Source organism: Nilaparvata lugens, chromosome 5 (assembly GCF_014356525.2).
Source record: "Nilaparvata lugens isolate BPH chromosome 5, ASM1435652v1, whole genome shotgun sequence".
Lineage (NCBI taxonomy): Eukaryota > Metazoa > Arthropoda > Insecta > Hemiptera > Delphacidae > Nilaparvata > Nilaparvata lugens.
In genome coordinates this window covers 76,046,922-76,109,888 of record NC_052508.1, presented here as the reverse complement: position 1 = coordinate 76,109,888, position 62,967 = coordinate 76,046,922, and the positions used below count along the sequence as shown (strand labels likewise).

At 33.1% G+C, this 62,967-nt stretch overlaps 1 protein-coding gene across 1 annotated transcript; it reads left to right on the top strand.

Moving 5' to 3' along the window:
- The first annotated feature begins 13,319 nt into the window (after nt 1-13,319).
- Nucleotides 13,320-62,681, top strand: LOC111059336 (protein croquemort). The gene is made up of 9 exons (XM_039429303.1): nt 13,320-13,630; nt 28,825-28,956; nt 32,237-32,391; nt 36,126-36,267; nt 42,898-43,110; nt 48,390-48,604; nt 52,854-53,219; nt 57,001-57,234; nt 61,766-62,681. Exons 2-9 carry the CDS (start codon nt 28,831-28,833, stop codon nt 61,878-61,880), a joined length of 1,566 nt encoding a protein of 521 aa, XP_039285237.1. The 5' UTR covers nt 13,320-13,630; nt 28,825-28,830; the 3' UTR covers nt 61,881-62,681.
- The last annotated feature ends 286 nt before the right edge of the window (nt 62,682-62,967 follow it).

Here is a 62,967-nt window from a genome sequence, read left to right as displayed (position 1 = left end):
AAATAATAAGTAGGCGTCAGTGGCCTCAGTGAGTTGAATGTCAAGATAGACATTAATAAAATAATAAGTAGGCGTCAGTGGCCTCAGTGAATTGAATGTCAAGATAGACATTAATAAAACAATAATGATGCATACGTAAATGAAAATTGAAAAGAATGATTTACATAACCTGAATAAAATTTTGAAGAGGAGATGTGGCCAGGCAGACAGGCAACGACTCCGCAATACCAACAGGAACAGGACATCAGCAAGCGATGAAGTGATCTGGCCATGCGATGACAAGCATGGAAACGTCCACTACAGCAGGCGAATCCCCCAATGGAAAAGTAGGCTGGAGCGAGTAGAATTCCAAACGAATAATCCGATCTTCAAATTGTGGAATTTTTGGATTGATTTCCAAACAGTAGAGATGATGCACTTGAAAGTTTGAGGTTCACGAGGTGAAGCCAATTGTAGAAAAATGGCAACTGAAGCTTACACGAGGTTGTAATTTTTGACAAAGTTTATCCAATTTTAACAGAGTAACTGAGTGAAGAACTCGATGAATAATTGAATCACACTGAAGAATAGAACAAACGAATTAATTTGAAGAATAATTCACACCTTAAAAACGTTTTGTAAGTCCGATGAATTCAGATGAAAGGTTTAGACCGAGCGCAGGAAGCACACTCGACTATCCACCATTGAAAAAGACACGGAGAAGCTGCAAGCTACAATGAAAAAGGCAAGCTGCCGGATGTGTTAGAAACGTAGGCAAAGCGCTCGCAACCGAATGGTGAAAAAGTAACAAATATCTAAAAGGTAAGATGCCTAAAGACAAGATTAAATTCTAAAAAATCGAATAGCACAAATATTAAAATTGTAACGGCAAACAATCCGACGAAAAAATACGAATAAAAGTATAGAAAACCAGCTGACTAGGGCAGTGGCAAAGAACCGCGACTGTGACGTCACTGGTCAGCGCAGACACACAAAAGACACAGCGCGCAGAGACAGACAGACATGATGACGACATGATGTCTACGTAGTAGCGGAACGAATAACAAGTGGAACCGTTCCAATAAATGCTTTGTCAGATTTTACATAAACTGGGCCCCTTGTGTCATACGGGGGTATGGCACAATAAGAAAAAGTAAGAAATATGTAAAATCTGGCAAGGCAATTGGAAATTGAAAACTGGGCCCCATGTGAGAACCAGGGGAAAAGAACAATGAAACCTGAAAATACAACATGAACCATAAGAGCAAGGGGATTAACTAGAATCCTCATCAATGGGAAGAGGTGCTAAACTCGAAATAGCCCTCTTAAAGGTGCCGGAGGGAGTGAGAACAGTGACAACTCGAACCTTGTCGTCCTTACCGGGATGAACTTCAGTAATGCGCGCCAGCTTCCAAGTGGACTGCGCGGAACCAGGATCCTTCAAGATGACAACCGTACAGACCTTCAAATTTTCATAATTGCTTAACCATTTGCCTTTTTTCTGAAGAGTGGTTAAATATTCACGAGATTTGGGGCCGCCTACACGAATGGAAATAGGACCGGCGTAATCCAAACCACAATTATGAAAGGGAAAGTTAGCCTGAACGCGGGCCGCTGGTAAACTACCCATGATTTGCTCAGAGCGAAGAGCCGAAAAGCGAAAACACATTATGCAATGCCGCAATACACTTTTGATGGTGCGATGGGTGGAGGGAAACCAAAATCGTTGTCTTACACTGGCCATGGTGGCCTGCACCCCAGCATGACTTAGACGACAATGGTGAGCAACAATCAATGCACGAGTGAATTTATGATTGCTAGGCAACAATATTTGATGTTTGTAATCAAAGGAAGCATTTGCATTTTGCAAACGTCCACCAACTCTGAGCAGAGAATCTGAATGAACAAATGGTGACAAGGCTTTAATAGAACTATTAGGCAATAGCTCCTGATTTTGACGCAATGCTTTAAGTTCGGCAGAGAAATCTTCTTCTTGAATAGATTTGAAGATACAATTTTCAGCTTCTGAAATTTCAGAGATAGTTAATTGACCAAAACGCGGAGTGACTGGATTTTGTTTTTTACAATTATGAATGAACCGTAGAACATATGCTGTTGTACGAACGATTTTGTGATAGGTGGAGCAACTATTGATTATACCTGAAATAACATCATTACGAGAAGAAGTGGTAGCTAATACCTGAACTGATTGAGAACTGTTTTCCTGAACTGATTTCTGAACTGATTTCTCTAACTGATGAGAGACATCATTTGAAGTTAGAAAATTCGATGTGACCCTACGGGGAGCGGCCACAGGTGAAGCGGGGAGGCACGAACGAGGTGCTGCAATAGGACGAATAGCTTTACAAGGACCAAATATGACCCAACCTAGACTGGTTTTCTGAAGAATGGGAGCATTTGAGCTAGATACAATTACCAGGATGAAGTATCGATGCGAATATGCCAGCACCAAGTAACAAATCTACAGGTTTAGATTGATCAAACAACGGATCCGCTAATTTGAGTTCAAGGGAATTGAAATTTGGAAAGATCGATGTCACATAGGAACATTAGCAGATAGCTATCAACTACAATACAATTTTCTTCAACCGACCACGAACGATCAGATGAAGACAAGCAAACTGAATGAGAAATAGATGATTTGGTCTTATTTTCACCTACACTATGAATCAAAGTGTCAGAATACAAGGTAAGAAGTGACAATTTTTCAGCCAACCTAGTTGACATCAAATTACAATCAGAGCAAGAGTCTAAAAGCGCGGTTGCTTTAATAAATTCCCCACTAGAAGTTTGAACCAAAACCTCGGCAGTAGGTAACAAAGCGACAGTTGATTGCTGTTGCAAACACAGTGACAAAGTAGAGCTCATCGTGACATGAGAGTTCTTCTGAGGCTGTTCTGCATGAGAAACAGCTTGCTTAGTTGTTTCCGCATTCTGAACCATGACGGAATTCAAAACAGCATTCTACCCTTGGAGGGAGCAAAAGATTGAGAATGAATAAGATTTGAAGTTACCTATCCTTGAAGTAGGCTGGTGTCCCGTGATTGAGGATACGACCTATGAAGAACAGTGTGGTGACTCTTGCCACAAAGTGTACACGATTTGTCCGAACAAAACATGATTGGGTGCGAAAGGCTTGAGGCAATTATAACATAACCTTTTGTCACGGACAGCATTCCAACGATCAGTAACCTGTAACTTCAATAATTCATTACAACGATTTGGAAAATGACCAACAGAATTACAAAAACTACAAGGTGACATAGAAGAGGTAGTAACCTGCATCCTAGCTTGAACATTTGATTGACTTTGATTGAACTTTGGCTTGCTATGAGCACCAACCGAGTTGGATGTACTTTGCTGTACATTTCCTTGATGATGGTTAGCTGAGCTTGAAGCAACAGCTTCCATGATTTTGCATTGAGATTCCAAAAAATTCCAAAATTTATCAATGGTGGGAATGTCGTTGTATACCAACACTCTTTTCCCATTCTCGAACAGTAGCAGTATCCAACTGCAACAACATTTGTGCATATACAACAAGTCCTTGATTTGGACTCCAAGTTGAAGCGCTTCGAGCGCGGTAATGTGGGACTTGCAAAAGTCAATGAATGCCCGCGGACAGTTACGCTTTATGGTAGGCGGAGATTCAATTGCCGTGACGTGCCTGGCAGCAATTAATCTTGTTGTCATACCTCTCCTTAAGAGGTTCCATGCAAGCTGAAAACCATTTTCGTCAGCTTCAATGTGTTCCACTCTAGCAAGAGCTTCACCACTGAGTGATTGACGAAGATAGAAAAATTTCAATGAATCATTAATGTTATCTTGATTACCAATAATATTAGTAAAAGCACTTGAGAATGCTTGCCATTTTGAAAGCTCCCCATTGAAGCGTGGAAGCGGTATCTGAGGCAACTGAAAATTTGCCAAAGGTGCGTTTTGAGATTTTGGCCGCTGGGAAGCACCAGCAGTGGCCTCATTGTTGCGTTGTCTGCTTTCAAAGGCAGTTAATGCAGCGTTTGCCTCAGAGGTAATGGAGATAAACTTATTGAGTATCTCAAAATGAGTTGAAGTGTCCTGTGCTTGCAACTCTGAATTCGATAATTGTTGATGTATCTTATCATACTTAATTCTAAGTGAACCTAGTTCGTTTTTTACAGTCAATAGTTGATAATAAGTGGCTTCAGTGTCCACAACATAATCGTTATAGCTGGTTATGAACAATCTATTTCCTGGTGTAAATTGTCTCTTGTATTGAAAAGAGCAGAAGGCTCAGGAAGTGAATCTTCCTCATGATCAGACATGCTTAAAAATTAACAGAAAAACCTGAGTGAATGACACGATAGTGCACTGTAGCAATGCGATTGCTGCGCCAATAAGCAACCTGGGCGCTGGTCCAGTACGCAGAGAGGCACGCCTGTGCGTTTGAGGCAAGTTGTATCAAGCTTGCTGTGCGGCGAGTCAAGTAGCGAGCTCGCAAGGCGGTGTGTAGTTTGCCGTGTGTTGTTTTCTCAATGCGCAATAGCCGTCTGTGACCAGTTCAGTGCGGTTCAGTCTCTCAGGGTACAAGATAGTTGATAGCTGGTGCATACACGTCGCAGCGTGCTTTGAGTTGCAGCCAGTACTGAAAATTTGAAACAAGTGTGTGAATGCTTAATATTAAACAATATAAACATACAAAAGTACAATGAAATAAATATACTCTAGAGTGGGACCTAATCATTGGCGTCAAGCTAGACTATTAGGCACACGGTCACTGAAACCCCAAGGTTCAATGGACCAAGAAATGGGTAATAAAAATTAACAATTATCCTAGGTAACACTGGGTCAAAAATGAACGGGCTGGAGGACCAATTTTTATGACAGAATCCAAGGGCAGGGCAGTGGCAAAGAACCGCGACTGTGACGTCACTGGTCAGCGCAGACGCACAAAAGACACACAGCGCAGAGACAGACAGACATGATGACGACATGATGTCTACGTAGTAGCGGAACGAATAACAAGTGGAACCGTTCCAATAAATGCTTTGTCAGATTTTACACCATAACTGAGTAAACCATCGTACACGAAACCATGGTCGTGTACCGAATAAAACTGTGTAGAATTTGACAACATAATTATGTGTGTTTTTACTCAATTCTCATATCTGTCAAATATCTTCATAAAGATAAGATAAGATTGCTTGCTATTATTTTGCGTTGACTATTGAGTTCTGACCAACCCAAAGTTCATTACATAGACCTACCTGTTATGATTTTTTAATGGTGGAATTAGAAGTATATAGTGAGGTCCACGTTATAATGATAGTGTTTGATTAGCAATGGTATTGCTATCCTTGTCTATCATCCAACAAAGCGGATAACGCTATCTCTTTCTCGCCTTGCTCTTGCCAGATCGTCTTTTAACAATGTAGAATTGATAATTAATTAACAAAATATTTCATCTCAATTATGAAATTATTGAAAAATATAATTTCTTGTTTAATAAAATTATTTTAAACGAGAATGAACCATAGCATTACAAAACCTGTATCAGATACCGTCTATAGAAGGCAATGACAAGACAGAAGTTCGGCAACGTTTTTCTCCTATCTTTCTCCACTGCCATTATAACGTGAACCTCACTATAGTAATAATAATGATTTCAAACACGTTTGATCTTATATAAGAAAGTTATTTGTCAGACGAAAAATGTTTCAACAAAAATTTGCTCTCCAATTGTTCTTTAAATGTTTACTACAGTTGAATATTTTTGTGTTGCATATACAAAATTTGTAAATTATAAATTTGTTTGTAAATTTGTGATTTATATATTTTTAAACACTTCATGTGTTTTGTGTTCTTGTACCTGATGACTAATGCTAGACGTTTTCTATTTTTTAAAAACAATAATGTAAAGAGAAATTTGAAAGTAATAGTATCGAATAATGCAACTTTTTCTAGGGGTTTTTCGCCTTTGCTTGGGCAACAATTTCCCTGAGTTGAAATGGACTTGTCATGGTGTTATTCTACCTGCTATAATTCTTTATTGATTGATTCATACAACAAGTACATCATCAAAAATGATAAGAAGAGAAAAAAAGGTAACCTTGTGCTATTCCTCTCCCATATTTAGATAAGGTTACACATAGTCCGAAATGGGTTGTCATCTTAACCGACAACTGAATCGAATTTATGGCCAGGAATGAGTCTGTGGGGAGGAATTTCAAGTCGAGCGCGGAAGGTGATCAAACATTAGAAAAGAAGCTTTCAACTGCGAAGGCCCGCTGCTTTCTAGACCAGAGCATGATGGCTAATTTAATTGAGGGAGGATAAACTTTAGAGCTTTCCCCTCCAGATGCACCCCCTCCTGCCCCTCTACACGACCAATTCAACCTACGGGATTTTTTCAAATAAGTAAGTTTCTCTGGCGCACTTTGTAGTTGTTCACTTCACAATATTTTCAGTCCTTAATTATTATCACAAAGTAGATTTTTAAATGTAGATGCTTCAAAACCAAACATAGAAGAAATATTTCCACATTATTATCACTTAAATAGGAAATATTCACATATTAGAGGAATAATTTTAAAAGACCAAAAAAAACTTAATTCCAAAAAACATGTAGCCTACTTCTTGTGGAAAAATAGTTCTTACTTCCCCAACCTTCGATTTTGTTTTCATTTCAAAATTTACTTAGAATGTACTAATTAAATTTCACATATCCTATCATAAAACTTCATCTTCTAGGCTTGCAATGCTTAAATGTGAACTAAAGATGATATCCTACAAATTTTGAATACTTGTGATAATGATCTATCTTTAACGAGGACCACTACCGTAACTAATGAATATCGCGAACAAAGAGAATAATTACATTAAAAATAATTTTGCGTGTCATTCTGCCTCCTCCATTCATCCCACTTCCAGAATTTTATACTATTTCTCATAGTGGAAGTTTAGGCGAGTTAAGAAAATTGCATGATGAAGCCGGTCTTATGTAACTAATGCAAAAAATGTTCTAGCTTATACCATAGAAGGTCTAATTCGAGTAATTATCATTCTCCTTGTTGATTTTCAGATTGATTAGAACCGATTATCGGATGAAAAATCTACTCATGAAGTGTTCTGATAATATGAATGATGAATGGAATTCCATTATTAATTTGCATTAATCAAACTACTGCCGATGACTCAGCCACGATTTGTTTTTTAAATGATCTTCCATCTTTACGATTCAAGTCTTAATCATACAAATTGATAGCATAAAAATTCATGGTATTAGATGGAAATGCCTTATATGGAGCCTGATAATTGGAAATCTGAGATCAAACTTCGCATAGATGGGGCGGAGCTCCTAAAATTTATACAGATATTAGATTAGATTAGATTTCTTTATTCATGTGTTACAATAATTACCGGTACTGGCTTATACACTAATTTACATTAAATGACGGTAATGCTGATTATTCAACGAATTTTACAAAGTATAAGAATTAATCAATGAGAATAAAGATTAAATGCAATTAGAATAACGATAATATAAAGTTGTAATGTAACTTCATAAATCGGCGGTGTTTCAACAAATAATTGTCGATTCTCTAAGATGGAGATAAAATAATATCCTTCCTATCAACACACGACCGGGGATATATATGGGACTTGTGGCAGTTGAGTACTTGAAAATCAACGAAAAAAGTTTAATTAAACCAGAAATATTATTGATTTTTATATATCTCTTCAGGCTAACAGTTGTATGATAAACTGAATATTTTCAATACTGTACCTAAACAAAAATATATTACAGATTACAGTATTCTGCTTACGTTGGTATATTATTGACATGGTCAATCGCTTCATCAGTCGCTAATGAAAGGATATCGTGGAGTAGAAAATATTTTTTTTTATAGTATTAATAAAAAATATATTTTAAAATAATGCAGTAAATTTCTTTTCAAAAACTACACAGTGTATTATGTATTCTGAGAAAGCTTGCATTTTCTCAAACACAATCCATTAAATTTATTCATTCTTCATCCATTTTATTTATTTTATTTCTTGGAAATAAGATGTCTTTATAAACGTATTATTTATTTTATTTATTCTTTATACATTTTCATATTTCATCATTCCCATTCATTGACCTCCTATAAAATGGGTATACGAATTTGTTAAATCACTAATTTTTAAATTATGGAATAAATATGGAATTGAATAAGTTGATGTGTTATTTACACATTAGTTAGTTTTTCTCATATTCTTATAGTACAGGGAGCCTATATTTCAAATTTGATTAACGTGTATAATAATATTGAAATAATACTTTATTGATTCATACAATAAGTACATCAAAAATGATAGGGAGAGAAAAAATAAGGTAACCTTGTGCTATTCCTCTCCCAGATTTAGATAAGGTTACACACAGTCCGAAATAGGTTGAGTCTTGTAGTTGTTCACTTCACAAGATGTTCAGTACTTATTTATTTTCACAAATTAGATTTTTAAATTTCATACTACATCATTATGTTTATTTATTAAGAGTACCATTTTTAATACACAATATTAATTTTATTTTCACTACTATTTTGTAGTTCAGAAAATGTTGAGAGAGTGATGCACTAATTTCATGTCTTCTCTGTGCATAAATGTTTCTGAATTCAATTGGAAGTTTAGGGCCGGTTCCCGAGCTTGGGATTTGGCCAAGTTCTAGACTTTAAACAGCTGGCTTCAGAAAATTGGCTTTCCGAAACGGGGCGTAGTCGTAGTCCACGTATAAATTCAATTTCGAAAGACTAGAAAATTGAACACAACATAGAAAATAGTGTAAAGTTTCAGCTATTAAATTATTTAGGAATGTTTCATTCCGTCAAGGAAAAACGTTTTAAATAATCATAGAAATGAGAAAATAAATATCCTATTGTATTAAGCGAGCAATTTCTGTATATCTGAATATATTTTTATATTTGGTTATTCATATTAATTGGTTATATTTATTTATGGTTATTTATGTTCAACGGATCTCGAAAACGGCTCCAACTATTTTCATGAAATTTGGAACATAGTAGGTTCATGATATAAAAATTCCATTGCACTAGGTCTCATCCTTGGGAAAACTCGCTGAACGACATTAGAAGGATAATAATTCATCCTTGGCTGAAACAGCTGAGACTTTCGTCGTCTGTGGATAGTAAAAAGTGAGCGAGTGATTCTGTGGAAAATCAAAATATCGCATCCCCGAAGTTCATAAGCTGACGTAAAATATAAACACAATCATTTTAGAGAATTTTGTTCTGTTTATCGATAAATAAAAATAACGAGCGAAGCCACTACCTCCGTAAACAGAGCCGTAGTGCATTAGTGTGACGTCAGCACTGGTAGGGCTCCTACACCAATAGAAACACTAGCTGATATAGATCAGCTGAAATCAACAAATTTTTATTGGTGTAGGAGCCCTACCTGCGCTGACGTCACACGAATGCACTACGGCTTTGTTTACGGAGGTAGTGGCAAAGCTCGGTGCCCCGATATTTATCATAAAACTACGACTACGCCCCGTTTTGGAAAGCCAATTTTCTGACTCCAGCTGTTTTAAGTCTAGAACTTCGCTAAATCCCGAGCACGTAAACCGGCCCTAGATCTTCAGATGCCAAAACTATTATAAAGTGATGTGATAAAATGATTACAACCAATATAAAAAGTGCACAATGTACAAACACAATTGAATAAGTGATGTGTAAAAATAAAATATATTAAAGAAGGATATCGAAAGAGAACAAATAATAATTATGTGGGAGTGGGATGGAATAGACTTAGTGTTTACTGAGGTGTGCTAGAAAATCTTTCCTCTATAAAGAAATGTCAATATCAATGTTGTTGCGTTATCAGCTGCTTTATTCTTTTCAATGTAGTCTCATATGTAGAAGTCTACTGTCTTCGAAGTCAATAGTCAACTGAGGCTCGTTGAAAACAATAGTCTTCTATAGTGGACTAATAAAAAGGCAAAATAGTTCCACCGTAGGCTGATCGATTTCACCTTACAGAGTCCATTGACTCATTTTTTCTTCTTGTAGTTCTGTGAACAGTAGACCTCGCGCTCAGCAGTAAGTTACATTGACCTGTTGTTATGTTTCCTCAAACATTGATAAATAATTTATCAATTTAAAATGTCTAGAAAAAATCCTAAATAAATATAGAGCTTTCTGTCCTATCGTACCGTGACGTGTCGTCCCGGAATGTGAGTGTGAGCGCTGTTATCAGGTCTGGCTGCCGTCGATACGCCAATCCAATCAACCCATCAGAGAGCATTCTGTTTTGTCGTGTTGGCGAAAAATCGGTGTGTTCAAATTAACAAAATAAACTACCATAATGCTGATTTCCTACAAACTTCATTTCTCACTTTTCATGATTTTAGAAATCAATTTCTTTTCAATAATATTTGTTGCAATTTTAATCATCAGATTAGAAAAGAGAATTGTTTTCTATCAATAGCTCCAATCTTCAAACTAGAACCTAGACTGTTGGGAGAACCGATATCAACACATCTCCTTTTGCTAGATCGTTTTCCAACAATTTAGAAATATAATCAACTAACAAAATATTTAATCTAATCATGAAAATTTATTATCTTATCATTGAAAAATATTTTTTCTCAACGAATAAAATATAATTTTATTATTTTCAAGAAGAATGAAAAGTTAACAGTTAATGAATTCTGTATATATATTTTTTTCTAATCGGTATCATGTGAAATTCATAATTTATATGTAGATTCAAGTTTATATATTACATCCCTGATTAAGCTGATTTACGACTCACACTGGCGCAAAAGGAATCTTCCTTTTGCCGGTGTTTTTGCCTCACCTACTGTACTTATGCATGTGATCATAAATTGAATCTTCATTTTAAAACTATTATTATAATATAAAGGATATCATTTCGTTATTATATCTAATTAAATAAATGTACAGTATGTATCTTGGTTTAAGTGCAGTAGCATATACTTATATTTATTTTTTGTAAACCTTTTTTGTATTTTGTTTTCGGCAAATAAATTCATTCATGTATTCGATACTCCCATATGCGGTCATGCTCGAAAGAGCTTGCATATGTGTAATGTTACTTACTTTATGTATGTAATATTGTAATAAATAAATAAAAATAAATAAATAGAATAATATCACATCAGATAGGCCTATATCGGTATCAGTTATCCTCTATAGAAGGCAGTGGCAAGGCAGATAATCGGCAACGATGTTCTCCTATCTTTATCCACTGCCACTCATGTAACCGGCTCCAACATGATGTTTTGCTGATAATTTTTATCAGAATCAGGGAGAGAATCAGTTTTGGGTTTATCCTGTTGATTCTCTCTCAATCATTAACTTGATATTGTGATTGTGGAATGTAATAAATAGATAAATAAATAAGCAGCCTAAAGTGAGGTCCACGTGAAAATGGCCGTGGAGAAAGATAGTAGAACTACGTTGCCGATTATCTGCCTTGTCAACTGTTCATATTCTTGTTGAAAAAAATAATCATATTCCATTCGCCAAGAAAACATATTCTTCAATGATGATAATTGAGATATAATATTTTACAGATGGGAATAAATTGGAAGTTACATTTCTTCAAATGTAAGGGTAAGCATTCCTGACCGGCAATTGGGAGGTACTGGGTTCGATTCCCGGGCTAACAAATAATTTTTGTATAGTAGCGCTCATCGAATTTCCATCTAGCTGTTTACCCTGTTGTCAATATTTGCAGAAGCAGAAGTCTTCGGGGTGATTTACAGCATTAGGATGTTCGTTTAATAATTATTATTTATATAATATTTTGTTAATTCTTGAAATTAAATGGAAAAGACTAAAAAATTGTCAGAAAACCACAGATTTATTGATTTTTTTATCAATAAATCTGTGGTTTTCTGACAATTTCTTAGTTTTTTTTTCATTTAATATGAATAATTACCACAATTTCAACTACTCAACTACACAAAAAGGGAAAAATTCTTAAAATGTATGAATTCGGAGCTACTTTCTTTATTTATAAAATAGAATTATAGTAACCTTTGAAATTGATAAAACAATTGATTAAGAATACATTTTGTGCAAAGGCTAAAAATACACTTTCTACTCGTGATATTTTTCAATGTTTTTCGATTTGTATATCATCAAGCTATCAAAATGAAAAGTTTTCTCAGGAAAACATTTTTTTCCTATCATCACTTTTTGTGATATGAGCGCCTGAAGTTTGAATTTTTGGGACAGAACATTTCAAATTCGGTAAGATATAAATCCATGAGATTTAGAGGATGGATTCTTCATGGTATTGTTGATCTAGTAAAACAAAAATTTTCTGAAAATATCAATTTTTGAAAAAGTTATTCAATTTACCAAAAATAACTCGACTAAAAGTTATTTTTGGTTATTTTAAGTAAATTGAATAACTATCTTAAAAATTGATATTTTCAGAAAATGTTTGTTTTACTAGATCGACAATACCATGAAGAATCTATCCTTTAAATCTCATGGATTTATCGCTTACCGTATTTGAAATGTTCTGTCGCAAAAATTTAATCTTTAGGCGCTCATATCTCAAAAAGTAATGATCAGAAAAAATATTTTTCCAGAGAAAACTTTTTCATTTTGATATATACAAATCGAAAAACTTTGAAAAATATCACGAGTAGAAAGTTTATTTTTAGCCTTTGCACAGCCTTAAATATTACATCAATAAACCTGTAAAAATTGATATTTTCAAAAAAGTTTGGTTTTACTAGATCAACAATACCATGAAGAATCTATCCACTAAATCTCATGGATTTATCTCTTACAGAACTTGAAATGTTCTGTTCCAAAAAAATGAACTTTAGGCGCTCATATCTCAAAAAGTAATGATCAGAAAAAAAATCCTGAGAAAACTTTTTCATTTTGATAGCTTGATGACATACAAATCGAAAAACTTTGAAAAATATCACGAGTTGAAAGTTTATTTTTAGCCTTTGCACAGCCTTAATTTATTATATTTCTACATTATTGAAAAACGATCTGGCTAGAGAAGGGTAGCACTATCTGCTTTGTCGAACGGTAGACAAGGATAGCTACACCAACAGTGCCATTATAACGTGGACCTCACTATAGCTACTGTGCCGATGAGTGAATGAGGTGGGTGTAGAATGCCCCCCCTGGGTGTAGAATGAGGGGGGGTGTTGTAGATCGTCATGAATGGAGCAGAGAAGCAACCAATCAATGGCCGATATTTGTGAGTCTTTTCGACGGCCCAGTTTGGCAGCATTGCACTCGGTTGATAATCTTCAGCCGGCTAGATAAAGAAGCTGATACAGCGTCGCAACTTTTGTGTACAAGCTGTTGTGTTATTAGTTGGGTGATGACACTTCAACTGGCTGCAAGTCAGTTGTAGAGCAGTCGCCGCCCGGTAGCCGGCTATAAGCACTCTTTCAAACATAATACAAGTTCTTTTTCTATATACTCTATTCTTATAAATGTTATAGTTTAGTCACTGAAGTGGTCTCAACTCCCGAGATACACGGCTCCCGACTCTGAAGCCGCCCGCAACCCATCTACCGTTACTCCACTCCTTTTCAGCAGATAATACATTCAGAGTAGTCTATTGAAACTGGCCGTTCACAAAGGTAAGTGACACAACAAAAATATTAGTTTGTTAAGTTGATGAACTCATTACGGCATTCATTGTATGTGTTTTGTTTGCAAGTGATCAGAGCCAATTATTGTAATACTTTTTGGTAGTTGAAACTTGATGAGAACGGTATGTAAACAGTTGATTCGTGATCACGTTTAAAAAGAACAAATTTGTTATACTTTTAGTAGTTGAAACTTGTTGAGATCGGTATGCAAACAGTTGATTTTTGATCACGTTCAAAAAAACCAATTTGTTATACTTTTAGTAGTTGAAACTTGTTGAGAACGGTATGTAAACAGTTGATTCGTGATCACGTTTAAAAAAACCAATTTGTTATACTTTTAGTGGTTGAAACTTGTTGAGAACGGTATGTAAACAGTTGATTTGTGATCACGTTTAAAAAGAACCAATTTGTTATACTTTAAGTAGTTGAAACTTGTTGAGATCGGTATGTAATAACAGTTGATTTGTGATCACGTTTAAAAAGAACCAATTTGTTACACAAGGGCCGTTTTCCCAGTGACAGTTTAAACTAAATTTCATTTTAAACTGGATTAAATCCGTATCAAGTATCATTTGTTATAATGTGATTCATTTTGAGTTTAAGCCAACAGCTGATTGAATATTCAGTTTAAGCTTTGACTGTGCAAACGGCCCTTAGTAGTTGAAACTTGTTGAAAACGGTATGTAAACAGTTGATTCGTGTAGATTATAGATTAGAATATTTCTACGTTATTTTGTTGATTTGTAGCCGATTTGATTGTGAATAAAGAGATGAGTGATAAAATTTAAGCTAAATTTAGCTACTTTTAGCCAATACTATTGCTAAGCTACTTTTAGGCTAGCTGTAGCCAATTTTAAGCTACTTAAATATAAAATTGCTATTAAAATGAAAATACATAGGGCTGCTAATTCTTATGTTGCTTTACAAATATTAATGCTATTATCGATTGCTGACTGCTGGGTATAATTTTTATCTAATGACGAATTATTGTAATGTGTCATTATTGATTGGGATATAATAATAATTCCAATGAGACCCTTCTCAGAGTTTTGTGCTTTGAGCCTGTTGTTCCTTTTCCAATCATCCATAGTAAGTTGAGAATGATATCGTCTGTATGAATGTATAAATAAATAATTGAAAGTTTGAATTGAAACAGTGAATTTTCCACATAATTGAACCTGTTAATCAGGTTGTATATTGAAAATTATTGTTGATGATTCATTTTTTAAATATTTAGTGTTTTTTTGAATGAAAATATCTTGAATATGTATTGGAAGATAGTTTTTCAATAGGCTATTGCATGCTTGAAAGCCTGACTCATTGATTTTAGTTGGTAATAATTAGATATAGATTGATAGATAGTTCTGTGTATATTTTTCGTAGATAAAAATAATAAATGAATATAAAAATCTAATTGATGCCATTATGAAGTGATTATGCTTATCAATCACTTGATAATGGTATTATATAGCCGAAACATGTTGTGAGTAAATAATTTTAAAAGGGGTACTCAGATTTCTATTCTTATTTATATTTTAGAGTAGCCCTAAAAGAAAAAAAACAGATGAGAACAACCATAGAGAAACAATAGTGTAAGTAGATATCCCATGGTATAGGGAATTTATGTCGCAGCTTTTACTGTTATCTCAAGCCGATTACTGTCGATTATTGTCAATTTTTACTGTTTTGTTGGGGTGATAGTGTATGAACGGCACAACCAGCATCACACAGCTGCATAGGAAAGAACTACGTGAACTATTGGCTTGGGATAACAGTAAAAGTTGCGACATAAACGCCCTATACCATGGGACATCTACTTATGCTTTCGTTTCTCTATGGTACAACCAAGAAGATGGCGGAACTGCCATAAGATCTCGTTGCCACAGTGAGTGATTAATTCATTTATTGTAAAATATCTGACTGCTAGTCGTTTTTTCTAAAAGCAAAAAGTGATTAAAAAAACAATATATGTCCATACATGTTTTTTTCAATATAATATTTTGATTTTGTTTGGCAGTGGTGTAGCCTATATAAAAATTTGAATTTATAACAATTACAGTATGAATGTTTATTATTAAACGAAAATCCAAATTAAATGCTGTAATTCACCCCGAAGACTTCTGCTACTGCAAATAATTATTAAAATCAAATCATTAGAATTTGAATAATTGCAATATCTCAGTAATTTCCATTTAATTATGAATGTGTACCAACTCGTGTGATATCTTAATAGATCACACACACATTTGGTGGAGAACTTCATTATTTCAAAATATTTACTTAATCTTTGCATTCTTATAAAAAAATGAAGCGAAATTAAATTAGGTTCCTTCAAGCGAAACCACTGGGGTATAAAAAAAATAATAATATCGAATGACCTGGCTGGCTCAGGTCTGGTGTCAGAGTTTTCAGGTCGCAACTGATCAATTTCAGGGCCTCTGACATGACCTAACGACTGCTTTTTAGGCAGCCGGGACCGACGGCTTAACGTGTCCATCTGAAACACGGGAGTGGCCCGAGATAAATATCTTGCCCGGGCCGGGATTTGAACCCGGGCCTCTGAATCATAAAGCCAGCATCTGATCCACTCGACTACGGCCACTCCTTACTTCCACTGGGGTATGATAGTGTGGTATGGATTCATTCCATTCGCGGTTGTCTAGACTCTTTTTTAAGAGTTTAAACTCTCTGTAGAGATCATGCTTTTCAGCCAATTGACAACCCGCCATACCACTCAACAATGTTACTTCAAAAATCATAATAAAGTTCATTTATAAATAAAAATAGAAATTCAAGTACCCTTTTTAAAATTGTTGACTAGCAACATGTTTTGGCATTATCAAATGATTGGAAAATAAATAGAATGACATTAAATAAAGTTTATTTTCTGTTTACTGACGAGCTGGATGATCTAGAAACTCTTTAGCTCAAATAAGCGAGTTTTCACTATGCCAGTACCGTATCTGTAAAAAATGCTAGTTCTATATTATTGTATGGAAGTGGGAAGTATATAGGTGGAACATTGGAAGAGTTCTACAAATATGTAATAGCAATTGAGTGGCCAACCCAGTTATATAATTCAAGGCTGAAACACTTTTATGACGAGCGTCAGGTTGAAATAATCTACACTTCTACACCAACTTAGGCTTTAGACTAGTCAATTGAATCAAAGTCTTTATCAGCGTCATTAATATATCAATACTTCTTGAATCATACTTTTTCAATCTGCCTTAAAGCACGCACATATCTATGAATGTGAGATTTATTCTTCTATTATCTTCATTGAGTGTCAATCTGTGATATTTTTCATGCGTCATTCTAGAGGAACAAGTACCTAGTTTAAAACAAACTACTAGAACTAAACTTAAACTTAAACTTCATTTAAAACATACTAGAGGAACAAGTAGTTTGACACAAACTACTAAAACTAAACTTAAAATTAAGGCTGTTCGGTACACTTTTTTATTATTTAAATTGGGTTTAAATAATAAGAGTGATTATAAGAGTGAGAAAAAGTGTCAACTGAAATTTTTAAGTGGTCTAATAAGCGAGTTATGGGTTGTTGAATTGCTAACTTTCCAGATTCCGTTTTCTTTCCAGATCATAAACGGTTTTGACTATATTATTAGAACTTCTCTTAAAAATTCAAAAAATGTATATTTCCAAATTAAAACATTTTATTCCCCATATCGTTCATAAATAAAAAAGTCACATTTTTTGTAAATTCAATAACTTTGTTTATTTTGGCATTAAACGCGTAAAAACGCATATTAGAACAAAGCCAATGATATACTGAATGTATTAAAAAAAAAACTCCAATGGAAAATTCAAAACCGTTTAATGATCTGGAAAGAAAATGGAGTTTAGCAATTCAACAACCCATAACTCGCTTATTAGACCACTTAAAAATTTCAGTTGCCACTTTTTCTCACTCTTATAATGATATTAACAATAATTATATTGAAAAAGATTATGCAATTCAAATAAAAATAAAAAGGTGTACCGAACAGCCTCAATCTTGAACTTTATTCAAAACATTTTACTAGAAGAACAAGAGTTCCTGTGTAAATGACCACAATGAGAAATTATCTTGAGCAAAATTTGACGCGTGTGAGCTCAATTATTTTTCGCTTCCATGAGAATTGATTATTATTCATTGCATAACCAGTGCTTTTCCCGACGTCTAGGTCACGAGAAAATTCTGCTGATGATCATCAAAAGTTCCAAATTACCTAATTATATACATTGCCTTGCAGTATTAGGAAAACACTGATACACTATCTCAATATCAAGTTTGTCTTTTGGTCCTGCAAAATTATTTCTTTAAAATTTGTGAATACTTTCTATTTAAGTGTTAATATTCTTACTTTTTTGTACTCTTACTATGTATAATAAACTATTGTAATTATTTTGTTATGGAAGCAATTTTTGGGAGAAACCCAGTTTGTTTCCATGTTTCTCATAAATAATAATGTGAAATATTTGTTCTATATTTGGTTTTGTAGCATCTAAATTTGAAAATCTACTTTGTGAAAATAATTAAGGATTGAAAATTTTGTTAAGTGAACAACTTCAAGACTTAACCCATTTCGGATTATGTGTAACCTTATCTAAATTTGGGAGAGGAATAGCACAAGGTTACCTTATTATGTTTTCTCTCCCTATCATTTTGATGATGTACTTATTGTATGAATCAATAAAGAATAAAGAATCTCATGTAGGGTGATTAAAGTAAGTAAGAATAGAGTCATGACTTCCGAAGAAAATAGATTCAATTAGATTATTTGACATTCATCAATTACTTATTTTTGTTAATAAAGTTTTCCTATCAAAAAAGGTGAATAAAATAAGTTGTAAGTTGAGACTTGAACAGTGTTGCCAAATGGTGTTATTTATTTCAATCATTCTATGCAAGCCCATGTATGATAAAATTGACAACTCTGCATCAACTGTGTTGTCAAATTCACTATATCCAGTCATATAGGCTTGCATGAGAATATTGAAATTTGGCACAATTTGGCAACACGGATATTTTATTCAGAGTACAGTAGTGTGGCAAATTGAAAAACCGAGTATACAAGTAGCCTACCTATTCAAAAGTAATTAAAACCAGATGAAATATTATTTTCCTCTTTTACTCCCAATAATAAAATGTCATAGGTACCCATTATTTATAATCATACTCTGAAATCTCAAACTTTTCCATTCATTTATTTATTACTAGCTGGCCCGGCAAACTTTGTACCGCCGCATAATAGTTTAATGCATGACAAACTTCAGCTGGATGCACACCTGAGGAGGCGCGATGCGGCATTTTGCATCCAGGTGCTTCTTACTTATCGGTTTTGAATAGCAGATGCTATTTATTGACGAAGTCCATGCGTATTCATGTGAATATTTTATGACCAATAAAATTATATTCTATTCTATTATACCTATTATTACAATTATCAATTTTAATGGATTTTAGTTATATAGATAACTAGCCGTCAGGCTCGCTTCGCTCGCCATATCCGTCTAGCCGGGGGGCTCCGCCCCCTGGACCACCAACTGGATCGTCCAAGGATGAGATCAGCAGGCTCGCTTCGCTCGCCTGCATTTTTCATTTGATCATTTTTATCATATGTTAGGACGATCCAGTCGGGGGTCTGGCTAAACGGATATGGCAAGCGAAGCGAGCCTGACGGCTAGTAATATAATATTCCCAGGAATAGCTCTGATTGAAGTAGCTGTGCCTAATCAATTTTTCCGCGATAAATGCATTTCAATCTTCAACTTGGTGCCAACCTAATAAAGTCAACTCAACTTAATGCCAACCTGACAAAATTATTAATTTATTCACCAGTTAACAACTGTTTCGAAGAGGTACTCTCTCTAGATTATAGTTCTATATTAACATATGGTATGGACATTTTTCAATTATAATTAAGAGAATAAGAAGAATATACATGCTAAAAGACGAAATTTAAACCCTTAATAACCACCCTTGGAGTTAGAATATTGCCAAAAGATTTCTTAGTGCACCTCTAAAGGGCCAACTGAACATACCTACCAAATTTGAACGTTTTTGGTCTAGTAGATTTTTAGTTCTGCGAGTGAGTGAGTCAGTCAGTCAGTCAGTCAGTGAGTGCCATTCCGCTTTTATATATATAGAAGAAGATAGAAGATAGATTTTCCAACTGCAAAATAAACAATTTACTAAAAATCAATTAATTTGTCTAATACCTACCGACGTCTGTTGGATGACGCAATGATTATAACAGCTGATTTTTTTCTGTGTGTGGCCAGCTCACAAATCTTCTCCCATAAGGATTACATTTAAACTTTGAAGGACCGTAGGAAAGAGTCCTGAAGTCGGATTATAAATTCGATAGGCCATAAACCTGGTCATGAACATAACGAGCACAACTGAAAAATCATCAAACTCAGTGCACACATAAAAAACTTATTGAATGTCAAAATTTTAGGCTCGATTTTTATTTATATAGATATTCTACAATCACAATATTAAATTAATGATTGGGAGAGAATCAACAGGATAAACCCAAACTGTTTCTCTCCCCAATTTTGATTGAAATAGTCAAATTAATTAAGAGATAAATGAGTGATTCTTTCTTACTCTTTCTAGAATTTTGTTGAGTAGAAAGCCTTGTCCCTATAGATTCAATGGTAGACATATATTTATCTTGACCTAGCTAGCAGAGCAATGGATAACTTATTCCTGTTTTTTTTCATAAAGAAAAATAGAATATCCTTGATCAGTAGTGCTATAGTGAGGTCCACGTTATAATAACAGTGGAGAAAGATAGAAGAACAACGTTGCCGATCCTCTGTCTTGTCAATGCCTTCTATAGACGGTATCTGATACAGGTTTAATAATTTCTCTGAATGTTGGACGACACATCCATAGGAGTTTATTCATAAACTCAGGAACATTAAATATTATTTTTTCATACATTTTCAATAATATAACAATATTCAAGGTTTACAAAATGATACCTCACTATATAATATATGTGTCGAGGTTATCATCAAATTAATACAAATTTATGCTAAAACAGATAATACAAAAATTCCAAAAAATCTAAAACGATATCTATTACCTTAAGCATCATCTAGTACAATGATACTAAACCGAGGTACTAATTTTCTACCTTTATTGATGTAATATTAACTGCCCATTTCTGTTTAGAATAATCAATTATATTTTAGCAAGAAATGATATTTTTCAATAATTTCTTCATGAATTTTGATAATTAAGATGAAATATTCTGTTAATTTATTATCAATTCTACAAATCAATGAAAAAAGTTCATTTTAACCAGAAATATTATTGATTTATATATATATCTCTTCAGGCTAGCAGTTGTTGTATAATAAACTGAATATTTTTATTACCTAAACAAAAATATATTACAAATTACTGTATTCTGCTTACGTTGGTATATTATTGACATGGTCAATCGCAGAGATATCAAAGAGTGAAAAATATTTCTTGTCATAGTTAATAAAAAATATCTATTGAAATAATGCAGAAAAATTATTTTGCAAAACTACATTGTAGTGTGAATGTTGATGTTGTGGAACTTTTCCATAATTGAATAGACTTAGAACGTTGTCAAAAATCCACTTTAATTAAATAAAAATTAAAAATTAATATTAATTAAAAGTAAAATATTAATTTTTAATTTTTATTGTGGATTTTTGACGACGTTCTAAGTCTATTCAAAACTACATTGTATTATGTATTCTGAAAAAGCTTGCATTTTCTCAAACACAATCCATTAAATTTATTGATTCTTCATCCATTTTATTTATTTCATTTTATGAAAATAAAATGTCTTTATATAAATGTGTTATTAATTCTTTATTCATTTCCATATTTCATCATTCTCATCCATTGACCTCCTATAAAATGGGTATAAGAATTTGTCAAATAACTTCATTAATTAATTGAATAAGTTGATGTGTTATTCACACATTAGTTAGTTTTTCTCATATTTTCATAGTACAGGTAGCCTATATCTCAATTTTTTTGTGTAGTTGAGAAGTTGATATTGTGGTAATTATTAATACTAAATAAAAATACTACAAAATTGTAATAAAATACGATCTGGCAACATAGCAAAGCGAGGAAGGGATAGTACTATCAGCTTTGTTTAATGATAGACAAGGATAGCAATTCCATTGCTAACAAAAACCTCACTTTACTTCAATTCCGTGGAGTCAACATATGATAAGAGTTTTTATGGAATTGGGGTTTCCCAATGAAATCCAGCGATTCTACTAAAAATATCCGTTCGATTTCTAGTCAACAAATTGAATGGTTTGAGTGTATCATGTAATCCTTATCTGACTATTTTATCACACTGATAATTTCCAATCTTTCAGATAAGAACTGAAAAATTACAAGTTAGTCTCCAATTGACTGAGTTCTCTCATAGATACATTATTACAGACAAATGAACAAAAAGGGCCAACAGTAATAACACAATAATGACTGTAAAATATTAGGTATGATCTAACAATAATTCACTCCTCGCAAGAATGAAACTTGAAAGTTGAAGCACCAAGTAAATAAAAAATAGACATAACTCATAAGACCCATGCAGTTATAATAAGGTCCACATTATAATGACAGTGTTTGATTAGCAATGATATTGATATCCTTGTCTATCATTCAACAAAGTGGATAGCGCTATCTTTTTCTCGCTTTGCTCTGTTGCCAGATCTCTTTTAACAGTATAGAATTTATAATTTATAAACAAAATATTCCATCTTAATTATGAAAATTGGTTATGAAATTATTGAAAAATATGATATCTTGCTTAATAAATATAATTGATTATTTTAAACGAGAATGAACAGTGAAGTCTGCAAAGGATATAAATAAACTTTCTCCTGGAGATATTTTTCAAAGTTTTTCGATTTAATTATGAAAATCCGTTATGAAATTATTGAAAAATATGATATCTTGCTTAATAAATATAATTGATTATTTTAAACGAGAATGAAAAGTGAAGTCTGTGCATTAATGCATATAAATAAACTTTCTACTGGTGATATTTTTCAAAGTTTTTCGATTTGTATACTATCAAGCTATCAATATTAAAACGTTTTCCCAGGAAAACTTTTTTTCGATCATTACATATTGAGATATGAGCGCCTAAAGTTTAAATTTTGTGCCAGAACATTTCAAGTTCTGTAAGATATAAATCCATGAGATTTAGAGGATAGATTCTTCATGGTATTGTTGATCTAATAAAACAAAAATTTTATGAAAATATCATTTTCTGAGAAAGTTATTCAATTTACTAAAAATTACCAAAAATAACTTTTAGTTGAGTTATTTTCGGTCAATTGAATAACTTTCTCAAAAATTGATATTTTCAGAAAATTTTTGTTTTATTAGATCAACAATACCATGAAGAATCTATCCTTAAAATCTCACGGTTTTATCTTTCACCGAACTTGAAATGTTCTGGCACAAACATTTTAACTTTAGGCGCTCATATCTCAAAAAGTAATGATCGAAAAAAATGTTTTCCTGAGAAAACTTTTTAATTTTGATAGCTTGATAGTATACAAATCGAATAACTTTGAAAAATATCACCAATAGAAAGTTCAATTCCAGCCTTTGCACAGCCTTAAAATAACAGTGTTTGATTAGCAATGGTATTATTGCTATCCTTGTCTATCATTCAACAAAGCGGATAGCGCTATCTCTTTCTCGTTTTGCTCTGTTGCCAGATCTCTTTTAACAATGTAGAATTTATAATTTACAAACAAAATATTCCATCTTAATAATGAAAATTCGTTATGAAATTATTGAAAAATATGATATCTTAAACATAATTGATTATTTTAAACGAGAATAAACAGTTAATATTACATCAATAAACCTGTATCAGCTACCGTCTATAGAAGGCATTGTCAAGACAGAGGATCGGCAACGTTGTTCTCCTATCTTTCCCCACTGCCATTATAACGTGGACCTCACTACAGTTGATTAGCCTTGAGAATTAGCAATCAAGATTAATTTGATTGACGCTGGACAAATAAGACGACTCTGTGTTGAGATGGATTCAGCGGTTAATTTGTGAATTACTGATCTATTGTGGGACAATCAAGCAGACTATTTTCCTTGAAGACTCACCCTATTCGTATTGTGTATTGACTAAGATGATGATTATACAAATTGACGAATTAATGCTATAAGTCAAGGCTTATTCTATTAAACTTAAATTAAGTATTCGAATACTAATCGATTATCATGAGAATGCCTATCAAAACAATGAAGCTCTCCAATTGGGCTTATAATCGAAATTAATTAATAAAAAAATTGATCACACCCCAATAAATCTCTTTTGTGTCAGTTCTACTAATGAGGTCAAGTATTGAAGAATATTCTTGGATACTGTAAGCCGTAGTGAATTCTTATCTACTGAAATAAAATCACTCATATATTTATTGTCAAATTCTACAGTTTCATTCGGTACAGGACCACGGTTTCGTGACCACACAGGTCTTCTACCAAATAAAACGGTAGAATTTGATAATAATTATATGTGTGTTTTTATTCCATAATGAAAATGAAAATGAAAATGAGAATGAAAATGAAGATGAAAATGAACTTGTTTTAGTTTTAAGTTATTTATTTCATAACTACTTTGTACAATAACTATGTTGTAAAAGGATAAATAAATTGAACTGAATTGAATTGAATTGAAATAATGGAACGGTTCAACAACATTGACAGTGACTCAGTCTTATCAACTGGGTCTAATTATTGACCGAACGTAGTGAGGTCTATGTTTTAATTCTGATTTTCTTTTGGCTGTCTGTATGTAACGCGATTACGGCCAAACGCGTTGATAGAATTCGATGAGATTTCCTTTTTCAACTGCGCGTCGACGTATACACAAGGTTTTTTGGAATTTTGCATTTTAAGGATAATATGAAAAGTAAAGGAATTCCTCCATACTCTGATATCACTATATATATATATATATATATATATATTATATATATATATATATATATAATATATATATATATATATATCACATCTGCTTTGAAGATAGGATTAATCAGACTATAGAATTATTCATAATCAATCAGATGACAAGTGGATTATTCATTGCATGCATTACACAGATATCTGGCCGTGTCTATTTCTATAAGGTAGGGTTTCAATATTTTTTATGATGCGTGCCCATCAGTATCAATATTCTCAAATTTGAAAAACAAATTTGATAGGTGATTGAAAATAAAATAAAAAATATTAAATGAACTGAATAATGCCGAAGAAATTACAATAAATAAAATGAATAAATTTTTATTTCTAAAAAAACTAAAACTTCAACATCAATTACACAAAATATTAGATAAATTACAATTTTATTACATATAATAGTTATTTACAAAAAAATTCGTATAATGTGTCCTCTACTTGTTTAGTTTTTTTCTGTGTGGAAATTGACCTACTCCACTATGGCGTACCATGCTCTAGAGTACAATATTCTTGATTGAAAAAAAATAATTTTAAAAAAGTTGAGAAATATTTTTATCGGATGGAAAGATTATCACGGAACTGGATAAATTATCATATGTGATGCAAATTTAAACGTGAACTGAGTTTATTAACATAAGTGAGTTTTTCATCTTGAAGAAATCAAATAACAGTTTTTAAGAGTAAATTATGATTCAACTGTGAATATTGTGATTCAACTGAATCAACTAGAACAGGTGACATCAGATACTTGTGGATGAGAAAACTGCGTGAGGTCTATTGTTCACAGAACTACTAGTATAGTAGTTCAAAGTTATAAATATATGATAAAATGAAGTTGAGAAGTTCTACACATAAACCTAATTCAATATCAATAGTCCAGTCACTATATACATTGGTGCATGCAATTTATATTGTAGTTCTGATTTTTTAATATATTATTTGGGTACTTAAGAGAAGTCCAGAACCAATTTCTTCATGCAAAATTTCCTTGTGCTAGATACAGAGTAGCCCAAAAACCTCGCATTTTTGGCTCATTTTCCAGTTTTCAGCTATTTCTGCCAAATCTCGTAATCGGACAGAAAAATTTGCTCTCGCTTTTTTTCTAGAATATTAAATTCTGAATAAAATGAGATCATTCGGAACTCTCTATCTCCAATGAGTACAAAGTTATGATTTTTCAAAAATGAGTGAAATTTGAAGAGAAAATCAATGTTTGATGAATTTTAGATTTTGATCAACAATATCTTCCGATTGTTAGCATTTAGATGTATAATTCAAAATCCCTCCAGGCGTATTTTTGTGCTCTACAATCTGAGATCAGGTAGAGTGCTATATCTCATAATTATAGATTTCCAGGTACACCTGACAACAATGCTCCTTGTATTGTGAAAAACACCTAATTTTCAGCCTAATTTTGATCCTTGAGATGTCCTTAAGCGTGCCTCTCCACTAGGAAATACTGAAATGAAGTGCATCTAACGGGTGATTCTCATAGAACATAATCTTATGAACTTATGTCATCGTGCGAAATATCAATGTGAAGACTATGTAGTTGGTGATGATGGTTGAAGCTGAAAATTAGGTGTTTTTCACAATATAAGGAGCAAATTTTTCTGTCCGATTACGAGATTTGGCAGAAATAGCTGAAAACTGGAAAATGAGCCGAAAATACGAGGTTTTTGGGCCACTCTGTATCTAGCACAAGGAAATTTTGCATGAAGAAATTGGTTCTGGACTTCTCTTGTGTTCCCAAATAATAATATTAAAAAATCATAACTACAATATAAATTGCAAGCAGACCCCCTTTTTTATGTCTATATTGACTGGACTACAAGACAATATTTTAATGTAGAAAAAAGCAGACTCCATAAGACAGATCAAAGCCCTACTATTATCATGAGAATATTATGTTCTAAATATTTCTAGTATTATAGTAATAGATATTTCTCAGTAATATTTTGTTTTAAATATTTCTTAGTATTATAGTAAAAAATCAGACTGATGAATAGGCTTCACATTGAAATAAGGCAGCTTAATTACAGAAGGTTTAGAAATGTATTAGAAATACCTTCTGACGAGTAATCCCTTTTACTCGTCTGTTAAAGAATTTATGTAAAAAAGTTTTATTCAAGGGATTTCGAAATAAATAATAAGGTATTATAGCATATGAATAAGTTGAATTTGAGTCTAATGTACCTACTGTGGATGCTTATTATTGTTGTGTTGTATAGATCCTGTTTTTATTGTTTTATATTGAATTGTGTTGTCTGGCCTATATGTCAAATTGTGATATTCTATTGAGGCTGATAAAGATATTATATTACATGGTTCTCTTAGTATTATACAGAGTGTTCTGAAAAAAAGTGCCCATAAGTCAGGGCGTGATTCCTCACATCAAAAAAAGAAGAAAAGTTCTGATTAACATAGGACAGAAAATGCTTGGTTACCAAGTTATACAGGATGAAACATTTCGTCTGAATTCCAGTCCAAAATAGACAAAACTGATAAGTTCTCTTTTCATGCGTTTTGTATGTAATTGAGGACTATTTTTTTAAAGGTTGCGTGTGTCTATTATAGAATTATTTAACATCTTTCTCTTCGAAATTAAATTTTCTACGAGTTCTGTAAGAAGATATGTTATGTTTATTGTACATTTAACATAGTAAATCTGTCACTATTAAATTTTATAAAACTTTAAAGTGAAAAAGCACTCACATTATTTGATGTGGCGACGTCCGTTTCGTGCTGGTATTGCACATTTTCAAGCCAAACAGGAACTGAATAACTCAGTATATCAGAGGAACTTGTTTTTTGAGACCAAGTTTCGCGTATTTCGTCACACATCTTAAAAATTACTGTTGCTACAGGTCTGAAAACGGTTTTATTCAATTTTTCAGCTCATTTTACATAAAGTACGCTAAATTGTACATCTTAATTAACAGCCAACAAATACCCGTAGGGCTTCGTTTCAGCAGGGGAACTGAAATTCAGACGAAATCTTTCACACTGTATAACTTGGTAACCAAGCATTTTCGGACCTATGTTAATTAGAACATTTTTCTTTTTTTGATGTGAGGAATCACGCCCTGACTTATGGGCTCCTTTTTCAGAACATTCTGTATATACCGATATAAGTGGTTGACAATTTCAATTTGTGTTTTTAAGAAACACTTCATGATTACCTTAAAATGTGAAGTCTGAGTGGCTTGGTTTTGTGAATATCTATTCACTCATTTCTGTGTTTTTATTCGTGTTCGAACAATATAATCCATTGTGAACAATTTGAAAAATTACTGAGGAGATTATATTTCGGTAGATCATTCTGAAATAAATATTTTGCTACAAAAATTCCACCTTTCGTATATAATTAATTTATTTTCTCCATATTGTTATATGTGATACATAATTATTATAAAATGAATATGGTTTGCTTTATGCGACTCCTCCCCGCACACGGACCTGTCATACAAGCGGGAGCCTTACATTAAACTGCACTGACAATTCTCTTGTGCTCTTCTCTGGATGTTCATAAATTTCATTAAGAACTCATTAAGAGTTATTAGTTCTCTCCTCATAAAACAGCAAATTTTTGTGGTGTAATGTACTACATAAGAATACATTTTATTCAACTTTCATTTGAATTTAGTTTACACAGCTTACATAATTCTTTTCAGAATTAAATTCTCTACAATTTTTATTGCGAAAAATTATTTGTTTACTGGTCATTAAAGAAAGTTATTGGGCATCAAACGTAGAAGTCTGTGTTTTTCTACTTAGATTTTTTGCATATTTCAACTTTTTTCTCAAAAACTACTCACACTACAGCTTCCAGACTAGTTTTATTCAATTTTTCAGATATTTTTCCATATGAATCCAGCATAAGTTTTCCAAAAACTAGTCCCCAAACAATTCAGCATCGGTGTATTTCACCAGATGAACTGAATTCTGGGCGAAATCTTTCACTCTGTATAGCTCGCTAATGAAGCGTTTATGGATATATGTTTATATGAACTTTTTTTCTTATTTTTACCTCTACTATCACGTATTAAAATATTTTACCATAATTATGAATCACCCTGTATAGTAGTAGCGTGTACTTGAAGATCAATTGAATATCACAGAGGCAGTATGCGATTTGTAATAATATCAACAACTCAATTATTTTCAGTGAGCAATGGACAAATATAGCAGGAACAACATATGCATGAAAGCCACATTCGCAGCCGGTGTGTTTCTGCTTGTGTTCGGAACTTTCCTGATGCTGGGCCACAATGCGTTATTCGATTTCTTCTTGAAAAGAGTAAGTGAGATTAGTTTTCTCAATGAATTCATAAACTGAATTTCCGGGTTGACAAATAAAAATAGTTTTTGAATAGACGCGCTCATAGAATTTCCATCTAGCTGTTTACCATGTTATCAATATCTGCAGTAGCAGAGGTCTTCGGGGCGATTTACAGCGTTAAATTTGGATTTTGTCACCTGGTCATATGGCACATATATATGAATCATATATTTATCTCATATTGATCAGGATTTTAGAGTTTTAATTTAGAAAAGTTTAATGAACAGTGTTTTTGTCTTTGAACAATTTTTGTCATCGACAGAAAGATTGTTTATTTCATTTGTTGTCAAAATTATTGTAGCTTCTCTTTTTGTTTTTAATAACAAACGTGCCGCTTGTGCGACTGATAAAAATATGTATTTGAAATGGCTTCATGTTTGGCATTGACTGAGTTATATTTAATTAAAATTTTACTTTTGGGGGTGTGTGTTGTGTGTGAGCTCGTTTGAGAGGACTGTGAGTAAGGTCCGGCTGTTCTGGTGAAGGGGATAGATTTTGCTCTTGTTTTATAATACAGTTTTCCTGTCGCAGTTCGGGCAGTTTAAAGAGAATTGTATTATTGAATAGGACGGGATCTGAACCCATTTCATTAGATCAGTTATTTTGATTTTTTTAATTAATAATTAACGCCGCGAAATACCAGTGGATGCCAAAGTGGGAAGCCATTTTTATAAAGGTAGGTGACTACTGAGTCATTTGTTCTTAAATTTTTCATAACCAAAACAATTGAATCCTCACTAGCAGCAAAGTGAGTAGCCCTTGAAATATTTCATCTGATTATTATTATTTCGTAATTTCTAATTATATTTCTAATTTTATAATAAATAATTTATTGTTTTGTTTTAAATATCAAAAACGTGTACGATCTTTTCTTGTGTTTTGTTTCTCATTTTCCCACCCTTACATATTTGGTGAAGGCATATATTGCTTACATATTTGGTGGAGGCTTCTCCCGCCGTCCATATATTGCTTACAATTTTCGTTTAATAATAATTATATTATTTTCCTGTTTTTATAATATTATATTCTATGACGTTTTGATACCGTATATCGAGTGAACTTCAAAATAAATACTATTCTAGAACCTTATTGGATTCCTATTTGTTTTGAATATTTAAATGGTATGCTATTCGAATAAGTAAGTACGGTAGTAAGTTTGTTTAGCAAATCCTTTCTTTCAGGATTCAGATGTCGGGTGATGATTGATTCAATAAGAATAGAGATAAACTTATAATCAAAAACTTAAATTTTCTAATTTCAAGAGAGTGGTTCGAAAAAAATCACAGCATTAAATTTGGATTTTCGTGTAATAATAATATTGATTAATTCATAAACTTTCATTTTCAATCTTCTACTTGGCCTTTTAGAAGATAACAACATATACTTTTAAAAAGGTAGGAAACCTAATGAAAAATAAATTGTTTCCTGGCTAAATATAATTTATATGCTTTGGAGTTGATTTGGAAAAAACTCCAACATTCATTCATCATAAATATGAATTTATTCGTTGTTGTATTTGTAATTCTAAGATGAGTTATTAGTAATTCATTCATTTTCATTGATGAGTCCCAATGAAATATCTTGGTTGTGCTGATGAGCCTTCCTATAGTGAGGTCCACGTTATAATGACAGTGTTTGATTGGCAATGGTATTGCTATCCTTGTCTATCATTCAACAAAGTGGAGAGCGCTATCTCTTTCTCACTTTGCTCTGTTGCCAGATCGTCTTTCAACAATGTAGAATTATTAATTTATTAACAGAATATTTAATCTTAATTATGAAAATTCATTATGAAATTATTGAAAAATATAATTTCTTACTTAATAAAATATAATTGATTATTTCAAATGAGAATGAACATTTAATATTACATCAATCTTTATGATTCAGAGGCCCGGGTTCAAATCCCGGCCCGGGCCAAGATATTTATCTCGGGCCACTCCCGTGTTTCGGATGGACACGTTAAGCCGTCGGTCCCGGCTGCCTAAAAAGCAGTCGTTAGGTCATGTCAGAGGCCCTGAAATTGATCAGTTGCGACCTGAAAACTCTGACACCAGACCTGAGCCAGCCAGGTCACTCGATATTATTATTATTATTACATCAATAAACCTATATCAGCATAGAAGGCATTGACAAGACAGAGGATCAGCAACGTTGTTCTCCTATCTTTTTCCACTGTCATTATAACGTGGACATCACATAGTAATTCATTCATTTTCATTAATGAGTCCCACTGAGAAGTCTTGGTCGTTCTGTGCCTTCCTAAACGTTTTATAGTAACATTAATTATCACATTGAAAAACTGAAATAAAAAAATAAGCTATGACAACCTTTATTCTACCTTCTTCCATTTTTGTGCTTTCTTTAGAGACAAAAAGTAAATAGCTTCAGCTTTGAAAAATCCCTAATGCGTTGGCTACTGTCGCTAAGCTAGTGTGGCAGAGAGGTCTTAAAGTCCTAACTCTGCCCCCTGAACGGCATTCAATCAATCAATCACTGTGAATGCGCGAGTTCTTTACTCGTTTACAACCCTTCAATATACAAAATTAATGATGAAGCTCATCCATATTGTTATCCAGCAGATTGAAGAAACTTATTTGTTCTTGTTAAAATTTATACATATTTTCTTTTATTTATAAAATAGAATAAATTAGAGTACCATTTGAAATTTATAGAATAATAGATTAATAATACAAATTAACAACGCTGGAACTATTTGCTATAATTTTCATTCTCAATTTATTATTCTATTAATTTCAAATGGTACTATAATTCTATTTTATAAACGTATTTGTTATTTGTGGTTTTTACTCACTCACAACATAATGATTATTACGATGTTACATTTGTTTACCTAATGGTTGAACTCTATTGTTAATTCATAAGGCCTGCCGCAACGTAGACCCACGCTAATCCACGAAAAGCAGCCCACGCCGTGGGATGTTTTGTAAACCATTGCTATAGAATTATTCATAATCAATCAGCTGACATGTGGATTATTCATTGCAAGTATTACACAGATGTCTAGAGAAGCCTAGCAATGATTTACAAAACATCCCACGGCGTGGGTTGCTTTTCGTGGGTCTACTTTGCGTCGGGCCTTAATCTCAATCACTGTTAACTAGTATTGGAAATTAATTGTAACAGCTGAAATCATTACCGTATCTCAAAATACAGTGTTTCATATTTTTCGAGGCAGAGATAAACATTTTTCAATTTTTTTCAAATAATTTTCAAGGAACTGGCGTTGGCTCCTGGTTCATCAAGCTATAAGGTGTGGCGTGAGACTCCTGTGCCAATGTCGATTGAATTCTACTTCTTCAACTGGACGAATCCTCTCAACTACACTACGGAGAAGCCGAAATTTGTTGAAGTTGGACCCTACTCATTCAAGTAAGTGACGATCCGTGGTCGTGGTCTAGTGGATAGAGTGCTTGCTTATCAGCCTAGAGATCCCCGGTTCAAACCCTGCTCATAGCCAAAAGTTTTTGAACAGTCCACTCCCGTGTTATCGGATGGACACGTTAATTGTCGGTCCCGGCTGAAGTATGACAGTCGTAAGGCCCATTGACGGCTCAAATGATATATTCAGGCGAGGTGGAACTCCCGTCAGAAACTCTCCCCACCAATAAAAGTCATATGAATATTAGTATTCAAGTATAAAATAAGAAAATGCTTCATTACTGTACCTACCTTTAAAATTATGATAATTAGGTACATTTATAGTATAGGTTTCCATTACCTTTAAAATTGTAATTCTTTATCAGCCTTTATTGATACAATAAGTACTTCATCAAAATGATAGGGAGAGAAAAAAAGGTAGCCTTGTGCTATTCCTCTCCCAAATTTTGATGAGGTTACACATTGTCCGAAATATGTCAAGTCTTGAAGTTCTTCACTTTACAAAATTTTCAGTCATTAAATGTTCACAAAGTAGATTTATAAATTTAGATGCATCAAAACCAAACATAGAATAAATATTTCACATTATCATCACTAAAATATGAAATATTCACACATTAAAGAAATAATTTTAAAGGACTAAAAACAAACTAATGATTATTGCTGTTAGTAGGTTTCCATTCTGTACTTTATCTCTCAGGTCTTAAGTTTGGATTTCATCTATTACTAATGTATCATAGTCTATAGTTTTATTATAATTATTGTTACCATATTATTATACCATTATTATTCATGATATTATATTGTAGATTATTCATATTCATTGAACCTTTATTGGTTCACAATAAAAAACAACAGCTGTAGTTTTCTGTAAAGTGCGTAGTTTTTAGCTCAAAAATTTCTAGTTTCATTCAAAATTTAGACTTTTTGAATAATTATTAAGTTACTGTTCTAGATTTTTCAATTTGAGTCTAATCTATTTGATTCGAAATTTGCTCGTTTATCTGAGTATTGAAGAGTGTAAATTGTATTTTGAAAAGTGAAAGTGACATAACCAACATTTTGATTTGGACAGTACTGTATAATATAAATTGGAAATGGGACAGTTTTGGGCATGAGCCTGTTGTGCCTTTCCTCATGTCAAGTATTTGTACACAATGTGAATAAATAAATAAATAAATAAATAATATTTAGCCCACAATATTTTTTTTCAAATCAAATCAAAGTTTATTCATCAAAACAATTACAATACAAATTTGGATACTATAACATTCAATAAAATAAAACAAACAAGTTTTATGCATTGAATAATTTCTTAATAGGCATAGATAATATGTTTTTTCAAAATGATAGGGAGAGAAAAAAAATAAGGTAACCTTGTGCTATTCCTCTCCCAAATTTAGAAAAAGTTACACATAGTCCGAAATAGGTTAAGTCTTGTAGTTGTTCACAAAATTTTCAGTCCTTAATTGTTTTCACAAAGTAGATTTTGAAATTTAAATTTTGTCTGTTAAGCTGTTTGTTTGTTAACAAATGTCTGTGTTTAGATAGCTGTGCTTCTAGAATTAAGTTTGTTTTTTCGGTTCTTTTTCAAAATTATTTCTTTAATACATGAATCTTCTCTATTCAAGTGATAATAATGTGAAATATCTGTTCTATTTTTTGTTTTGAAGCATCTACATTTGTAAATTTACTTTGTGAACATATTAGTGGTCTGAAAATTTTGCGAAGTGAAGAGCTACAAGACTTAACCTATTTCGGACTATGTGTAACCATATCTAAATTGGGGAGAGGAATAGCACAAGGTTACCTTATTTTTCCTCTCCCTATCATTTATATGATGTATACTTATTATATCAATCAATAAAGAATTTCAATAAAAAGATAAGGTTACACATTGTCCAAAATAGAATAAAATTTATTTATTTAATGAGTAAATAAATATACACCCCACTATAAATGATATGTGTTGGGGTAATATAAAATGTTATGAAGAGTGTGACTGTTCAATTGCTTTGGAAGAACATAATGTCAGTTTACAATAAAATGATTCGAAAAGACAAACTGTCGTATTCAATAATAATTGTTGCAAAATAAAAACGTAATAGTCATAATAATCCTTGATACGATTATTGGAATTGGTGGCTGTAGAACCAGATTTTATGACATAGAGGCGTATCTACCCTGCCTAAATGTTTTATGTAACAATTAACTTATCACTTGACTGTTGCTGCATTTATTTTACTCATTATATATTATTTTTAGTAGTCACTGCACTCTTGCTACAGTAGTGAGGTCCACGTTATATTAGCTGTGGAGAAAGATAGGAGAACAACGTTGCCGATCCTCTGTCTTGTCAATATGTCTTCTATAGACGGTAGCTGATACAGGTTTATTGATGTAATATTAACGGTTCATTCTCTTTTGAAATAATTAATTATTTTTTTATTGAGCAAGAAATGATATTTTCCAATAAATTCATAATGAGTATTCATGATTAAGATGGAATATTTTGTTAATAAATTATCAATTCTACCTTGTTAAAAGACGATCTGTCAACATAGCAAAGCGAGAAGGAGATGATTGTTGAATGATGGACAAGGATAGCAATACCATTGCTAATCAAACACTGACATTATAACGTGGACCTGACTGTAGTACACTGTTTTCTATCCCTTCTTTCCTAACTCACTATTCTATAGAACTTTCTTCCATTTTTCATAATTCTATTCAACTGTAGTTTTATCTTTTCTTATTTCCTATTTCTGAGTTGGGCTACAGTTATTTTCTTTTGTACTCCAGTGCCTTAATACAAGCTTACAATCAGTCGTTTCCTGGTGTGAACTTAAAGCTCTTTTGAACTGTTACTTTTTTTGTTAATATTTATTTATCCATTTATGTATTTAATTATTTATTTATTACATTCTACAATCACAATTCCCAATTAATGGTTGGGAGAGAATCAAACTGGATAAACCCAAAACTGTTTCCATAATTTTGAAAGAAATATTCCAAATGAGGTTGTGATTATATTAATAAAAACAATATAAAAATCTTGAAGTATCCTTTATTTTTAAAAACTTTAAAATAGTTCAATAACTAGTTTCGAGTGTTGGGTCATTTTCGAGTTGAAATGTAGAAAATAAAATGACACTTAGGTCTTTTTCAAGTTGAATTGTAGAAAATAAAAATTTTATCTTCTACATTTCAACTTGAAAATGACCTAAGTGTCTAAACCAGCTGTTGAACTATTTTGAAGTTTTTAAAAAATTATTTCATTTTATTTTCTCCATTTCAACTTGAAAATGACCTAAGTGTCGAAACTAGTTGATTAACTGTTTTAAAGTTTTTAAAAATAAATGGTACTTCAAGATTGTTATATTGTTTTTATTTAATTTATTAACTAGTTGATGAACTGTTTTAAAGTTTTTAAAAATAAATGGTACTTCAAGATTGTTATATTGTTTTTATTTAATTTATTAACTAGTTGATGAACTGTTTTAAAGTTTTTAAAAATGAATGGTACTTCAAGATTGTTATATTGTTTTTATTTAATTTATTAACTAGTTGATGAACTGTTTTAAAGTTTTTAAAAATAAATGGTACTTCAAGATTGTTATATTGTTTTTATTAATTTATTAAAAGTAGCTCATGTGAGTGGAGTGTTTTTTTGTGATTATATGTATAAATTTGTTAAATAAATTTGTATTTGAATTTGATTGCAGGGAGCGCCATAAAAAAGTGAACATTACCTGGAACAGCAACGGTACGGTGAGTTTCAGAAGGGTGCGAATTTGGCATTTCGATGCTGAAAACTCCAATGGCTTCCTTGATGATAGAATACAAACTCTAAATCCAGTCGCGTTGGTGAGTCTCTATCTTTATTCTTCATTGATTTATGCAATAAGTACATCATCAAAATGATAGGGAGAGAAAAAATGAGGTAACCTTGTGCTATTCCTCTCCGAAATTTAGAAAAAGTTACACATAGTCCGAAATAGGTTAAGTCTTGTAGTTGTCCACAAAATTTTCAGTCCTTAATTGTTTTCACAAAGTAGATTTTGAAATTTAAATTTTGTCTGTTAAGCTGTTTGTCTGTTAAACTCTGACTCTGAGGTTTCACATAGGGAGATTCCATGCAAATTGAATTATAAAGGGTACATTTTATTAAGAAAATGTCTGTCTGTCTGTAGTTTTCTGCTCGTAAGCAGGTCCTTCTATATGGCAGCAGCCCTCCACTCTCTTCTATTCTCTGCCAGTCGCTTCGTTGCATAGTAGCTCATCCCCTCCTTGCTGATGTCGTCCAACATTTTGTATCTTCTTCTCCCTCTTCCTCTTCTTCCCTGAATGGTCCCCTCCATGGCATCCACCAACAAGCATTGCCGTCTCATCCAATGTCCCAGCCATCTCCTCTTTCTTCCCTTTATCACATCCAGCAGACTCCTTCTTTCCCCAACCCTCCTCAACATCTCCTCGTTTGTAACTTTATCCCTCCAACTAATCCCCTCCATCCTTCTCCATATCCACATTTTCAATGCCTCAAGCCTCCTCTTATTCTCCTTTCTCAGCGTCCAAGTTTCTGCACCATACTGTGCCACACTCCAAACATAGCACTTTATTAGCCTTTTCCTTAGTGTCTTGTCCAGTTGGCTACAAAGAATTCTCTTTTTTTTTATTGAATGCTGTTCTTGCCATAGCAATTCTTACTTTGATTTCTTTGTTGCATTTCATATCCTCTTCCATTATGCTTCCTAAATACTTGAAAGATGATACCTGTTCCAACTGTTCACCCTCCAGTACAGCATTCCCCATTCTTGCTTTCCCTGTACCAATTCTCATGAACTTTGTCTTCCTTACGTTTATCCTCATTCCATACCTCTCACAAGCCTCATTCACATCTCTCAACATTCCATTCATCATTGTCCAGCTATCAGCCAGGATCGCCATATCATCTGCAAATCTTATGCACTCTATGTGTCTTCCTCCAATGCTGACTCCTCTTTTGCCATCCAAACACTCCTGCAATATATCCTCTAGGTAAACGTTGAAAAGGATTGGCGACATACAACATCCCTGTCTTCCTCTTCTCCAATTTCGCCCTCTATTTTCACTCTGCTGGTCTGGTTGACATACAGGTTCCTGATTAGTCTCCTCTCCTCCCATTCCACACCTCTTCTTTTCAGAGTATCCATAAGTCGGTCCCATCTGACTGTCAAATGCTTTTAAGGAAATAATATATTACAAATTTTATATAAATGAAAATACTCTGATTAGTTTTGACTCTTGAATGACGACCTGCAGATTATATTGTGAAATATATAAAAATTATATATAAAAATAAATGCTCAAAATTTTCAAGTTTATTTCAATATTATTGAAACTTTCGGATAGTTTAGTGTTATTTCCGGCTCTTATCAACCCTTCAAAATTCAAAATTCATCAGTCATATCTCGAATACGTATTCTCTGAGTGTTAATCTTTGGTGAAAACAGAACTTTTAAACTTAACCTCACTTTGGACCATTTATGTGCCAAAATCAAGGAATTGAAGAAGTTTTGGGCAATTGCCTGTTTCTCTTTCCAAATATCGTATTTGTGACTGTTCTAATAAATAAATAAATATAAAATATTCACTCACTGACTGGAGCACGCTTTGAAGTCACTTGGCATTAGTTGTCAACAGTGGTATATGGATAAGGAAATTCAAGATACATTATCATAAGAAATCTGGGAAGACAGAATCCCCAATCGTTATGCATAATTATCTGTTATAATATTTATTCTGTTATGCTATATTACATCTGTTGTATTATCCTATTGCTCCCCTATCCTATTGTAAGTGTCTAAGTTATTCAATTAATTGTAATACCATAGTGAGGTCCACGTTATAATGGCAGAGGAGAAAGATAGCAGAACAACGTTGCCGATTCTCTGTCTTCTGAATGCCTTCTAAACCTGATACAGGTTTATTGATGTGATATTAACTGTTCATTCTCGTTTGAAATAATCGATTATATTTTATTAAGCAAGAAGTTATATTTTTCAATAATTTCATAATGAATTTACATTATTAAGATGAAATATGTTGTTAGTTAACTATTAATTCTACATTGTTAAAAGATGATCTGGCAACAGAGCAACGCAAGAAAGAGATAGCGCTATCCGCTTTGTTGAATGATAGACAAGGATAGCAATATCATTGCCAATCAAACACTGCATTATAACGTGAACCTCACTATAGTTGGCAACAGTGGTGTAGATAAAGAAATTCAAGGTACATTATCATAAGAAATCTGGGGAGACAGAATCCCTTTTCGTTTTTATTATACATATCTGTTGAAATATATTTCTTCTGTTATCTTTTATTGCATCTGTTCTATTATAATGTATCCTATTATAAGCTATTCAATTAATTGTGATCTACTGAATAAAAATCTGGTGTGGCGCACTCACACAACTTTCCTTGCCGTTATGAAAATTGACAGGGCAATAACGCTGGAGACACACATGAGGTCTGCTATCTCTTCATAGTGAATGATTTAATAGAATCAACAATAATTTGCAATTGAATAATCACATTTTCTCGAATTTAAAGCTTATTTTCAATTTTAGGTGAAAATGTTACTGAACATTAATTGTAGAGATTTTCATGCTCAATCTACTCCACTTGATTTTTTTGTTTCAATTGTATCTGAAGCCTGATAATTGGGAATCTATCTGCATTGATGGGGCGGAGCTCCTGAAATTTTTACAGATATGGGACTTGTGGCAGTTGATAGAGCTTATCGATGACTATTTTAGGTATGAATTTGATCAAAATCGTTGGAGCCGTTTCCGAGAAAATCACGAAAAACCCTGTTTTTGACAACATTTTTGCCATTTTAGCCGCCATCTTGAATTGCCTTTGATCGAAATTGTTCGTGTCGGATCCTTATAGTGGAAGGACCTTAAGTTCCAAATTTCAAGTCATTCCGTTAATTGGGAGATGAGATATCGTGTACACAGACGCACATACACTCATACACACACACACACACACACACACACACACACACACACACACACACACACACACACACACACACACACACACACATACAGACCGATACCCAAAAACCAGTTTTTTGGACTCAGGGGACCTTGAAACGTATAGAAATTTAGAAATTGGGGTACCTTAATTTTTTTCGGAAAGCAATACTTTCCTTACCTATGGTAATAGGGCAAGGAAAGTAAAATACTAGATACTGTCCAACCACAGATACAGTGGCGCCATTTCATCAAACTGCTAGTGGGTGGGAGGGCAAAAACCGGGAGTGTGTGAAATATCCTCAAAGGATAGAGGGTCCTGGGTTTTCCCCCATGAATATTACTTTCCAAGATGTTATTATATGCTTCATTTTTTCCAGTTTTATACAAATATGTGGTTGAAGTATCAACATAAATATACAAACATATACATTATTAGTAGTTTGTAATTATAGATTAATTTCAATCATGAAATATTTATTAGAAATATACAGAGAGGCCCAAAAGTAGGAATACACTGAAACAGAGTTGTTAAAAATCATGGAAACAGATTAATTTTTCTTAACAATGACAATTTTAACGATTTCATTGAGGATCATATTCGAATTGGAAAATGGCTTCCAGTTAGAAAGCTAAAGAAACATTAAGCTGTTGCCATAATTCTCACCAACTTTGTAGGCTACATAGATTTTTGATTGTCTGATTGTGCCCTTTCTTTTGCTTTCACTGTGACATCTTGCAATTTGCTAATTTTCACGTTGCAATTTATGCAATAACTCGCACTTATTGTGCCCTGATCAATTGTACACATTCTATATTGAATTGAATTGAAAATTTCTTTATTAATCAAAATGCACAAAATTCATCTGACAGTGTCAAATTACAACAAGAATTAATTATTAATATCGTCACAAAATCATCCTTTACACATAAAGAAGTCACAAATTTTGATAAAAACAAAATTCTAAAATCTTGCAGTCAAATTGACATACTCCTGCAAAGAGTATAGGGATAGTCAAGCATTTTGATATTCAAGCTTCAAATATACCACATAGGAAAATATATTCTTTATCACTCTGTAGCCATACTTTCAAGGAAATTTTGCTTCATTTTTTCCAGTTTTATACAAATATGTGGTTGAAGTATCAACATAAATATACATTATTAGTAGTTTGTAATTATAGATTAATTTCAATCATGAAATATTTATTAGAAATATACAGAGAGGCCCAAAAGTAGGAATACATTGAAACAGAGTTGTTAAAAATCATGGAAACAGATCAATTTTTCTTAACAATGACAATTTTAACGATTTCATTGAGGATCATATTCGAATTGGAAAATGGCTTCCAGTTAGAAAGCTAAAGAGACATTAAGCTGTTGCCATAATTCTCACCAACTTTGTAGGCTACATAGATTTTTGATTGTCTGATTGTGCCCTTTCTTTTGCTTTCACTGTGACATCTTGCAATTTGCTAATTTTCACGTTGCAATTTATGCAATAACTCGCACTTATTGTGCCCTGATCAATTGTACACATTCTATATTGAATTGAATTGAAAATTTCTTTATTCATCAGAATGCACAAAATTCATCTGAACAGTGTCAAATTACAACAAGAATTAATTATTAATATCGTCACAAAAAATCATCCTTTACACATAAAGAAGTCACAAATTTTGATAAAAAACAAGATTCTAAAATCTTGCAGTCAAATTGACATACTCCTGCAAAGAGTATAGGGGTAGTCAAACATTTTGATATTCAAGCTTCAAATATACCACATAGGAAAATATATTCTTTATCACTCTGTAGCCATACTTTCAAGGAAATTTTGCTACATTGTTGATACTGCAGAAGGAATTATATTTTGTTACATTCAATATAGAGAATATAATCATAAATAATCATCCTTGTAGAGAATATTTTAAGAAAATGTCTATATTAACAGTACCGTGCATTTTTATTTTTAAAACAATATTGTATGTTGTAAAAAATATTGATAGATTTGTAACTCATGCACAGGTACACTCTCACAATACAAGGAATAGAAATGATTTGACTGTGCAACCTCATAGGCTAGCTATGTTTGAAAAAAAGACCAGTTACATTGGGACAAAAATTCCTGAATAAACTGCCTGGTAGTTTAGATCATAGAAACAAAACATTCAAAACAGATTTATACAGTTACCTTTCTAACAAATGTTTTTATAGTGTTAATGACAATCATATTTAGGCTGTGAATATATTATAAAATAACGATGTTAAATATTACTATGTTGAAAATATGACTGATACAAGACTGTAAACTGTGACTATAGCCTGTGATATTATGTATAACATGAAAATTAGTATTTTTTACTAGGTATAAGTTCATTTTAATGACGATATTCAATTGTATTGTTTGATACTGTATTGAATAAATAAAATTGATTATTGATTATAATAAAATTTGTAAAAACATGAATTTATTTCATGCTATTTACAAACATATTTGAAATCACTAAACGCACAGTTTAACAGTTTAATTATACTACTGCTGTTTAAAAAAAGTTTTAAATCAGTATGAGATTATAAGGATTCGTGTAGATAGACCCGCATTTTCATTAACAATACAATCTATGGCTGGACAAAAATAACTATTCGTTTCATATTTAGTATAGATAAATTTAATAAAAAACTAGCCGTCAGGCTCGCTTCGCTCGCCATATCCGTCTAGCCAGGGGGCTCCGCCCCCTGGACCCCGGACTGGATCGTCCAAGAATGAGATCAGCAGGCTCGCATCGCTCGCCTGCATTTTTCATTTGAGCATTTTTATCATATGATAGAAAAATCCAGTCGGGGGTCCAGACTAAACGTCTGGCTAAACGGATATGGCGAGCGAAGCGAGCCTGACGGCTAGTAATATAATATTCCCAGGATTGAAGTGCCCAATCAATTTTTCCGCGATAAATGCATTTAAATCTTCAACTTGGTGCCAACCTAACAAAGTCAACTCAACTTAATGCCAACCTGACAAAATTATTAATTAGTTGCCAGTTAACAACTGTTTCGAAAAGGTACTCTATCTAGATTATAGTTCTATAGTAACATATGATATGGAAATTTCAATTATAATTAAGAGATTGGGAGAAGAAGAATATACATGCTAAAAGACGAACTTTTAACCTTAAAACAACCCTTAGAGTTAAAATATTGCCAAAAGATTTCTTAGTGCGCCTCTAAAGGGCCAACTGAACATACCTACCAATTTGAACGTTTTTGGTCCGGTAGATTTTTAGTTATGCGAGTGAGTGAGTGAGTGAGTGAGTGAGTGAGTGAGTGAGTGAATGAGTCAGTCAGTCAGTCAGTCAGTCAGTGAGTGAGTGCCATTTCGCTTTTATATATATAGATATCACTTCCAGAGCTAACTTACTCAGAAAGTGGAAAAATTGTGATTAAAAATTGTAATATAAGAGTATTTAATTTGCAGACAGCAGCTTCCACAGTTCGAGATTGGAGTAAAATTTTCCAAATGTCGTTGTCGATGGCTCTGAAACAAACTAGTCAGAAGGTTCACGTGGTGAAGACTGTCAACGAGCTGCTGTTCAAGGGATATTCTGATAGACTGCTCGACATTGCTCGTCAGATGCCCAAGTTTGGAGGCGTCAAGGTGCCTTTCGACAAATTCGGCTGGTTCTACACGGTGAGAATAAGAATTTTATTAGCCATCAATATTTACAAGAAATACATTGACATCGTCAGGTAAATATGAACAATAAATAGGTAACAATAATAGAGCACTAAAGTGCGAGATAAATGACTTTTTCACCCCACTTGGATGTAATGAGCTGGTTTTCGTGCGTCATATGGAGGCCGAAAGTGATTGTTTTCTGACCAGGCCGGTAAAATTTTTACGGCAATAGGGCTGTAAAATAACCTTGAAGTCAGCTGATTCTGATTTGATGTGAACGTGTTTACAAAATAGTTTATGAAACGGAATCAGTTTATGCTTCTAGAATTGAATAAAGTATTTGGCAATAAGATACTATCATTCTATTGGATAAATGAAATACAAATAAGATATTATAAACTATTCAAATTCAATTTCAGAGTATAATAGAATCTAACCTCAAACCTCCTAGTAAAGCGTTTATCACGGAACATGGTTGATAAATGGAATCATTTTATGCTTCTAGAATTCAATAAAGTATTCTGTAATAATATATAGGCCTTCTATCATTTTATTTAAATGAATAAATACAGATAAGATATATATTATCAACTATTCAAATAATTCGATTTTCAGAGAAGGATAGAACTTCTAACCTAAACTTCCATTGACATTCAGATCACATCAAATTTGCCAAATTTAAAGTGTGCTAAAACAGCTGATCAAAAACTTTTTCAAGTGTGATAAACCAGCTGATCAGAAACTTTCATTATTTGTGTTTATCATCAATAATAAAACATTTATAATAATATCATCTTATTGTCATTTGGAAGAATAAAAAGTATAAACTCAACCTCTTACATAATTGAACATAATCATTTAGGTTATTTAGACAAATCAGAATAAAAAATAAAAATACTTGGACAATTTCTTGATATTCAGATTACCTCAGATTTGCTAGAGCTATGACCTTCCACTTTTGCTTTCGGAAGTGCTTATAATAGACAACGAGAATAATTATTATTCTCATATATATTTTGTTTATTTTTCTGTGTGGCGAAAAATAACGTTCTCACCATGGGCAAAAATGTTTTTCCGGCTCTCAATCTTTTCTAGTCCTCGGCCTACGGCCTCGGACTTGAAAACCGATTTCGAGCCAGAAAAGTCTCATTTTCGGCCCTAGGTGCGAAATATACTATTAACACAGCTCTTTCTCGAAGATGGAGATGTCCGATGCTCTATCCTCCACTAATTACTCCCACTACCTAGCAGCATTCTCCTTCTTTTGTGTCTGAGTGAGAGAGCTTCGTAACGCGACGCGGCAACACTCCCCTCCATCTATTGCTGGCAATATTCCAAGTACTGGTCAGCAGGTATATTGGTTTGTGTATGTTACAGAGATGTTTTCATCACAAGAACATGAAGCAAAATGACACGGCGCATCCAATTATGCGCAGGATGTCCGTCTATGACTATGCTACAAACTGTGGAGGGAGAAATGGGTTTCTCCTCTTCATGTTAAAAGTAATTTATCTCGCACTTTAGCTACAAAACTTCACTCCACTCAATATAAAAAAATTATTTACAGTATATAAGCACTGTCTAATTCAATCAATAATTTTATTCAATTCAACACAACACAATTCAATTCATAAAATAAATCAAAATACAAAACATCACAATCAAAAATAAGTTTCTAATAAAATATAAAAACAGGCTTCATGGTGGGGTGTGCTGAAAAGAAAGAAAGGAGGAAAAATACCTAGCCAACTATGATTTCCCATGTAATAGGCAGGTAGAGGGTATAAAAGTATGGAATGAAGGGTGAAGAGGAGTGGAAAAGATAAAAAAATAGAGAAGAATGCAGGAAAAAAGAGAAAAAATATGAGCAAAAATTGTAAGCGAGTCCACTTTCAACAATTAATATTTCCTTTAGTGTCTTCTTGAACTTTTACAGAGGTAAGTGCTTGAAATAATCTGGAGTGGCATTGTAAAGTTTAATTTACATGAAATGAGAAATTTTCTGAGGCTATTTGTATGAGAATATTGTTCAATTTGAAGTTTATAACTGTTTCGTGTATTTATACTGTAGAAATTTCCAATTTATACTTATACTTATCCAAATAACCCTGTACATAACATAACACATAAAGTACATACATTGAGGGCAAAGTCAAAAATCTGGTGTGGCGCACTCACACAACTTTCCTTGCCGTTATGAAAATTGATCACCTGACGCTAGTGTTCCCGCGCATCAAAAGTCTACTATTCAAAGATTTGAGCCAGCTGGTGTCAGGGCAATAACGCTGGAGACACACATGAGGTCTGCTATCTCTTCATAGTGAATGATTTAATAGAATCAACAATAATTTGCAATTGGATAATCACATTTTCTCGAATTTAAAGCTTATTTTCAATTTTAGGTGAAAATGTTACTGAACATTAATTGTAGAGAATTTCATGCTCAATCTACTCCACTTGATTATTTTTGTTTCAATTGTATCTGAAGCCTGATAATTGGGAATCTATCTGCATTGCTGGGGCGGAGCTCCTGAAATTTTTCAGATATGGGACTTGTGGCAGTTGATAGAGCTTATCGATGACTATTTTAGGTATGAATTTGATCAAAATCGTTGGAGCCGTTTCCGAGAAAATCACGAGAAACCCTGTTTTTGACATCATTTTCGCCATTTTAGCCGCCATCTTGAATTGCATTTGATCGTAATTGTTCGTGTCGGATCCTTATAGTGAAAGGACCTTAAGTTCCAAATTTCAAGTCATTCCGTTAATTGGGAGATGAGATATCATGTACACAGACGCACATACACTCATACACATACACACACACACACACACCACACACACACACACACACACACACACACACACACACACACACACACACACACACACACACACACACATACAGACCAATACCCAAAAACCAGTTTTTCGGACTCAGGGGATCTTGAAACGTATAGAAATTTAGAAATTGGGGTACCTTAATTTTTTTCGGAAAGCAATACTTTCCTTACCTATGGTAATAGGGCAAGGAAACTAAAATTGTAAGGTTTATAAAATAGAGGCTTACCGTACAGTGAGTATTGTACGGCATTTTTCCAACTATCCTCACTGCCTTTTTTGAAGGATGAAGATAGATTTTACCTCTACACTATTTTCCCACAGAATGATACCATACATAGGCCTACACTATTTTCGTGCGGTTGCATGACTGAAGTACCCTTGTCTTTTATCATTTTAGACACGACTACAGTGAGGTTCACGTTATAATGGCAGTGTTTGATTGAAATGAGTGTTGCTTTCCTTGTCTATCATTCGACAAAGCAGATAGCGCTATCATTTTCTACCTCCGCAACGTTCCCAAATCGTTTTCAACAATGTAAAAATATAATTAACAAAATATTTAATTTCAATTTTGAAAATGTATTATTGAATCATTTGAAAATATATTTTCTTGAATATATTGGTTCATTATCAATAGTTCTAATATGTTTCAATTCCAAACATTATATTATATGATAAAAGTTTGGAGCATTTAACCAGCACACAATTTCTAGGTCTGGTGATTAATGAACATTTTGCTATGCCGATCATGTGCTGAAAAAATACTACCAAGCCTGTATACTTTTAGGCGTATGACCAATAATTGGTGTGTGCTAAATGCTCTGAAAGCAATTTACTATACGCATTAGTTCATTCCAATTTACGGCCTGTGTATCTATGGATGCACATCGAAAAGAAACTTGGACAATTAATTCAGCAGAAAAGAGCACTGAGAATAATCATGAATATTAAAAGAATAATCATGAATATTAAAAGAATAATCATGAATATTAAAAGGAGGGGCTCTGTGAAACAAATTTTCTATCAGCAAGGCTTAATGGCAGTCTATGGACAATATATTTTTGACGTCATAATGTACTTCAAAAAATTCACTGATTTAGAACAGAGAAGTAGCATTTTCATGCATATAATACTAGATCAGGAAGAAATATACAAAGACATAATTTAGAATTTTTCAAAATGAGACAACGTTCATGGAAGACAAATATTTTAACATGCTGCCCCAAAATTTAAAGTCCATAGAGAAGTTGACGATTTTTAGAGCTAAGTTGAAGAAATATCTGATAGGATTGTCCTTATATTCATTTCAAGAATTTTTCAGATTTGATTGTGTTGAATTTTATTGACTGGTTTTGTGTGTTTTGTTATTTTATTATACACAGAGTGTCTGATAAGTCACTCCCTATCTTTATACATCTATAATTTCTTTATTTATTGACCAATTTTGTTAGAACTACATTTGTTAGATGGAGCACTCCTTGAGGTTGTGTTCAACACCATTTTTCATTATTTGTTTCAGTTTAAAAATGCCCCCTCTCTTGACTGTGGAAGAACGAGCCAAAATAGCAGCTCGTTATTTATCTATATATTTATTTATTCAATCATTCAGAATAATACAACTTACAGAAAAGTACCACAGGCTAACTTACGCCCAAAACGGTTCCAATTCTAATTTATACAACAGTCCAAAATGTAGCTGGAGGTTATGAGTGTCACTTCAAAATTCTTCAATTTCACACTCAATTTACAATCCATGCACACAAAAATAATTTTTTAATTAAAAAAATACTTCTAAATTGAATTAAGCTATGAGGTCTGGGAATTTGTGGTGCGAGTACAAAGGTGGTGGAAAGCTGAACGAGGGATCCATGCAACACTGGATGCAAAAACACTGAGATCTTTCTCAAGAATCGTTGCAACAGAGTAACGCGATAGACCACTTTCACGAGATCCTTGATGAAGTGATTTCTTAGGGCTCCTCATGAACATTTCACGAACTCTGTCAAAATTCTCTGCTGTCCTTGACGTTGATGGTCTTCCTGATCGTCTTGCATCTGCGACACTCCCTGTTGTTAGTAATTTGGAATGGCAATTTTTAACAGTTTTTGCATGGATCCGTCGTTCAGCCCTCCACCACCTTTGTACTCGCACCACAGATCCTCAGACCACATAACGAGCTGCTATTTTGGCTCGTTATTCCACAGTCAAGAGAGGGGGCATTTTTTATCTGAAACAAATGAAAATTGGTGTTAAACACAGTCTCAAGGAGTGCTCTATCTAACAAAAGTAGTTCTAACTAAATTGGATCATAAATAAAGAAATTGTAGCTTTATAAAAATAGGGAGTGACTTATCAGACACTCTGTATATGACGTCATTCAATGTATCTGCTCATTTTGTTTAATAGAAATATTTGAATTGAATTGAATATATCTATAATATTTGCAGAGAAATGGATCGGCGTACTATGATGGCTTCTACAACATGGATACTGGAGATAATGACATCAGTCAGCTGGGCAAACTGAGAAATTGGAACTACAACAATGAGACATCGTTCTATGACTATGAATGCGCCGGAGTGAAGGGATCAGCTGGCGAGTTCTGGCCGCCACATCAGAGGCGCGACACTCCCCTCACCATGTTCTCAGCTGATTTATGCAGGTACACTCTTTATACAAGGTGGAGGTATGGTGAGGTCCACGTTATAATGGCAGTGTTTGATTAGCAATGGTATATTGCTATCCTTGTCTATCATCCAACAAAGCGGATAGCGCTATCTCTTTCTCGCTTTGCTCTGTTGCCACATCGTCTTTTAACGATATAGAATTATTAATAATTTTTAAAACACTTCATCTTAATTATGAAAGTTCAGTATGAAGTTATTTAAAAATATAATATTAAAATTATTTAAAATATAATTGGAGATATACCATCCAATTCCCAGCAAGCTGCATTGATTGATTGATTGATTGAGTACTTTATTTATGTAGATTACAATATATACTGGCTTATACACTTATATACAATAGCTTACAATAAAGCAAAATTATAGATGAATTTACATAATATAGACTAAGAAAATAATTATTGAACTGTATATGATATGAAAAAGTAATTTGTAATATAATAACTATAGATAATTATATTGTTATGCATCTACATAAATTGGCGGAGCTTTGGACATAGCATTCAAATATAACTGAAAATACAAACTGCTGCACAATTAACTAAGCACATAGGACATCCATATTGAGATATGAATATAAATACTGATTGTTGAATAGTTTTCATTATAATGCATCAGGTTAAGCTAAGGCTATGCACACCTGAGGAGGCGCGGCTTGGTGAAACAAAGTGTTGATCTTATGGGGATTGCCTTATCACACCGTTCCACGCCATACCCGATTCAGTGTGTGTGAGTTCTTGCATTCAAACCAATAAGCAAGAAGCACCTGAAATGCCTCCTCAGGTGTGCATCCAGCTAAAGTTTGTCATGAGATGCATTAACTATTTGGCGGTACGAAGCTAGTATCATAATAATTATAATGATTGGTGGGGAAACGGAACCTGAAATTGGTGGAAAATACACTAATAGATTGTGTAAAAAGCTGAGTTCTGCCTGTTTTTCGCTACGGGTACTTGGAGGAGCAATAAATTTCAAGTCATTGCCAAGTGTTTATTATGGATATTTTTACCCATTCCTAAAATATTAAATAATAAATTATTTATTAGATAGTCTAGAAATAAATGCTTTTACTGGAGTACAGTCAATTGTCCAATTCTTGAAGCAAAGGCAATTAACAATAAATAGTAAGAAATGTCAATTCCTTCAATTCAAAAGTAAATATAATTCAGTAGAGGATAGAGAAATAAATGTGTTTGTAGAGGAAAATGAATTAGACCAAGAAGAGAAAGTACCATCCTTGGGAATTTTATTGGACAGGAAATTAACATGGTATCCTTACATTGAGAGGATATGTAATAAGATATCATCTGGGGTATTTGTCCTGCGGCAGCTTGCTAGGCTGAATGATAAAAAACTACTGTTAACTGCTTACCATGGACTTATACTATCTCATATTAGGTATGCTATTTTAGTATGGGGTAATTCATCTCAACAAAATATGGACAGAGTGTTTAAGATTCAAAAGAAGGCACTCAGATGTATAGAGAAAGTGAATAGGTTAGACTCTTGTAGGCCTTTATTTAAAAAGCTTGGTCTATTGACTGTGCCATCTTTGTATGTATATGAAGTTGTAATGCATGTAAAAACGAGTGGTGTGATCCAGAATTCAGATGTTCATGAGTATAATACGCGAAACAGAGCAGATTATCATATAATGGGTCACAATAATAGTAGGTTATTTGAACAAAAACCAGATTATATTGGTAGGAAATTTTATAACAAGCTACCTCAAATCTTGAAAAGTAATGATGATTTGAAGATTTTCAAAAAACAAATGAAAAAATATTTAGTTGATAGAGCTTTTTATAGTGTACAAGAATTCCTTTCAAACCTAAACTAGGTTGAACTACTTAGTGTTAGAATTATTATGTAATAACATGACTTGTCTTATACTCCATGACTGGAGTCTTTAGGACGTAATCTGAAAAAAAAATATATATATATATATATATATATATATATATATATATATAGTGTCATTGTCTGGGGAAACTCATCTACAGCTAAAAAGGTATTCAAGGTCCAAAAGAGAGCGTTCAGGGTGATCTTTAACAAGCCCCCAACATATACGTCGTGAGCTTTTAAGGAAGGAAAACTCCTCACCTTGACCTTTCTTTATATCCTAGAGATATGTACCTATATAAAGAGAAATACTAACACTTTCAGCCGCCATGGAGATTCACATAATTATAATACCCGCCACTCCAACATGATTTCTTCTGTAGCTCACAGAACTACTCTCTTTGAAAAGTCGCGGGCCAAAAATATTTATAATTCTCTACCGGCCAACCTAAAAGATTTGGACAACAGGAATTTCAAAATTAAACTCAGAGATTGGCTGGTTGCGAGATCATTTTATTCATTAGATGAGTTTTAAAATTGGACTGCCTAACTAAATTGTCACCTGGTCATATGGGACATATATATGAATCATATATTTATCTCATATTGATCAGGATTTTAGAGTTTTAAATTGTAAAAGTTAATGAACAGTGTTTTTGTCTTTGAACAATTTTTGTCATCAACAGAAAGATTGTTTATTTCATTTGTTGTGAAAATTAATGTAGCTTCTCTTTTGTTTTTAATAACAAACGTGCCGCTTGTGCGACTGATAAAAATATGTACTTGAAATGGCTTTCATGTTTGGCATTGACTGAGTTATATTTAATACCCAAAATTTTACTTTTGGGGTGTCAGTGTGTGAGCTCGTTCGATAGGACTGTGAGTAAAGTCCGGCTGTTCTGGTGAAGGGGATAGATTTTGCTCTTGTTTTATAATACAGTTTTCCTGTCGCAGTTCGGGCAGTTTAAAGAGAATTGTATTATTGAATAGGACGAGATCTGAACCCATTTCATTGGATCAGTTATTTTGATTTTTAATTAATAATTAACGCCGCGAAATACCAGTGGATGCCAAAGTGGGAAGCTATTTCAAAAAGGTAGGTGACTACTGAATCATTTGTTCTTAAATTTTCATAGCCACAAACATTGAATCCTCATTAGCAGCAAGCGAGTTTTTCCCCATTAATTCATATAAAAAAATTGTTTTATAATCAAATTAATCTTGTTTTGTTCAAATGTAAATATGTTAAAGACTCATTAAAGTTCTAGTTATTCTGTTCATTTCTTGTACTCATAGTTCTTTTCCCCTTACATATTGGGTGTAGGCATATCTTGCTTACACTATGTCCTGTATGTGATTAAGTAGGCTTAAGCAGGAGTACTAGTCTGAGTGATCTATATGACTGGTTTTCCTTTTTAAACATTTTATTATGTGTTTTTTACCTATATATAAGTTGAATGTTGACCCATCCTCTGTACACTATTGTGGATGTTCAGGACATGATAAAATCTAATACTAATCTAATTAATACTAATCTAATCTAATCGGTAGTGTGCATGTTGATGTTGTGGAACTTTTCCATAATTGAATAGACTTGGAACGTTGTCAAAAATCCACTTTAATTAAATAAAGATTAATATTTTACAGGAGCATGCTTTCGTGTGTGCTCACACATCATCAGCTGTAAGTTACAGTAAAGTTAGAGGAAGTAGAAAGATTCCAACTTAACAAAAACAAAAGCAAGAGCTACTTGATCATTCTGACTAATTATCATTCCTATTTTTAATTTATGATTTTAATTTTAATTCTTAATTTTATCAAAATCATTAGAAATTATATGATTTCGGCCTAATTTTTATGAAAAACTTTTTACTTATTATAAAACTAACAAAAAGAAAAGCAAGAGCCACTTGATCATTGTAATTGATTGTTAATTCTAATTTTCATAATTCCAACAAATTATTTGAAATTACATGAATATTTCATATGAAAAAAAAATTATAATAAAAATAAATAGGTGTAAGGCAGTAAAATAGGTTATCTAAGTTAAAAAGATTTCAGAGTGAAAATTTGTAATAAAATGAAGGAATTGTGAAATATCATCATCACTGTTGGAAATACTTATCAAGAATCCTAGAAAACTACTGAAATTGGGTTAACAACCTAGTCTATTTTTTTTCCTTAAATGTTCAATAAACTAATTTTTTTTTTGTTAAGTTGGAATCTTTCTACTTCCTGTAACTTTACTGTAACTTACAGCTGATGATGTGTGAGCACACACGAAAGCATGCTCCTGTAAAATATTAATCTTTATTTGATTAAAGTGGATTTTTGACAACGTTCTAAGTCTATTCAATAATCTAATCGGAACACACTTTGCAGGTCAGTGTCATTCAACTACTTCGAGGACCGAGCCGTGCACGGCATAGACGGCTACACGTACTCGATGGACGAGTACGTGGTGGATAACGGCACACTGCGGCCGGAGAACGAGTGCTTCTGCAACGGCGAATGCTCGCCGTCCGGGGTGATCAACGTCACCTCGTGTCGCTACGGCGCACCCGCCTTCGTGTCGTATCCCCACTTTTTCCTCGCCGATCCCTACTATCGGGATGCCGTCGACGGCATGAGTCCGGATGCGGAGAAGCATCGCTTCTACATCACCATGGAGCCGCGCACCGGCATCCCGCTCGATGTTGCCGCTAGGTTGCAGATCAATCTGCTGCTGCAGACGTTGGAAGGGATTGGGTGAGTTGGTTATTGCTTCAAATGTTGGAAGGGATTGGGTGAGTTGGTTATTGCTTCAAATGTTGGAAGGGATTGGGTGAGTTGGTTATTGCTCCAAATGTTGGAAGGGATTGGGTGAGTTGGTTATTGCTTCAAATGTTGGAAGGGATTGGGTGAGTTGGTTATTGCTTCAAATGTTGGAAGGGATTGGGTGAGTTGGTTATTGCTTCAAATGTTGGAAGGGATTGGGTGAGTTGGTTACTTCAAATGTTGCAAGGTATAGGGTGAGAAAAATGAAAATTTTATTCATTTATCTAATCACATTTTATTAGTTCTTAACTCTTCATATGTACTTGAGGCTGTGCAAAGGCAAAAAATAAACTTTCTACTGGTGATATTTTTCGATTTGTATATTATCAAGCTATCAAAATGAAAAAGTTTTCTCAGGAAAACATTTTTCCGATCATTACTTTTTGAGATATGAGCGCCTAAAGTTTAAATTTTTGGTACAGAACATTTCAAATTCGGTAAGAGATAAAGCCATGTGATTTGGGGGATAAATTTCTTCATATAAATTTCTTCATATTTTTACATTTTTGGGACAGAACATGTCAATTCGGTGATTTGGGGGATAAATTACTTCATTATATTATTGTTGATTGATTAAAACAAAAAATTTCTAAAAAATCAATTTTTTAGAAGGTTATTCAATTAACTAAAAATAACTTTTAGTTGAGTTATTTTTTGGTAAATTGAATAACTTTCTCAAAAATTGATATTTTCAGAAAATTTTGGTTTTAATCAATCAACAATAATATAATGAAGTAATTTATCCCCCAAATCACCGAATTGAAATGTTCTGTCCCAAAAATGTAAACTTTAGGCGCTCTTATCTCAAAAAGTAATGATCGGAAAAAATGTTTTCCTAAGAAAACTTTTCCATTTTGAAAGCTTGATAATATACAAATCGAAAAATATCACCAGTAGAAAGTTTATTCTTAGCCTTTGCACTGCCTTAAACTTTCACAATGTCTTTCATCTATATAAATAAAAATCGAGCCTCAAATTTTGACATTCAATAACTTCTCAATGTGTGCACCGAATTTTATTTTTTTTTTCAGTTGTGTTCGTTATGTTCAGGATCAGGTTTATGGCCTATCAAATTTATAATCCGACTTCAGGACTCTTTCCTACAAAGTTTACATGTAATCCTTGTGGGAGAAAATTTGTGAGCTGGCCACACTCAGAAACAAAAATATATAAATAAAAATCTAGCCTCAAATTTTGACATTCAATAACTTTTTATGTGTGCACCGAGTTTGATGGTTTTTTTCTCAGCTGGGTCGTTATGTTCAGGACCAGGTTTATGGCCTATCAAATTTATAATCCGGCTTCAGGACTCTTTCCTGCAAAGTTTACATGTAATCCTTATGGGAGAAAATTTGTGAGCTGGCCACACTCAGAAACAAAAATATATATAAATAAAAATCTAGCCTCAAATTTTGACATTCAATAACTTCTCAATGTGTGCAAAGAATTTGATGATTTTTCCAGTTGTGTTTGTTATGTTCAGGACCAGGTTTAAGGACCTATCAAATTCATAATCCAACCTCAGGACTCTTCCCTTCAAAGTTTACATGTAATCCTTATGGGAGAAAATTTGTGAGCTGGCCATACACAGAAATAAAAATTAGCTGTTATAATCATTGCATCATGAAACAGCTGTCGGTAGATAGTAGACAAGAGTGTGTGCTGCTCCATAACCGCCCATGTATTTTATTCTAAATGCCCCGATTAAAAACAAAATGACTGTTCTGTGTGTAACCATCCAGCAGTGCGGCCTCAGGTTAAAGACTTACATGCTCTAAAGACATTGCTTTGTTTCGAATAATTGTGCTGTCTACTATGTTCAGAATAAATTGATCTTCAGTAAATTATTTATTTTGTAGTTGGAAAATTATCTTTATAAATAAAATGCCGCATCGCGCCTCCTCAGGTGTGCATCCAGCTACAGTCTGTCATGAGATGCATTAACTATTTGGCGGTACGAAGCCAGATAGTTTGTAAATAAATCCCAAGTTGAATAAATCAAATTAACGTTCTGGTAGAGAGTTACTGAGAAGGATACATTGAATATTATTTCCGAAGAATGGACATTGATATGTCTAAAGCTCCGCCAATTCATGTAGATGCATTACAATATTATCTTGTATAGTTATCCCAAATTGCTTCTTTTTTCATATCATATACAGTTCAATAGTGGCACAAGATAAAGGTAATCTAGAGAGAGCACTGAATACCTTGCATGACATTCTCAAAAATGAATTTTACATGGAGATAAATAAGGCTAAGACAGAAGTGATGATCTGCTCCAAGAATCCTGATTTTGAAATAGTAAAGATAGAAAATAACGCTCTCAAACAAGTAAAAAAATTTAAATACTTAGGTAGCATTATTTCAGAGGATGGAAAAGACAAAGAAGACATAAAGCGCCGTATAAGAGAAGCCAAGGCCATTTTCATCAATAAACGGAATGTGCTTTCCTCCAAAAGTCTGAATTTGGACTTGAGAAAGAGACTTATAAAGAGTTGTATCTGGAGTATTGCACTATATGGCTCAGAGACATGGACTATCGGTAAGGCGGAAGAAAAGGCAATTAATGCATTTGAAGTATGGTGTTGGAGGCGAATGCTGAAAATAAAATGGACCGATAGAATAACAAATGAAGAAGTATTTCAAAGGGCTGAAGAGACACAAAAAACTCTATTGAAATCTCTTAGGGACAGACGGCATTCTTGGATATTATAAGACACAGCGAATTCACACTAACAATACTGGAAGGTGCAATCAGTGGACAACGGGCTCGTGGAAGACCCCGGCTACAATATTTGAAGCAGATAACCCGGGATCTTGGGGTCCAGAGCTCTACCCAACTAAAACAGCTGGCTCTGGACAGACAAAGATGGAAAGCTGCCAACCAATCGGACGATTGAAGCAGAAGAGAAGAAGATACAGTTCAATAATTATTTTTTCTTCAATGTTTGTTTCCATTACGAACTGCTTGTTAATAATCACTTTTGAACAACTAAATTACGACACACCAGTCAGGTATTTTGTTATAGCAGGTAATTATTTGTTTGGTTTATATTATGTAAATTCATCTAAAACTTTGTTGTATTGTGTGCTATTATACTGTATACAACTGTATAAGCCAGTATATATTGTAATCTACATAAATAAAATACTCAATCAATCTCTCTCCTCTTCCTCATCCTCCTCCTCTTCCTCTCACTCTCTCTCCTCTTCCTACTCTTCCTCTCACTCTCTCTCCTCTTCCTCATCCTCCTCCTCTTCCTCTCACTCTCTCTCCTATTCCTCTTCCTCATCTTCCTACTCTTCCGCTCACTCTCTCTCCTATTCCTATTCCTATTTGGTAGAGAGTTAGTGGGGAGGATATTTTTAATATTCTTTCCGAAGAATGGACATTGATATGTCCAATGCTCCGCCAATTTATGTAGATGCATAACAATATAATCTATTTTATCTATAGTTATTACAAATTGTTCTTTTTCATATTATCTACAGCTCAATAATTATTTTCTTAACTTATATTTTGTAAATTTATCTATAATTTTGCTGTATTGTAAGCTATTGTATATAAGTGTGTAAGCCATTATATATTGTTGTAATCTACATGAATAAAGTACTCAATCAATCTCTCCTCTTCCTACTCTTCCTGGAGTGGAAAGAAAAAAAAATTTATTACTAAAAAATGATGAATAGATAATTGTGTGTTATACAGGCCATTCCACGACACTCCGTACATCTACTTTCCGATGATGTGGTTCAACCAGCGGGCGAGCATGACCGGCGAAATGGCGGCCGGGTTGAAGTTTGTCCTTCAGCTGCCCACTCTGATGGCGACCGGCGCCTCTGTGCTCATGGGTGTCGGCCTGCTATTTATCGTGCTCTGGCTGGCCATCCTGTTCTTCACGGCAAACCAGGACGACATGTACAAGAAGAACCTAGCTGTTGTGTAAGTACTGGATAACATAGCCTACTAAAGTGCGAGATAAATTACTTTTAACATGAAGAGGAGAAACCCATTTCTCCCTCCACAGTTTGTAGCGTAGACACAGACGGACATCCTGCGCACAATTGGATGCGCCGTGTCATTTTGCTTCATGTTCTTGTGATGAACACATCTCCGTAACATACACAAACCAATATACCTGCTGACCAGTTCACTTCTTGGAACATTGCCAGCAATAGATGGAGGGGAGTGTTGCCGCGTCGCGTTACAAAGCTCTCTCACTCAGACACAAAAGAAGGAGAATGCTGCTAGGTAGTGGGAGGGATTAGTGGAGGATAGAGCATCGGACCTCTCCGTCTTCGAGAAAGAGCCATGTTAAAAGTAATTTATCTCGCACTTTAGATATTAATTATTATTAAACGAGAATCCAAATTAAATGCTGCAAATATCTCAGTAATTATTTCCATCTGTAGACTGGCTAACTGCAATGGCTTCGTATAAAATTTAAGGTATTACTACTACACCTGCTGTAGTACATGTTTTTCCCATATTTGAGTAAAGGTAAATTTCCGGAAAAAGGGAATTTAATTATATTTGTAGTAAATTTCATCTATTGTATTCTTGAATATTATGTACATTTTATTGATAAGATCGCTTGTTTGATAGCGCTGCTATCCAGAGATTGTAGAAATTGTCACCTGGTCATATGGAACATATAAATATATAATAATATTATATTTATCTCACATTGATCAGGATTTCAGAGTTATAAATTTAAATTCATTGAACAGTCATCTGTCATTGGCGGAAAGATTGTTTATTTGTTGTTGCGTTTTTAATAACAAACGTGTGCTTGTGCGATAGATAGAAAAATATTGTACTCGAGGTGACTTCTAAGTTTGGCATTGACTGATAGTTTATCTATACCCCAAAATTATATTTTTGGGGCAGAGCTCGTTTTGATAGGACTGACAGTAAAAGTTTGGCTGTTCTGGTGAGAAGGATAGATATTGTTCTTGTTTCATAAGACAGTATATAGTTTTCCTGTCGCAGTTCGGGCAGTTTGAAGAGAATTGTATTATAAAACAAGAGCAACTTTTACTGTCAGTCCTACCAAACGAGCTCTGCCCCAAAAAGATAATTTAAGTTTAAAATAAACTATCAGTCAATGCCAAACATGAAAGTTACCTCGAGTACATGATAATATTTTTCTATCTATCGCACAAGCACACGTTTGTTATTGAAAACAGAGAGAAGCTACAGTCAATATCACGCAACAACAAATGAACAATCTCTCTGCCAATGACAGATATATTTGAAATTTGAAATTTATTTGCCAAAAAATTCATACATTACAAAAATTTGAAATACTCTAAAATCCTGATCAATATGAGATGAATTATATTATTACTGTATATATATGTCCCATATGACCAGGTGACAAAATGCTTACGCTATTGTTTCTCTATGATGTAATTCATCTACAAAATGTACAATCTCTATTATGAAAGCTTATTATTAGATCATTGAAATATTCACTCTACTAATAGCTATTTTTGGTCATTTTTAGTAAATTGAATAACGTTCTCAAAAATTGATATTTTCAGAAAATTTTTGTTTTATTCAATCAACAATACCTTGGAGAATAATTCATCCTCTAAATCTCACGGATTTATCTATTACCGAATTTGAAATGTTCTGTCCCAAAATTTAAACTTTAGGCGCTCATATCTCAAAAAGTAATAATCGGAAAAAAATGTTTTCCTGCGAAAACTTTTACATTTTGATAGGTTGATGATATACAAATCGAAAATTTGTGAAAAATAACCAGTAGAAAGTTTATTTATAGCCATTGCACAGCCTTAAGCTAACTACAAGCAACCTATCACCTACAGATGTAGTGTAATAAGAATATTCCTAGTTTTTCTTTGCGTGGCTGGACGATGATTTGAAATTTATAAAAATCTCAAATCCTATAATTTAACTCAAATCAATAATTTAACTCAATAATTTCACAAGCCACATCCTTATTCAGGACGAATTTATTTTTCTCAATAACAATTCAAATTTTGAATTAAAATGTACATTCCTTATTTATTTCAAGTTCGAGTTTGGTTTAATCAAGTCATAAGAGTTTTTATATTGTAAAATGTCATTTACCTTCAAATGGTCCACCTTCATGATTATCATGCTCATTTTCGTGAATTCTCTAGGCAAGGTTCTGTAATTTTATTTTGGTTTGTGATGAAACACAGGCTGTGACTAAACTATAGTGAGATTCTCGTTATAATGGCAGTGGAGGAAGACAGCAGAACAACGTTGTCGATCCTCTGTCTTGTCAATGCCCTCTATAGACGGTAGCTGATACAGTTTAATTGATGTAATAATAACGGTTCATCCTCGTTTAAAATAATCAATTATATTTGATCAAGCAAGAAATCATATTTTTCAATAATTTAAAATGAATTTCCATAATCAAAATTGAATATTTTGCAAATTAATTATTAATTCTACATTGTTGAAAGACGATCTGGCAACAGAACAAAGCGAGAAAAAGACAGTGCTATCCGCTTTGTTGAATGATAGACAACGATAGCAATACCATTACTAATCAAACACTGCCATTATAACTTTGACCTCACTGAACATTACAGTATTCAATTGTTCACACCTTTAATTCAACTTACGCTGGAATGATGAGTTTCATCACAATATTATCACAAGATATCATAAAATTATACTTACCGTAACCGAAAAGTTGACGAATGATTCAAAACAACTTAATTGAATTGAATTGAAAAATCTTTATTCATTAAACATGTACAAATGCGCAATTTTTTGTTTTTCTTAAGGCCTACTTCTAATATAAATAAAAATATAAATATAAATCCCAGTACCCTTTTCAATTATTTTGTCACATGTTTGAAAATGGCATCGATGTCCGAAACATGTTGTCACAAAATAATTTAAAATGGTACTGAGATTTATATTTATATTTTTATTTATGTACAAATACATTTGAATAGTGCCACAAACTTTTATGTAGCCTAAATAACTAATAACAAACAAATGTCATACTCATCAAAGTATTAAATAAAAATACTAAAAATTCTCAGAAAACCACAGATTTATTGATAGATAATGACCGGTTTCGGTTGTTACACCATTGTCAAAATGACAATGACAACATTTGGACTTTTTTTGTGTAGTTGAGAAGTTGATATTGTGGTAATTATTCATATTGAATGAAAAAGACTAAGAAATTGTCAAAAAACACTGATTTATAGATAATTAGAAAGACCGGTTTCGGTTATTACACCATTGTCAATCTCTGATAAACTAAAACTAAATACAAGAGCAGCAGAATTTATACTAGTAGGCGAGTACTGCTATTGGTCGAGGGCATGAACGCCTGCCAATGGCAGGCCTGCCACTGATAATAAATCAGTGTTTTTTTGACAATTTCTTAGTCTTTTTCATTCAACAACATTTGGATGTTTTAAAGGTGATTTATTACGCTCACATCAATTTCATTTGTCATATGGCATCATACTTTGGGGTTCCAGAGCTTAGAGTGGTATACTTTTTAGAATACAGAGAAAGGGCTATCAGACTGATTTCTGGGCTTTCTAAGCGAGCACAGTGTGATGAGCATTGTAAAATTCTGGGAATATTGACTCTGCCTTCAATATTTGTTCAACAGAGCCTTATTTATGTTAAGGAGAATTTGGAGAAGTTTGTGGAGCAGGGGGTAGTTCATAGCCATAACACTAGAAATAGGGGTAATTCGACTACTTATCGGTATACCTATTCTAGTACACAAAAAACATTTCTATTTCTATCAATAAAATAGTTTAATTCACTCCCTGAAGATCTTAGAAATATGGAGAATGGAACTTTTAAAAATCATATGAAACGCTTCTTAGCAGCTAACACTTTAAACAAGATTGAAGATTTTTATACTTTAGCTAGGAATATCCAGTTATAAGTTGAAAATCAGGTGACATATTATCATAGGGTAACTTACTGATGTAATATATTTGTATTTTGTATCATGTTGTATATATTTGACACTTGTATTGTATCCGAAGACCAGATATTGCTGCAATAAAGATTCTATTCTATTCTATCCAATCTCTGATAAACTCTACAACCGAAACCGGTCTTTAGACCTATCAATAAATCTGTGGTTTTCTGACAATTTTTAGTACTTATTATGAATAATTACAACAATATCAACTTCTCAACTACACAAAAAGTATTATCAAAGTCCTGCAACGAATACAGTTGTAAGCCTAACAAATATACCTTCAATTTAATACCAAATCCTCTAATATCTTCCAAAATTTTCAAATTGTTTGGCAACTTCGTAAAAAATGATCTCCTCCTGAAAATTGTTTTCCTCTTGAATAGATACAATCTATGCCTCTCATCATTCTGCCATCTATTTTCTATTATTTATTTTATATACTTTATACTTTATTATTTTATATACTTTGCCAACTTCAACCAATTTATTGTTTTCCACTTGCAGGCATTTGGACAAGAAGGACAAAAACTACGAAATGAAAGCATGTCAGCCATTGATTAATGCAACAAACAGTTTGAGTATAAACTCGGTTCAAAGAAGTCCGTCAGAAACTACATGAAACTCATCTGAACGGAATTGGAGGGGATTATGCCTGGAAAGCAAACTGCAAACTCATTGGAAACAGTTCACTAAATAACTGGCACATCGATCTTAAAGGACGTTATCAGGTAGATTTCATTTGATAAGAAGTATATTGCAATGAGTGTTCCTTGATATTAGCTATTCTAAAACTATTGATCTACCGGTAATCAATTTACTGGTAGATCTCAGTTTACTGATATTATATAAAAATTGGTAAGCTAGTAATCAATATTCTGAAGTTCCGAAATTGGACTGTCTTATTTGAATTATGTTGATTGAAATTTCAAACTTATAACTGCTACCGAAATTATTGGAATTTCGTTAACATTATTATATCACATTCATTAGCATTTATAAAATAAATCTCTTTTCTAATGGGTCGTCATATTTGGAGCGACTTTATGGCTCCAGTGGAATATTTTTTAGAACCACTTTCTAGAAATTAGAAAATAATATATGTTCTTATCTCGTGTAAAAGTATATAGGCCTACTTATTGAATCAGTCATCACCCGACATCTGAATCCTGAAAGAAAGGATTTGCTAAACAAACTTACTATTAGAATAGCATAAAATTTGAATATTCAAATCAAATAGGGATCAAATAAGGTTCTAGAATAGTATTTATTCTAAAGTTCACTCGGTGTACGGTATCACAACGTCATAGAATATAATATTTTCAAAACAGGAGAATAATAATAGTTATTAAACGAAAATCCCAATTAAATGCTGTAAATCACCCCGAAGACTTGTGCTACAGCAAATATTGACAACAGTGTAAACAGCTAGATGGAAATTCGATGAGCGCTACTATTAAAAATAATTTGTCAGCCCGGGAATCGAACTCTAAAGCTGCGCTTACACCAAAGTTATTAACAAAATGTTAATAACTAATTATAGGTAGTTATTAATTCAATAACTATCTATCAATTGTAATAGAATCTATTAGATTGAACATTACTTATCATACACTCATGATGAACATATGTGTTTGTCAAGTTCCGTTCAATCTAATAGAATCTATAAAGAATTAGTTATTAACATTTTGTTAATAACTTTGGTGTAA

Excerpts from the sequence above, each read along its gene's own strand:
- LOC111059336 (XM_039429303.1), top strand. The coding sequence starts at position 28,831 with ATGGACAAATATAGCAGGAACAACATATGCATGAAAGCCACATTCGCA. Across the intron at positions 28,957-32,236 it reads TCGATTTCTTCTTGAAAAGA|GAACTGGCGTTGGCTCCTGG; the intron begins GTAAGTGAGATT and ends ATAATTTTCAAG. Across the intron at positions 43,111-48,389 it reads AATTCGGCTGGTTCTACACG|AGAAATGGATCGGCGTACTA; the intron begins GTGAGAATAAGA and ends TAATATTTGCAG.